The sequence below is a fragment of the Zingiber officinale genome, chromosome 2A, assembly GCF_018446385.1.
Source record: "Zingiber officinale cultivar Zhangliang chromosome 2A, Zo_v1.1, whole genome shotgun sequence".
NCBI lineage: Eukaryota > Viridiplantae > Streptophyta > Magnoliopsida > Zingiberales > Zingiberaceae > Zingiber > Zingiber officinale.
Genome location: NC_055988.1, coordinates 820691 through 878911, shown reverse-complemented (window position 1 = coordinate 878911; position 58221 = coordinate 820691). Strand labels below are relative to the sequence as shown.

At 37.8% G+C, this 58221-nt stretch overlaps 3 protein-coding genes across 3 annotated transcripts; 1 reads left to right on the top strand and 2 right to left on the bottom strand.

Annotated features, from left to right (window-relative positions):
• Positions 1–11340: 11340 nt before the first annotated feature.
• On the top strand, positions 11341–14481 carry LOC122040431 (receptor-like protein kinase HSL1). The gene is made up of 2 exons (XM_042599745.1): positions 11341–13933; positions 14001–14481. The coding sequence occupies exons 1-2, from the start codon at positions 11398–11400 to the stop codon at positions 14333–14335; spliced, it is 2871 nt and encodes a 956-aa protein (XP_042455679.1). The 5' UTR covers positions 11341–11397; the 3' UTR covers positions 14336–14481.
• Positions 14482–14864: 383 nt separating this feature from the next.
• LOC122040432 (50S ribosomal subunit assembly factor BipA-like) lies at positions 14865–27587 on the bottom strand. The gene is made up of 19 exons (XM_042599746.1): positions 27103–27587; positions 26873–26947; positions 26639–26789; positions 24019–24087; positions 23753–23925; positions 22506–22643; positions 22277–22402; positions 21691–21789; positions 20640–20763; positions 20476–20539; positions 18844–18898; positions 18644–18768; positions 18437–18510; positions 17051–17100; positions 16086–16172; positions 15946–15996; positions 15775–15858; positions 15197–15247; positions 14865–15114 (listed from the first exon to the last, which is right to left on the bottom strand). The coding sequence occupies exons 1-19, from the start codon at positions 27466–27468 to the stop codon at positions 15031–15033; spliced, it is 2046 nt and encodes a 681-aa protein (XP_042455680.1). The 5' UTR covers positions 27469–27587; the 3' UTR covers positions 14865–15030.
• Positions 27588–29096: 1509 nt separating this feature from the next.
• On the bottom strand, positions 29097–39813 carry LOC122040430 (protein VACUOLELESS1-like). Its single transcript, XM_042599744.1, has 15 exons — positions 38881–39813; positions 36138–36431; positions 34991–35130; positions 33491–33596; positions 33316–33408; positions 32787–32876; positions 32592–32705; positions 31801–31908; positions 31625–31698; positions 31503–31557; positions 30951–31132; positions 30469–30598; positions 30281–30383; positions 29837–29934; positions 29097–29542 (listed from the first exon to the last, which is right to left on the bottom strand). The coding sequence occupies exons 1-15, from the start codon at positions 39655–39657 to the stop codon at positions 29375–29377; spliced, it is 2532 nt and encodes an 843-aa protein (XP_042455678.1). The 5' UTR covers positions 39658–39813; the 3' UTR covers positions 29097–29374.
• Positions 39814–58221: the final 18408 nt, after the last annotated feature.

Sequence of the window (58221 nt, the reverse complement as noted above, 5' to 3'; positions counted from 1 at the left end):
GAAGGGAACGACTTCAGCAAATTTTAAAACAATATTTACAACAAATTCCTCTTGATCATTATCATATCATTTTATTCTGGTAGTAACTTTTCTGCTTTCGATGAAAAAAAATAAAAAATATCAGCTTTAGGCACGAAAAATCTAAGTGGTGCTGAGTCAGTTAATGCTTCGGCTGAGTCATCCTACAAAATCCAAATGAAACATCGGATAACCACTAAATCAAATGACAGGATCCATCGACGGCATCGCACTCGGATTACGCGCCGCCATCGACGAGGAAAAAGAGTAAATGAAAGCCCCAAATAGTTGACATCGCAAACTTAATTATTGGATATTTTAAAAGAAGTTAAGTTAGTACAGAGAACTTTTTACAATCCTTTTTTGTAATATGTATATATTATTGGATATTTTAAATAAATGAAAAGAAGTTGGAAAGAATCATCATAATTTTTAGAAAAAGTCATAACTTTTAATCATTTTCAATTTGTTTGGTTCTCTATAAAAGAAGTTAAGTTGATAGAAAATGAACACACATTCTTGTTCTTTGTTCCTTTATTTTTTGAATTGTTTTATTCAGTGTAAAATATAGACAATTAGTTTTATATAATCCTATAGAATATTTGGTCTTTGTGATGCACAATTTATAGATCAAATAAAGTCTTAAGGATAATATTTGAAACACAATTTGGAGTTCAAGGTAGATCTTGCTTTTGAGCACTAGTCTTGTACTATGTCAACTATCTTAAGGCTTTACGCTACCATCCTAAATGGATAGTGTTGTGAAAGACCTAACATCTAGTATAGTAAAGTTTGATGACGGTGACTTCATTCGTTGGAAGAAGAGGGGTCATTTTCTCTTGGTAACCTTAAAGGTGGTTTATGTGCTCAACACCCTAAAGCCAACGTTTGAAAGAGAAGAGAAGACATTGAACAAGCTCTAAAACAGAAGTGGTAAATGGACAATGACATATGTAGAGGTCACATCCTCAATGTCATGTTTATTACAATAGAATCTATGACACGGTTAAATTATACCTTTTGCTTAAATGTGCACAAAATGATGATGAAAAATACAACACTTGTATGAATAATAAAATAATCAGAAAGCTTTTTTCATTAATTAAAAATAATAATAAGTTGGAATTAGTGTATAGTGATTTATGTGATTTGCATGCAACTCCAAGTTTAGGAGGAAACAAATATTTTATGACATTTATAGATGATTGCATAAGATTTTGTTATGTTTATTTATTGTATTTTAAAGATCAAGCCTTGCAAATGTTCAAGTCTAATAAACAAGAAGTTGAACTTGCAGTAACATCTCTATAAAAAGTCTAAGGGCTGATAGAGTTGGGGAATATTATGATAAAAATTTCTTTTAGTCAACTGGTATCAAACATGCATTGATTGTACCTTATACACCACAACAAAATGGTATGTCTAGAAGGAAAAATAGAATGTTAATGGACTTTGGGATGAAACTGTACTTACAACTTATTAACTCATAGTCCAGCAACTTTTTGGTTTCTAAGACTTGTTTAAGTCATTGCTTTCGAGCTGTACAGAGCACAAAGTATGTAAACTTGTAAAGTCATTATATGGACTTAAATAAGCTCAAAAGCAATGACATCAAAAATTTGATTAAGTAATACTTGCTAGTGAATTCAAAATTAATGAATCAAATAAATGTATATATAGTAAGTATTCAAATGGCAAAGTAGTCATAATATGTCTGTATATGGATGACATGTTGATCTTTGGTTCAGACTTAGAACAAGTCTTAGAAACCAAAAAGTTGTTATCAAGTAAGTTTGATATGAAAGATATGGGAGAATCTGATGTCATCTTAGGCATAAAGATCAAAAGAGAACAAGGATCAATCCTACTGTCACAGTCTCATTATAATAAGAAGGTTTTCAAAAGGTTCAATTATGACTATTATTGTAAGCCAAATTTAACTCCCTTGGACCCTAAAATTAACCATGTCAAGAATGAGGGTTTAATAGTATCACAGTTGAAATATTCACAAGTGATGGGAAGTTTGATGTATGTCATGACTTGTACACGTCTGAATATTGCTTATGCAGTAGGGGTGTTAAGTAGGTATACAAGTAACCCCATCAAACAACATTGGTGGGATGTTACAAGAATTCTGAGATATCTCAAAAACATAATAAATTATAGTAAAAGTTATAAGGGAGATCCTTCAGTTTTTGAAGGATACTCAGAAGCTAGTTGGATAACGAATAAAGATGATTACTCTTCAACAAGTGGTTGGATATTTACTCTAGGTGGTGGAGCTATTTCCTAGGCATCCAAGAAATAAACATACATAACCAACTCCACCATGATAGCTGAGTTTGTAGCTTTAGTTACAACTAGTAAGGAAGCTGAATGGCTAAGAAACATGTTGTATGAGATACCAATGTGACCAAAGCTTATTCCTCCTATAACTATACATTGTGATAGCACAAGTCTAATTGTCAAGGCTTATAGTGAGATATATAATGACAAGTTAACACATATTGGAGTGAGACATAGTATGGTTAAAGACTTGATAAAAAGTGAAGTTATAACCATAGATTACGTTAAATTTAAAGAAAACTTAATTGATCTTTTAACAAAAGGATTAACTAGAGATATAGTTGAAAGAACCTCTAATGAAATGAGGTTGAAGTCCATGATATAAACCTTCAACAATGGAAACCTCAATTTATGCTACCACATTGCATAGTCTTGGATTCAATGTAGTAAAAAGTACATTGGACAAAAGTTTAAACACTATATCAAAGATAAGTGTTTAAATTTCCGCTAGTAAAATGATGATTAACTTAATGATTCTTAACAAGTCTCAAAAACGACACAAATGGTGGGGGCATTTGAGAACTTGCTTATATGAATGTAGGGTTTAATTATCCACTAAAGTTTTGGACTTAAACTTGACATATTTATGAAAGGATTGTAGCATTATACAAAGTATATGCTATTTATAACAATTGGAGAGAAGTGAATCTGTGTGTGATGGTTGATGTGGTTTATTACATAAACCTTTGGTTCAAAGCTTAGATACCAAAATGATTTACAAACTTCTAAGAAACTATCACTAAGATAGTGGTTCAATCGAAAGATACTATTATGATGCGCAAATTATCAAAATATGTTTTGTAATCTATGAATAAAGTATTTTTAAATAAATGAAAAAAGGCTTGAAAGAAAAGTCACAACTTTTGGTCATTTTCAATATGCTTGGTTCTCTATAAAAAAGGATAAGTTTGATGGAAAATAAACACACATTCTTATTCTCATTTCCTTTGTTTTCTGAATTGTCTTACTCAGTAAAAAGTATAGACAATTAGCTTCATCTAATCATATAGAATATTTGGTCTTTATGGTGCACAATTTATAGATCAAATAAAGTCTTAAGGATAGCGTTTGAAACACAATTTGGAGTTCAAGATCAGTCTTAATTTTTAGCACTAGCCTCGTACTACACCAACGTATATATAAACTTAGACTCAAAAGTGTTCATGGATTCTTGGCGTGATGTTAGAGAGTCAGGTCCTCCCAGACTCGACCGCTTTGAATAGTGTGGATTCTGATTCGTCATTCCTCGATGCATTCATCGAATCACATACTCTATTGCTTCCGCAACTCTGATATGTGGTCATGATCATCGATCAATAGCTTCTGTGATGACGACGTACTGATCGACAAGGAGAATTCAGCACTCAGTAATTAACTTGAATATATACTCAAGTGCAGGAGCAACATGATCCATAGAACAACTACAAGGAACAATTTAACCATCTCTATATGTGTATCTTCTTGATGGGAGGCTGCTGAGGCCTGAGGGTGTATGAGAAGTAGTGATCACTAATTTGTATTTATAAGCTCTCTCTCTCTCTCTCTCTCTATATATATATATATATATATATATATATATCAACGAAACATATATTTCAACACAATGGCCCCTATGACATCATCTTATTAGGGACCTCAACTTTGACACTTAGTATCACTTCCATAATAATGTAGTTGTTTCTATCTAAAACCTATTGAGATGATATGCTGGGTAAGATGGACTAATTGTTGACCGATAGAAGACCTTTCTCTCCCAGGAGCAGCTTCTTCTTCGATCCTACACACAAGAAAACGAACCAACAAAATGTCGGCGCTTAGAAACCAGGGGCAGAACCTGAAAAAAAACTTCCGACGCTCAAGTCAGTACGAATCCGGATGAGTGGCTGAAGAATCACAAGAACGTATGCGCAAGAGTGAAGTTGCAAATTTCAGTGAGCATACTTTCATCACAGAGAGGACTCCCCTTTTATATACGATGTCACATAACCTCCGCAATCATGAGGTGGTAAAATGTGTTAGAGATTGTTAGGTAAAAAAGAGGGGACAACCTAGGCGATATGTTGTAGTCGTTCAAGGAATTTTCCACTAACCCAGATGTATACCGCTTTTGTTATTTATAGTTTCCATTATAACTAAGGTGGCCGGAGGAATATGCTGTTTTAATTGGTCTGCTGATGAGAGACACGATGGTCCCTGAAAAAGTTTTCAGAAAAATATTCTCTGACACAGGTTGTTGAATATTGTCTGCTGAGCATAATTTGGCCAGTCCTTAAGCCAACCACCTCATTATAATGTTATTCGCTGAGTATATTTCGGTCGGTCTTTAATTAGGCCGTCTCATTATGATGTTATTCGCTGAGTATATTTCGACTGGTCGTTAAGTCGGCCGCTTTTATGGAGTTGTTCAGTTGAATTCTGTATAATCTGCTCTGTCGTATATTAAACCGCATGTATCTTGCCCGGTCATTTAGTCGTTCTATTATATTCTGTGCAACCTTGAGACATTCGTTCGGAGAATGACATTGTGCCTCCTGCTTCTGGAATTCCATCCATGCGGTAATATGAGAATAAGTATTATAGGCTCGATTGTCCTTTCACCTGACCGACCATATAATTGGCTCCCAAAGAAACCCACTCCATTTTTAGAGGTTTGGTCAATATATTAGGTTGGGTTGTATTTATCCTAGCTGGATTTCTATATTACCGGGGCATATAAACTTGTCTGACTTGGTGATCGGACGAGTACACATGTTCTCTACGATTGGTCTATTTGGAGTGAGTCAGTCATTCCAGTAGACCCATAAAACCGGCGGACCTCAATCTTAGTCGCCTTAAGATTTGGTAGGCCTTGAGACATCAAACTTCCCGATTCGCGCGGTTTAAGGACTGACCGTCTCTCCCTGACCGGATTGTAATTCAATCTGGTTGCATCTAAGAGCCTTAGCACTGAGCGATTTAATCAAAGTTAGATGAGGGAATATTACTCCTTCTCAATTATAATTAGTTATATCATCTTGATTTTGAGCGTTCGCCCAGTCATTTTATTTCCTTTGTCTTAAAGTGATTCTTCCTTCGATACGCTGCTAATAATTAACCGATCGAAGAGGTATATATATATATATATATATATGTTTAATTTTATCTAAGCATGCACCGTATATTTATTTAACACATGATGTTTGATCTGTCTCGAATATATATAATGTTTTTGGCTCTAAAGAATCTAATTAAATCAATAATTAGTGGTATCTATCTAGACGGGGCTGATGATGATCACCTGACCCCCACTAATAATAAGATATTGCTGCATGTTGTTCACTTTCAAACCAAATAATAGGAGAAAGGAAAAGCTAACAGAGGGAAAAAGAAAAAAATTTAATTAGGTACCTAGCTAGATTGGTAGTCCGGGCTTTTATTTTCAATCAGCCCTTTTGGCTCTGTGTGTTGGGAGACAAGTGGTCAAGGCTGTGCACAAAGGTCATAACCATTATTGTCGGTGTACATGGGTTTGAAGTACTTGTTAGTGTAGTGGCTCTCTCTTGCATGGATTTGGAGGCGAAATTAAGTGGGAGAAAAAGAAATTAAGAGGTAGAAGAAGAAGAAGAAGAAGAGGATATGTGAGATTTGTTCTACAGAGGAAGAAGCCATTGGAGTTGGATGGAATAATAATGAGAGGAAGAGATGGGTCATGGCGTAAATATTATAGGAATTTGCTAGGCCGTCGGCGGGGAGATGCTGCGTGTTAGATTAGTGTGGTGGGATGTGGACGCATGGAGGCCATAACCATTAATTGTTTTCCCTTAATTGGATCTTAATTAGGTAGAGCGTTGGGATAGTTACACTTCATCAAAACTATTGTTTAGATCATGGTATAAGACAAAAAAAAAAAAAAGAATATAAGAAATCTAAATATAAATAAATTCTAAAATAAGTTAAAATTAGAACATAACCATCAATCAGACAACATTGATTGTTAACTTTAAAAGATATTAATGGGTTTTCATCTTTTACATGAACGAATATAACGACTAAAGAACAAATATCTTTAATTTTCACTTTTACTTTCAAATTTGATAGGCATGCAATAGATACCAGCGGTAGGATTGATAGCAATGCAATAGATCAGTAAAAATTTGATTAAATTAAATAAATCGATTGAGTCTATCGAATTTAAAATTATAGTTTGTTCATTTTTATTTTCATTTTTTATCAAAAAAAAATAATTAATTTAGTTTAGATTCAGTTTTAAAAATTTTTATTCGGTTAAATCTAATAGCTCAAATAAATTGAGTTTTTGGACTGAATTGAATGGTTAGATCCTATTTTATAGACAGAAATCAAATTTTTATTAAAGCGAACCGACTTTTAGATCCTAATTAAAATTTTTTTATTAATTCGGTTAATTTCATTTTTGACCAAATTAATTAATATTTTATTAGTTCAGTTTTTTTTTTTGAAAATTCAATAGGATTAAATAGTACAAAAAAATTAATTCAGTTTAGATAATTCAATTCTGTTCAATTCTGTTTAATTTTAATAGACGTCTAGATTGAGATAATTTTTTTTCGCAAAGAACTCTCAAAATCAATTAATTGATCGATTATGAATTATCTAATTAATTAATTGATCGATTTGGAATGTTTCATGTGGTCGAATTTGATTATCAATTAATTGATAATTTGTGTCAATTATTAATATACTTAACATAGGGGGTTTCAATCCAAAATCTACAAGTACATTTCTAACTGAAACCAATTACCTTATGTAAGATAAACCTATGTTCTCTGGACTTTGTACCTAGAATTTCCTCATCTCTACGGCACTATATATATATATATATTATTACCCCGGATACTAATACCACTGCTTCAGCATTCTCATAAGGACCAAAATACCAAACATACTTACATTTTGAAAATTATGGTTCTGTGATAGGTTCATCCCACTAATGTTCCTTCATCACATTTCTTTTCATTCTTAAGTATTCAGTTGTGATGTATCTCATCACACCTCTACGAAGCATGAAGGCTTATTTACTTTCTCTGGACTTACAAAAGATATAACTTATGTTAATCGGGTTTCGCTAAACAACACAACGAACTCTTCATACTATAAAAGGACTCGGATTATTTATACTATCCTCGAAGGCAACTTTCATAAGAACATTCACATGATAGGAAATATGAATTTATATTGGTAGTTGTATGATAGGAGGAAATGTTATTCACAGAAATAATGAGACTTCATTCGATTTCATTCTTCAGTTTAACTTGAAGGGAGGATATCTGATGATAGTTGGATTTTTGCTTCCTATATTAAATCAGACTTCATTTGATATCATTCTTCAGTCTGACTTGAAGGGAGGACATCTGATGGTAGTCAGATTTTTTTTCTATATTAAATCCGACTTCATTCTTCAGTCTGACTTGAAGGGAGGGCATCTGATGGTAGTCAGATTTTTTTTCTATATTAAATCCGACTTCATTCTTCAGTCTGACTTGAAGGGAGGACATCTAATAGTAGTTAGATTTTTTTTATATATAAAATTTAACTTTATTCTTCAGTCTAACTTGAAGGGAGGACATCTGATTGTAATCCGGTTTAACCCCCAGGGAAGCCAATATCCTTATTAAGTCAGCCATGCAATATTCTTATTAAGTCAGTTGGACAATATCCTTATTAAGCCATCCGGGCAATGCTCATATTAAGTTAGCTGGGTAATAATCTTATTAAGCTAGTCGGGCAATAGTCTTATTAAGTTAGTTGGGCAATATTCTTATTAAGCCAACTGAACAATATCCTTATTAAGCCATCTGGGCAATGTTCATATTGTCCCCTCAGGGTGATGCGATGGTTAAGACATGGGGTGTTGCCATATAAGGTCTTGGGGTCGAAACTCGGCGTGACCGAGCATAACCTCCTCTATGTCTTGGTCATTTGCACTAATGGCTAGTAGTCACCCGTGATTTACCTCCTCCGTGTTGGCCTAGGGACGGGCCCGTGATTTATCTCCTCCGTGTTGGCCTAGGGACGGGTTGATGGGGGCGCTGGGAGCGAATCGCCTTTTTGCCATATATTAAGCTAATAAGGCAATATCCTTATTAATAGTCTGTTTGGAATGATATGGAATTCAATTCCTTTTAGAATTGGAATTGAATTTCATGCTTTGGAATGATTTTTTAGCTAAGAATTGATATGGAATTCAATTCCAATTCCATCAAACAAGGCAAAAGTAAATCACACCTCTTTATGTGTGATTTAGATAGGGAATTCAATTCTCCATATTATGTCCATTGTGCCCTCATTCTCTCTTCTTTGTAAAAAAAAGAAAAGAAAAAAGAGAGAAGGATAAAATGGTAAAACATAAGAATTCCATAACTTAAGTTGCAATTCAATCTAAACATGAGAATTGAATTCAATTCCTTATGGAATTCAATTCATAATGAAATTCAATTCAATTCCATGACTTAAGTTATTTCCAAACAGGGTGTAAGCTAGCCGGGTGATAGTCTTATCAAGCCAGCCGGACAATATTCTTATTAGGGCAGCCAGGCAATAGTCTTTATGAACCAACCGGATAATATTATTCGATCGGTCAGATAGTAAAAGATTCACAGGGCAATAACGTACAGTCCTCTAGGGCAATACCGTTAAGCAGACACTACCTTATTAATCTTTTGGTTATCACTACATGGCGGTTATTAAAGGGAACGACATCAGAGGTATTTCCCCTGATTCCTTCCTTAGAATACATCACGACCAACGAATGGTGAAACAATGCTGAGTGTTAGAGAGAGTCTCTTTGAAGCTTCATCATCTTACATGGCAGTCATGGATATGTCGCTCGATAATTAACCATCAGAACCACATCTCCACTGACTTGAACGGGTAAAAATTCAGTTGGTTCGATTAGTTTGAAAAAAAATTAATTCGGTTTGATTAATTCAGTTTAATTCTATTCGGTTTGGTTTAATTTTAACCGAATACTCATACCTATGAAAGTGTGATTTAGATGAAATTTTTTCACTCTATGAAAGTGTGATTTAGATGAAATTTTTTCACTCGATTTGAATGAATCCATTTGGAGTTGCAAACAATTAGAAGAAAGTGGCAAGTCAATTCCATTCCGACGCGTTCTAAAAGTTACAAACAATATACTACTGATGATTCTGGTGGTTGTTGAAACATAGAAACATATGAAGCAATTGCCTCATAGATTGGTAAAATCGGTTAAGAGTTTTTTCACAAAGAGGTCTTTAAATTGATGAATCAATCGATTAGGAATTCAATTGGTTGATTGATTTGGAATGTTTTTATGTGCTCGAGTTTGATTAGTTTGAGGTTTTTAAATTGATGAATTAATCGATTAGGAATTCAATTGGTTGATTGATTTGGAATGTTTTTATGTGCTCGAGTTTGATTATCAATCTATTGGTAATTTGTATCAATCGATTGGCACACCTAGCATAGAGTTTTTCAATCCTAAATCCATAAGTGCATTTCCAATCGAAACCAATTATCTCATATTACATGAACCTCTTGTTCCTTGGACTTAATGTCTGCAACTTCCTCATCTCCAAGTCTTCATCTTCCCTAGTATCTGATCTCACGATCTACTCGAGTTCCAAGCTTTTGTCAAGGACTTTTTTGCTTAGACCTTCTTGAACTTCTCTTGTCTCGCATCCAATCTTCTGACTTACAAAGACTTCTTCTTGCTAAGAATTTGGTTCTCGACTTTTTTGGATTTCTTTTGTCTTGCATCCGATCTTTTGACTTAATAAGAAATTCTTCTTGCAAAGAATCTGGTCCACAACATTTTTAGACTTATCTTATCCTATAAACTTGTAATTTAAGTTAAATCTAACGTATTAATTTAAACTTAAATAATTATCAGTCATTGAAAGTTCTCATGTAAAGTATGATTGCACTAATAATCTTCTCCTTTTTGATATTTGATAATCTATTTATGTTTAGGTTAATTTCTAACGTATCATAATATAAAATCATATCTTATGTACCTATCTAATTCTCTTGATTTTATATATATATATATATATATATATATATATATATATATATATATATATATATATATATATATATATATATATATATATATATATATATATATTTTTTTAATATAAATAGATACTTTAAAAAAATTATTGAATTGTAGCAAAATATGGTGGAAAATGTGGCGCTAAAATACGGATAATTGATAAAGTTATGGTCATGTAAAAAGCTCTTGTTTTTTTTTTTTTTAACTGTGGCCTGTGGCACGGCACCAAACACATGTCTTAGTCGGTCGAGCATTGTACATGCATGCTTCTGTTGTATATTAATTATTGCTGAATGAATAAAGCTCTTCCATTCATGGTCCATGGCTCCATGCTTTCAACTTCAAGTTTTGTTGCCTCTCTCGCTCCTGCGATAGTGACTACCTAGCTAACTTATTGAACTACTATATTCAGCATGTGTCAATGCGTCTATCGCCAAACATTTTTAATCTTCCAATCTTGCTATAATGTATATATATATATATATTAATTAATCAGGTAAGGTAATATTGAATTAATTGTGATAAGTTAGGTTTCATAAAAAAATTTCACCGATTGTCAGAATAAATCGGAAAGTGTTTACGATATAGAACCCAAATCCTAATATTCCTTGGTTACGAGTCTTATTTAAAGAAAAAATTCTTACAAATACGTTATAGTTGAGAATTGAATCGTGAATATCTGAATGATAACTAGATATCCTTCTATTCTACTGTAACCCCGGGACAAAGAACCCTTATATATGTGATAAAAAAAGATGATTTATTCGCCTTAGTGTCCATGCTAATCCGTTCCTAAAACAACATGGAAAAAGTAAATCACATATGACTATAAGTTATTAGTGCAAGCGGTAAGATATGAGGGAGGATATACTGGGATAAGTCGAATTTGGGTAAATCTGACTATAAGTTGTTATAAGCGGTTGAGTTAGCTTATAAACAACACTTGTTACATAGTTGAGTTTCCAATCGCCGCCATGTCTCCGCCCTTCCTCCTCCTCCTCCTCCTCCTCCTTTCTGGCCTTTTCCGTTGCGGTCTCGGACTCACCGACGACGACCACCGCCTGCTGGAAGCCAAGGCCTACCTCTACGACCCTGACGACGCCCTCGCTGACTGGAGCCCCTCCGACGCCACCCCCTGCAACTGGACCGGCGTCTCTTGCGAAGCACCGCCGCAGTTCCCGGCGGTCGCGGCTCTCGACCTCTCCGGCCTCGGCCTCTCCGGAACATTCCCCCCGCCTCTGTGTCGCCTCCAACGGCTGCACTCCCTCTCCCTCGCTAGCAACTCCCTCAACTCCTCTCTCCTCCCCGACGCCCTCCTCGGCTGCTCCTCCCTCACCCGCCTCGACCTCTCGCAGAACTACTTCACCGGCTACGTCCCCGCAGACCTCCCCTCCCTCCTCCCTCGCCTCGAGCATCTAGACCTCTCCGTCAACAACTTCTCCGGCCAGCTCCCGCACTCGTTCTCCCAGTTTTCTTCCCTCCGGAGCCTCGCCGTCGTCGGCAACCTCCTCTCCGGGCCCATCCCGGCCTTCCTCTCCAATCTCTCCTCCCTCCGCGAGCTCAATCTTTCTTACAACCCCTTTGACCCCTCTCCCCTGCCTCCCTCGCTGGCCAATCTCACCTCGCTCCGCGTCCTCTGGCTCGCCAGTTGCAACATCCTCGGCCGCATTCCGCCGGAGCTCGGCCGCCTCTCCTCCCTCACCGACCTCGACCTCTCCTACAACTCCCTCTCCGGGATGATTCCTGATTCCCTCGCCGACCTCTCCTCCATTGTCCAGATCGAGCTCTACTCCAACGAACTCATGGGATTCCTCCCCGGCCGCCTCTCCAACCTCACGGAGCTCCTGTTCTTCGACGCATCCACGAACCACCTCTCGGGGAAGATACCAGAAGACGTCTTCCTTGCTCCCGAGTTAAAAAGTTTCAACCTTTACGAGAATAACCTCACCGGAGCTGTCCCCTCGACCCTCGGCGGCTGTCGCAACCTCGCCGAGCTCCGGCTGTTCTCCAACCGGCTCGTAGGACCTCTCCCGGATGAACTCGGCAAGAATTCTCCGCTTTCCTTTGTTGATCTCTCCGACAATCTGCTCTCCGGCGAGATTCCCGCTGGGATTTGCGACGGCGGCGCTCTGGAGCAACTCCTCCTGCTCGATAACTTCTTCACCGGTCCTCTGCCAGAGAGACTCGGCCAGTGTTCGACGCTCACGCGAGTCCGGCTGTCGAAAAACCGTCTCTCCGGCGAGATCCCTCCTTCATTTTGGGGTTTGCCGCAAGTCCTGCTTCTCGACCTCACCGAAAACTCTTTCACCGGGGGCATTTCCCCGTCGATCTCCGGCGCCGCCAACCTCTCTAAGCTGATGATTTCTGACAACCAATTCGACGGACGAATCCCCGACGAAATGGGAGCTCTCTCCAATCTCTACGGTTTTTCTGCGGCTAACAACCAGCTCACAGGGTCGCTCCCGGCGAGCCTTCTAAACTTGACGGAGCTCGGCCAGCTTGATCTCCACAGCAATTCCCTCTCCGGCGATATCCCAACAGACGTCGGATCATGGAAGAATCTCATCGAGCTGAACCTCGCCGACAACGAGTTCACCGGCTCAATTCCGCCGGGGCTAGGCGACCTTCCCGTGCTCAACTACGTCGATCTGTCCGACAACAAACTCACAGGGGAGATCCCAAACGAGTTGCAGAACTTGAAAACTAACCGATTGAATCTTTCAAACAACCAGCTCTCCGGCACACTGCCTCCATTTTTCGCGACGCAGATGTATAAAGACAGCTTCTTGGGCAATCCGGCACTGTGTGTGTCTGAATCTTGTCGCCGGAGAGGCGGTAGCTCAACTCACCATGGCTCCGGCCGGTGGCTTCGATCCATATTTGTACTCTTCTCCATGTCGGTTCTTGCCGCGGCCGCCTGGTGCTACTGGAAGCGGCAGAAAGAGAAGGAGAAGAAGGTGAAGCTCGATACAAAGAAACCAAATTGGAAGCTAACTCCGTTCCACAAGCTCAATTTCAGCGAGCAAGAGATGCTCAATTGCCTCAACGAGGACAATGTGATCGGGGCCGGGGATTCCGGTAAGGTTTACAGAGCAACGCTGAGCGACGGCCAGGCAGTGGCAGTGAAACAGCTACCAGAATCCTCCGGGGTCGACCATCGCAACGGATTCGAAGAGGAGGCGGCGGCATTGGGGAAGATTATGCACAAGAACATCGCGAAGCTGTGGTGCTGTTGCATCCGCAACGACTCTAAGTTGCTGGTTTACGAGTACATGCCCAACGGAAGCTTAGGCGACTTGCTGCACAGCTCCAAGAGCCGGCTGCTGGACTGGCCGGCGAGGTACAAGATCGCCATCGGCGCAGCTGAGGGGCTGTCGTACCTACACCACGATTGCGTTCCACCGATCATTCACAGAGATGTGAAGTCCAACAACATACTGCTGGATGAAGAATTTGAGGCCAAAATCGCAATGTCAATTAGCGCAAGCTCAGGCGGATACATCGCCCCAGGTAATTTGAACTTCCAGCTAGTTTCTACAACTCTCTTCTGCCATTGATAGATCTTCATACGGTGCAGAGTACGCGTACACGACGCACGTAAACGAGAAAAGCGACGTCTATAGCTTCGGGGTTGTTATACTCGAGCTAGTAACGGGAAGACGCGGTGTGGATCCAGAGCTGGGGGAAAAGGATTTGGTGAAGTGGACTTGTAACGTGACGAGCCGAAAGGGGGTGGATCATGTGTTGGATCCGAAGCTAGATATGTGCTTCCAGGAAGAGATTCGCAAAGTGCTCAATGTCGGACTCGTCTGCACCAGCTACCTCCCGATCAATCGGCCGCCGATGAGGAGGGTCGTGAACATGCTGCTTGAGGCTGCCCCTCAACGCAGGCTGAAGCCTGCAAACACATGATATAAGGCGTTTATAGCTACTAGCGCTATTTGATTTGGATTTAAAGTTTATGTTCAAGTCACATGTGAATCCATATAGCCTGTGGAGAAGGGAACCAGAATGTTAACAAGAACAATACGATAAATTAATAAAACAAATGGTGATAATTTTGGTGGCGTAGGTCGTGTGGCACGAGGAGCATTGCGGGTCGCTGTATGCCCGTGAATGCCCTGCATTCTAAACGTCACACCTGGTGAGGTGGCTGAGGCATGTCATGCCCGCGCCAGGCACGGCCCCAACGTGCACCATGCTGGACGAGGGCGATTGTTTGTACGACCCATTTGAGACATCTGCTCAGGGACTTACATGGTTAGGTAACATGGTCCCTGCACGGAAATCTTGATGAATCTAGCAATATTCGTATTGAGTCAGGATCAAATTTTAACAATTTTCCATTCTATATGACTAGTGGCAAATAAATATCTTTTTCATTAAATAAAATAACCCTGCCGGGGTATACAGAGACAAAACGAAGCTCGACTCCATGGACTAGTAATAAACAATTTTAATAGATAGAATTATAGCTATTTAGTAGAGTTGCTTATTCATACAGATCGTTATTCACGTTACAAATCTATCAAAATTTCTTGGTATCATTAAATTTAAATCATAATTAATTGTTTTTATCTTTACCTTGTTGCCGATCAATTTTAGTATTAGTAATCCTTCTTGCCTTTCATCATCTTCCTTTTATTGGCATCCAGATATCGTTTTCTCATCTTAACAGATTTTGGTGTTACCTGATGGATGGACTCAAACATCAGTACGCAAATATATATATCTATCAACATAAGACTGAAAAGAGTTAATTTAAAGATCTACCTCAATGAGCTCATCCGAAGCAACATAACCGATGGCTTCTTCTAGGGTCATCTGCACGTTGTATTACCAAAATATTGAGGGACATTCCAGGAAATATTTCAGGTTTTGCTGAAAGTAAATTCTAGACAATTTGGGTATTCTTTAGACGATCTAGCTATTTAACTCAATATCGCTTGGCTTGAATATTATTAAAAAACGAACATGATCTACATTTAAGTGTTTCAAGAAAGGGAAAAGACAAGAACATAAAAGAATATAAGAAACCAACGAGCTTCCAAGAAAAGATGAGATAGAGTAGTAGCCATAATTTCCCTTTTATGAGAACAATAAAAGAAAATGGGTGGTGTTATGTTCTAAGCAAAACTAAGAATAAGGATAGAACAGCTCGTGATGAATTATCACTAGTATGTAAATACAAAATCAAAGAATGAAGAATCCTAATTACACGGATTAGGATTTTTTTCCAGCTAGAGCCAACATGGAAGAAATAAATTAGAGCCAATGCACGCACACAATAAAACTGCAAAACAGAGGGATGAAATTCCTGAAAGGAAAGTCCAATAGAAATGTGAGCATACCAAACGAGGTGGGGAAAGCTTGACGTTCTCATCCTTTCCAGGTGCTCGGATGTTTGTCAACTCTTTCGTCCTCACAGGGTTTATCTAGCCATGGTTATTGTTGCACATTAATCACAGATGCAATTAAAATAGCAATAAACTACCACAATTATTTGAGCATATTCCACTTACATCAAGGTCATTATCACGCGAATGTTCACCAACGATCATACCCTCGTATGTCTTCACTCACCAAAGAACAGGTAGGAAGTATGTTAGTCGAATTTCCAATGGAAACAATGCATTGTGAACAGGTCATATCAAGGAATCACCTCCATTCCAGGTGAGACAAAGAGTGTTCCACGAGCTTCTAAACTCATGAGTGCATGTGCAGTGATAATTCCTTTACCACAAGATACCTGTTAAAGAGACAAACAGAGAACTACAACATTAGTAGGAACTGTAAGAACTAGTAATAGTTCTATAGTTACCTTTTTCCTGGTTCCATGTTTTCACAAATTTAACATATGACAAGTTTGGTAAAGTATTTGTATCCATTTGGGCAAATATAAATCTGCTCCCTAGATTCCTTTAATAAGGAAAATTGTGGTATAGATGGGTTTCATATTTTGATGTCTTACGATATATATATATATATATATATATATATAAAGGACAGCCCGGTGCACGAAGCTCCCGCCATGCGGAGTCTCGGGAAAGGATCCATTGTACACAGCCTTATCCTGCTTTTTGCAAGAGGTTGTTTCCACGATTCGAACCCGTGACCTTTTGGTCACATGGCAACAACTTTACCGTTGCGCCAAGGCTCCCATTTATATATATATATAATCCAGGTATCCAGCTCTTTGAACCGACTAATTATGGAGATGACCGATCCGGCCCCGCAAAAATTTGCCAATGACCACCAAAGTAAATCCAGAAGCGCTTGCGAAAGCTCATCCAAGCGGCCAGTGTTCTTAGGGTTGTCATCTTACTTAATATACTTGCTCAATAAAAACAAGGGCTCAATATACAAAATCAAATGGAAGAATAACAAAGATACACAATCTAGAAATGGTAAATGCTATGTGTATATAAAAATGATATATAAATATTAATCAAACTCGACCTGTGCACAATTGAACTGATTCCATACTGAGATATGCAAAAATCAATTATAAACTAGGATAGTTTCTAAATAGAATCAAAATAACAAATCTCACAAATATATAGGACATAATGCAAGGTCTTGCAATCCAACAGACCAAAGAATATTGGCTGCTAAAAGAAAACTTACTAGTACTCCTTTCCTGACATTACCAAGCTGACCCCGATGCTTGGAATAGGCTGCATAAGCAAAGTAGGAGAGATTGTAACCATAATCAGTCAGTAAATTTTGCCACCATGTACCATAGACATTTAACAGGTAATGTAAGCCCAAGGTATAAACTGCAATAACTAGTCTAGCAACCAATATATATAAAAGTTTACTCTTAAAATAAAAAAGGATTATGATTGTATGCACGTCTAAATGATATACTTAATTTGGATAAGGTAGGCTGACAATGTATACTGAAAATGGATATCATTTTAATCACACTTTCAGCAATAACTTAATATATGTCAGTAGTAGCAGAGTGGGTCAAAATAGTTACTAGGAAAAGTGATGTTTAAATACTAGCAGTTGTATTCTGCTTAGCAATCTGCTAGACCAACATATAACTCTTGTGGTCTTTGAATTTCTCTTGATTCAAACACAGACACTGATAGAATTAGAATAGATATTTTTTGTTTCTTACTCATAAGGGCCAATATCCTTGATTGTCTGTTGGTCCCTAATCTTGAACTTCCTTTGGCATAGACAAAAATTCCATTATGGTTCTTAGCTAATTCATGGAAAGGCTTAAAACTCCAAAGCCAAGGTGCATAGAAGAAACTTATACACCAATTATTTGATTAGTTTTCTGTTTATCTATTGATGCAGGTAATTAACCTTAGGATCTCATTCCCCAGCAACAAACAGAATATAACTCAGCCTCAAAAAACCATTGATCCACATGCTTATAATATGAGAATAATGCCTTCTCCTGTGAAGCTTAATGAACCACAATAAGGCTTAAGTTCTGTGCCCATCTTACTTTGTGACAAAGTTCACTCGAATTCAACTACATTTGATGCTTAGGGACCAAAGTTTGCTGAAATTCCAAATGCATGTCTAAGTATACACCAATGAACCAGATTAAATTCTCAATAAGATCCACTATTCATGAAGCTGATTATCTTCTGTAAGAACACTGAGATACTGACAGAACCTAATTTCAGGAGGATAAAGAGTTAGAACAGGTAATATCATTCTTGGATGACTGTGATATTTATTTCAGTTATATATCTGTGTGTATATACACGTGTGCACAATTTTTGGAATGTAACAAACTGGTTCTCTCTTTTCCACCACAGTTGCTCTATATCTACTAAGGTGATTAAACATGAATCTTACAACTCAAACAAGATATTTATATGACAAACTAGCAAGGAAAAAAAAATGAAAATTTGGACCTACATATCAAAAAATATATTTTTGGCAACTACTTCAAAAATCTAGAGGCTAATCCATTTTAATATAAAAAAATTGTATCATAAAATTTAAAGGTCACAACAATCAATAAATTATGTATGGACATACTTAAGAAAGCGCGATGCATGAAGCCAGTGCCACGAGTGTCGGTGCTAAATACACTTCTATACCCAACTAGGCCCCTGCATTGAAGAAATTTACATGAATGACACATTTAATTTGGAAAGACATGAATGTAAAACAGAAAGATTGAGATATACGGTCTCTATTTGGCAAACTGACAAAAATGATTTATAGTAAACTCCAGCATCTAACCTAGATGGACATGTCAAAGACATTCTAGTCCTTCCACTAGTCCCTGGAACAGGACCCATGTCCGTCACCTCAGCTCGCCTATGAGAAAGGGCTTCCATGACAAGCCCAACATGCTCATCATTAATCTGTAAGGGCAAAGATATTCATTGTTCCTTTGCTAGAAGATGATTTCCAGTAGGCAAAGTTGCCCATGTGAATACCTCAATAGTTACTTCTTCTATAGGTTCTAGCTTCTGACCGTTTTCAGTTTTATACCTGTAAGAGTTTCATAATCTCATCAACAAAATCCAAGATGAAATATTGAGAAAAAACCTATAAAATACTGAAAATATTAGGTTAAAATTTGTCAAGTAATTGAAAAATTAAAAGAAACTTCACACAGGGAACAAGCAGGTTAATCAATGACTGAATAATGTGCATTTTATGTGAATTTTTTCAAAAAGTTCAGATGCCAAAGCAGATTAAACATGCACAGAGGGAACAAGTAGTTTCACACGATTAATGTTAACACTTTCCCATTAATGTTAACACTTTCCCAAAGGAAAATGGTCAGTGGTAGAACATCCTCCAATACTTCTCAGTACAGATATAAAATGAAAGCAAATGACAGTAACCCCACTTAGAGAACATGCAATGCAATCAGTAAAGTCAAATCCATTAATTTTTGGCATACTCTAATTATGATTTCAGAGTAGGCCAACTGCAATGTTTCAATAATAATTAAACAGTTCAAGACATGAAAAAAGTAATCTAACTATGCATCCATACAATATACACCCATCATAACTTTTATGACCACTACTATGTGAAAAACGCAAATACTGGCAGCTACTTTACAGAATTAGATATATGTATGTAATTAGAGAAAGAGAATGGCAAGATGAATGTGTAGAGTACGAAAAAGAATAAAATAACAATACCAGTAGTAAAGAGCTTTTGTTTAGCTTCAATGGTTGATAAAATTAGAGAAACATGTTCAAAGAAGACCAATCAATCCAATAATCAGAAGAGTTGAATTTGTTGGAGAATAAGATGTAGTAGAGATAGGGAGACCCCGACAATATTAGTTGGGCAAAAATCAAAAGAGCACCCCAAATTAAAAGAAACATTAAATGGGTGCCTCTTTTTCACAAAAAAAAAAAAAAAAATCAGAAGGGCGCCTCAAATATCCCTTATCCCAACATTGTTATAGCAGCTACAGGTTGCTACTACAATGTGTAGAAACCACTAAATAGCTTCTACAACATTGTTCTTTATTTCCAACACTAGGCAGCTGCAACTAGTTGTTATAATATGTAAAAGCTATTATCTAACTACCACAACGTGTAACACCTAATACAATATTGTTGTAGTGTTGTAGCAGTTATTTAGTAGTTTCTACAACTGTTTTAAAGTGATTTTGATTAATTGAAAGTGATTTTGATGAAGTGTAAACAATTTTGATGTGTTCAGAAGGCCGCAGAATAAGAGATATTTTCAGGATAAAATAACTGATGGAGCACCCTTTTGACTTTTTTTGAAAAAAGGGCATCCTTTGACTTTTTAAAAAAAAGACGCTCTTTTGATGATTTGTAAAATTTGGGGCGCTTTTTGATTTTTGCCCATATTAGTTAACCACATAAGAAAAATGTTCAATTTAATCTGGATGACATTATTGTGTGGCCTTGCATAGAGCCTAATGGAGAGAAAAAACCAAGTTTATATCATGTGAAAAATAGGATACGTAGTGGAAAATAAGAGGCACCAAACTGCAACAACAGGAATCTCCTAACATTAACAAATGGGATACAATCAACCAAAAGATTTAAATAAATTCAAGTGCAAGAGCTCACATCACTCTTGGAGGTGAAACAGAGAGTTCGAATCCTTCACGCCTCATATTTTCAATTAAAATACCTGAAAATATCAAAAAAAAATAAAAATGTTTAGACAAACTAGAAACAAGATACAAAAGAAAATCAAATGGCAATGAGATTGCTATGATGGCATATACAACCTAACTGGAGTTCACCCCTTCCCTGGACTTCAAATGATTCTGATACTTGTCCAGGAAGAACATTTATTGCAAGATTTGTTTCAGCTTCTGCCAAAAGTCGATCACCGATTTTACCTCCAGTCAACTGCGATTTTCTTATAACTCATTAAGCAAGATAAGGACTGCTGGAAAGCAAAATCAATGGTTGCTGAGGAAATGCAATCGGAGCATGACAGCCACTAAGTTTTTAAAAAAATGAAGACATACAGATAGCACACAAACCAACTACATAATTCCAGTATGCAGATGCATATGCAGCCTATATTTTACAAACCAACATTAGTTATATTGACACAGCGCATATATTGTGTGGAATAATACAATTTTATGTCCACTAACTAAAATATCCAATTAATCAATTTAAATAATCTATCTATCTATGTAACATCACCTTAAGATATCTGCAAGTACATAAAAAATATTTTGTATATGAATCTCAGAAAATTTGCATAACATATAAAAATGCATGTTACTAATTGACAAAACCAACACAAAATCCAATATACATAATGGCCAAACAAAACATCAAACATGCATTTTATTCATCCATTTTGGGGAAAAAATTTGATCAAATCAAAAATTAATTTCCTAGATGACTTGGACTTCAATATGTTTGGGATTGGTTACCATGCATAATCAGCTTGTGGTTATAACTCATGTGAATGTTATGTTTTCCCCACTGCATAAGATTATGTGACCATGGAAGCAGAGCTTATGCTAGACTTTAGCAATGAGAAGCACCATGATATGCGTTATCATGTAGTAACAGTCTTCGAAAAGACTAGAGGCATGAATTGTACAAATGTTGGCTAGGACCAGCAGTCCATTAACAGAAGGAATGATTTGAGCAAGAGGATTCAAAGTAGACATGTCTCTCCAAATCTCAATAGCAAAGGGCACTAAAAGGGGCATATGGAAATAATGGATTGTATGCCTTTTAAATAACAAATGGTTTTATACTACATACATGTGTCCATGCTTTTCAAATAACAAATGGTTTTATGCTACATACATGTGTCCCATCACGGCCAGCCAATGGGGAATCATTCACACCAAAAGTCATTGATATTGTTGGAGGGTCCAATTGAACGGTCGGTAGTGCAGTAGTTACCTGCAACACAATCAGCTCTCAGCAGACAAGTTCAAAAAAGTAAGTTAAAATCTCATCAGTTAGCAAACATCTAAATATTCAAACAATAAAACATGTAATTTCATGAAACAGATAGGAGACTTGCAGACCAAACATCCCTTTATTTTGAGAAACAACATGCATCATATCTCACAAAACAGTATTAATCAATTTAGAGATCAGAAACATGTGTCCAATGATCTAAATCAGAACCACAACATTTTTTTAGCAAGATTCACTTCTCAGTTTAGTTATTTCGTTTACTCATGCACTTGAGTGATTGAGTCACACTCTATTTTGATCTGTCATATGTGAAGCAACAGAAAAGGATTCTAAAATAGGATTTATGTGGCAAAAATAATTGGAACATAGTACCATAACACCAATAAACATGAGGAGTACAAAAGAAAGGTATCATTTTCATTTGGAATGATTTTCTTAACATAACAGAAACCAAAACGCATAAAACCTCAATATTTGCTACAGTGTGACCAATTGAAGGACTTGTTAAACCAGCCACGGAGATGATATCACCAGCTCCAGCACTGTCAATCATGATGATACTTGTTCCTTTCTTTTTCATAAGTTTGGTTACCTACATGGTAGTCAAAGGAAAAAAAAGGTTCAGACTGGTTGAACATTGCCCTGAAAACTAGATTCTGATACAAGGAACTAAAGCAAAGTAACTTTACTAATACCTTTCCTTCCTCAATCTTCTCAACTCCACCATCTGTACATCTAAGGCCTTGTATCTTGTCTCCTACATGGATAGCTCCAGATGATATACGCCCAGTCAATATCCGCCCAAGATAAAAATCACGCTCCATCATGGAGACCTGCAAAGATACGATTAATATTTCAGAGAATTGAAAAGAAAAAAAAAAAAAAAAAACCTCTCACAATACCTTCAGTTAAGAGAGTAAATCTTTTTTTTGTATAATTAGAGAAAATATATGTAATGATAATTTGTTCCATTTAGCCAATTGATCCTACAATAGTAGGGCTTGAATCCTGATTCAATATAATCTTTCAATTTTCTAATTTCAAGCTGTTGTGTGAATGATAGAGTTATATTGCTTGAAATTGGACTTTGACAGAAGTATATACCAACTATTTGCATTACAACAGAACAAGAATATAATGTTCGCTGGACTGAATAAAGGAAAACACAATCTGTGCTAAAAGCATTAGATTAATAGGGTTGGTGGCATAGAGAGCATTCCCACACTGATATTTTAGGTTTGGATTTCTACATTGCCTAATTTATGCTTTTGTGAGCTCTTTGCAATATGTTTGGCATAGGTAACATCTATACTCCAGCTCATAGTTATTTAAGATGTGAGGCACCAACAAACGCATAGGTAGTGAGGCGCATGCAAGGCGCTCTTGGTATAAATTTTTACAATTCACACATACTAACAAAATTATAGTCCATAAAATATTAAACAATAATATAAATATAAAATTCACTAGCAAATAAATAAGTTATGTGCATAATTCAATTTTTTTTAAAAAAACTTAAAATATCTAAATCTTCATCATCTTCTTCAATCATATCATTATCATCATCACCACTAGATGTTTTAGATTTGTATAGCTGAATCTTCATCGGTTTCCTCAAGACTGATTTCTTCCTCCTCTCACAAGGCGCATGCTTAGGGCGCACACGCCTAGCTGCACCTTCCACCTAGGCATAGCCAAGAGAGTACCTTTAATAACTATGCTCCAGCTTTTTGAGGGGAGTGTTAGAGGTTTGATGGTATATTGGGTTTAGTCCCACATTACATTCTAGGTTTATGTTTTCTACATTGTGCTATATATATACATGTAATTAGTATATTACACTAAGCTCCTCTTCAAAATTAAACTAATAGTAGATTAGTAGATAACACAAATGGTAAGCATTTGAAATATAACATGCAACTTCTAAGATGATTGAACTAACCAGCATTTGAAAAGGAGCTTCAACATTTGCTGAAGGTGGAGGAACATGACTTGTGATGGCATCAAGCAAAGGTGACATATTCCGTGCATCGACTGCAGGATCTTTTGTGAATGTTGATGAAGCCCAACCTTCTTTTGCAGATGCATAAAGAACAGGAAAATCCAGTTGTTCCTCTGTAAACCCAAAATCAAAGGAACTTAACCAGGACGAAAAAATATATCAGCACATATAATGTCTAGCATATTTTTCCTTGGATGTCAACAGACCTGTAGCACCGAGATTTGCAAAAAGATCAAATACCAAACTCTCAACCTCATTGCAAGTCTCCTCCGACACTACCAAAGAACAACATCAAATTTATGTTTGTGGAAATCCAATAAAATCTCAGCGGACTATGTGTGAAGAACAGGAGTGACCAAATAAACTTATTAACCAGAAATGAAGAATAACTAACAAATAGATAAACTAAGCAAAGTACTCTGTGTGCTAACAAAGCAGGAAAGCATACAGACATAGCAACAATAAAATATTTAAAGAGGATATTTGAATACAGTATACATGAATGGAAATAAAACTACCTGCCTTACAACACATATAACAAAATAGAAATACATTCACTCCCCATCAAAGAGAAAGAGATTCTTTTTACGTCACTGATTAACTCTAAGGAATTCTTTCTTAAAACATTTCTGATTTTTCAGTCATAACCTAATACATTCTCTCATGGAGAAACCTTTTGTATATTGATCATGGGTCTGCTGATTCAACCAGTTATATCAACAATCTGTGTCAGGCCAAAGCTATGCCAACAAATGCTAAAATGGAGAAACAGAGAACCAATCAAACACGAAGAAAGGGGTCAACACTCAACATCAATGTACACAAGACAGGTGGAGTAACAGATCATTGCAGAAACAACCATACGTATTCTCACCCATGTATTCTCCCAAGTGTGCTCAGAACTGGATCACAAACTGAGACACAACTATGGAAAGAAACATCAATCAATTGGCCATGTCATACACCGGAAGATGATACACAAAAAGTTCAAGGACAATGATCACATCAGACAACATCATCCATGCAGAACTATTTTACCATTTCTACTATAAGTATGCAATTGTATCTTTATTATTCATAGTAATGTTTGTCATAGATATCCCAAGTCAAACCACTCAAAATAGTAAGCCTAGAAAAATGGTTTTGCAAGGTCAGATCAGCATATAATGTTTTTATAACTTGACATTAGTTGGGGCAATGTAGATCATCTTTTACCATTTTTTCCAAATTACTGTCAGTAAATTCAATGGCATCCCACTAGCTTCAATTCCTAGAGAGTTCCAATTTCATCAAAACAGTAAGCCTAGAAAAATGGTTTTGCAAGGTCAGATCAGCATATAAAGATTTTATAACTTGATATTAGTTGGGGCAAAGTAGATCATTTTTTCCAAATTACTGTCTGTAAATCCAATGGCATCCCACTAGTTTCAATTCCTAGAGAGTTCCAATTTCATCAACTAAAGATTTCAGTTTTAACTAAAGAAATGTAACATATCAACAAAATCCTACCCTAAAAGCAAGTTTAACACTCCAATACCAACAAGTATAACCACCTATCATTCTTGATTCTCAAAAGACATGCAAATTGCTTTTTAAAAAAAATTGTTGATCCACCTAATTCAATCCTTTCTCAAAAATATGATAATTAGGAAGTATAAACAAAATTGAGAAGTAAACAATCTAGCTTCACTTATGGGACTGTAAGAATGCAGTATAGATGCAGATAAAGAAAGAAACTCTTAGCAAGCTCAGCATGCAAAAATATCATGCACTTGTTCTCAAAATGATACAGAAGCATAGTGCACCTAGCTTTTTCTTTTAGGTCAGCCATGAAAATAGATAAGCTTTATGGCGAATTTATGTAAAAAATCCTACTATATGCAGGAGCATCCCTATCTTTGAAAATAACCCAAGGGTGCTCCTAGCACCTTGCCCTCCTTGTTTTATCCCTTGTTTTGCCCACAATGTATTTCGAGAAAGCAAAAGGGGAAGCCCAATCCAACCAAAATGTTAAGGCACTTAGGTGGAGGGCCTTTTAATGCTTATGCATGTTTAGGCAAGTCACATTTAGCAATATGAAATAAAGGAAACTAATTTCTTGCTCTCTTCAACATTCACCATGTGTAATACTTAAAATTTGACAAAGAATTGCATGAGACATTACTTATTTTTGCATCCAACAGCTCCCTGGATCAGTTCTTAAATGATAAAACAGAACGAGCTAATTAATAAATCTTGACTTCTTGGAATCCTTTACTCATGAGTGCATTCAAGAGTAGAAAGTGTTTTTGATCAAGCCAAGTGAAATGCTAATTTGCGGTTTATAATCAGAGCAAGCAAAGTGCAAGGCTTGGTTGCAGACCTAACACGACCATTTTCATCTACTTTGATCTCAAATACTCCCTGGGTATGCTAGGCAACAATATCAAAATACACACAACACACATTTGACCATAAATCTTTTTTTATAATGTAAAATGGACTTCTTGCCTTTTTTTTTTTTGTAATGCAATAATTTCTTGCCAGCAATCACAGCTATAATAAGTCTTGATATGCACAGTATGAACTCAAGAGTAAACTAAATTCAGAGTAGAGGCTAAATGGGGAACAAGGCACCAGCCATGTATGCATAATTTCCAAAAACAGAATTCTGACGTTGATCCTGAAAAATAGGATATTCTGTGGGAATTGCAAGGACTAGTATTTAAAAAAAATGGTGATGCATAGTATCAAAGACTGAATCTAAGGGCTTCGAAAAGCAATAGCTGGTGCCCACTGCTAAACATAATTTGGCTGCAGCAGTGAATAAGAAATTGCTATGCATACCTGAAGGCCTGTCAACTTTGTTTAGTAGTAGTATTGGACGCAAACCATGCTTCAATGCCTTTGCAAGAACAAATTTTGTCTGTGCTAAAGGACCTTCCCCAGCATCAACAACTAAGACAGCTCCTTCAACCATGCCAACAACTCTTTCAACCTATAGAAGAAAGGTGAGTTAAATGTACAACTATTCGAAGCAGAATAGTAACAACCATCCGAAAAAAAACAATATTCACTGACCTCGCCACCAAAATCAGCATGCCCAGGTGTATCAACCATGTTGAGCTCGTTATCCTTCCAAGAAATAGAAGTAACCTAAAAGCACAGAGATGTCAAATGTCAAGACTAAGAAATAATAATCAAGTTGTTTAATGCATTAACTTCGACACTAGGTTGAATAAAATACCCTAGCAGCAGAATTCGAACCTTCTAATCCCAGAGGAAAGGAGAAAACTGGTGGGAAGGGGTACCTTGGAGGCAATAGTGATGCCGCGTTCTCGCTCGAGTGTGATGGAATCAAGAGCGCGCTCGTGAGGGATGTCGGCGCCGCACTGGCGCAAGAGCCGGTCCATGAGGGTCGTCTTCCCGTGGTCAACGTGGGCGATGACGGCGACGTTACGGATCCTGCTAGGGTCCATCGAGCTCCCGAGTGCGAAGGCTGACGCCGGAGAGGAGGCAGCTGCGGAGGAGAAGCAACGATGGGGCGAAGAAATAAAAGAGGAGGAGGAAGCGACTCTGGAATAGAAGCGTAAAGGGGAAGCTGGGGCGGATAATAAGGGCTTGAGTTGCTGACGGCCCTCCGAGCGAAGGGCTCGCATAAGTAGAGCGGCGGCCATTATTCGTATTTCCTTATAGCTTCGCCGACGAGCGGGCCTGTCGCCGGAGTTGGTTTCGCGCCGGCGTTGCTCTCCTCCGAGTGGCTCGGGCGGTGATTGGCTTCGAACTTCGAAGGAAGGGTTTTGTTCGTCGATTATATATTCGTATTAGGCACCCATCTAAATGGGCCCTTTCATAGGCCTAGCGAATGGTCCAAGGCTCCAAGCCCAGCAATGATTTCAGCTTTGGGCCTTTGCCTGGGTCGGTCAATTTTTTAAAATATCTGGTCAAAACGGAATAAATCATCTGAAAATTTATTTTAAAAATCAATCCCGAAGTATATTTCTGTCCATTGTTTATTTAAACTAGTATCGTGCACATGCGTATGTATAATATAACACATTGAAAAGTATTTTAGCATTAAAATATTTAAGTAGAGAGTTATTAGGATAAAGTACTGACTTTTGAAAATCTGAATTATTTAGGTTTTTGAAAATCCGAATTATTTGGATTTTCGAGTGTCATCCTTACGAATTCCCTATGAAAAAAATTAATTAATTTAATATTATACTTATCTTAGTAAAAAAATTAAAAAAAGTATATTTTTTAACATTGTCGGCCTAAAATATTTATAGAAACTTTTTTGATTATAGTGTTGTCAATTCTAAGATGTGAGATTAAAGAGAATTATATTTTTTTATATAAAACAACCAGAGAAAATTAATGATGAGAAAAATTCATAATAATATACCGCAGCTGAGTCTCGAACTCTAGATCACTGATTGTTTCACTTGTGGAATTACTAATAAATCTTGAAATTATTTTTAGTGTGAATAGAAAAAAGGATATTAACGTAAATTTATTTTAAACTTCATCAAAATTAATTAATAAAAGGGGGAGATTTTTAATAAAATAGTAAGATAGTAAGATGACACCTAAAACGTGGAAGGTATATGGTAATGTTCGATTATTTTCATAATTTAATTTCTAAATTATGACATATTTCTATGAAGTCAAATAGATCATCCAGACCAGACTCGACAACACATTAATCATTTTTTTTATTTAAATGACCTAAAACGTGGGCTTAAAATCTGCATATACATCATAGATTTGCATAGGAACTGGTTCACTCGCCGGACAGCCGCTAAGAAATACGATCAAAAAAAAAATGGACAAACTATTAACAAATGGTGAGAAAACAGAATTAAAAAATTTGAAAAACAAAATTTTATCTATATAAGGAAATAGCATGTTCCATCTTGCGTGCATACACCACACAGCTGTAATTTCACCTTTTAACAAAAAGAAAAAAGAAAAAAAATCCTGAACATTCCCCATTGACAACCATAAAAGGCATAGTAAAAGCAAGGGAATAAAGTGACGGGAATCACGACAAGGTAAAAGGGTATTCGATAATAAAAATTGCAGAGATGAATTTCAATGCCATCCGTAAAGAAGAGTAATAATTTGTTCCGAAATATATGCATCATGCACAGTTAAATGCCTCGTTCCATCAACAACAAAGAAGCAAACTAACAGACAATGCAGTGACATTGTTTTGATTCTTTGCACTAACAGATAATGCCCCGCCGTTTCCCATCTCCTCTAGGAAAAAAGTGGTCTATTTCACGCTGTCAAAAATAGATTTTGAATTGGGAAAATTTTTTATTGATAAAAAATCAATCCATGAAATAATTTGATCTATGCACAGCCCACAAAAAAACAAGGTTAGCCATAACAGGCATGTTTTATTAAATAAAGAAAAAAAACAAAAATAATTTCAAAAGATATGATAAAACAAAAGGTTTCTACACAATAAACCATTACGAGGGGCAAAATAGGCACACTGGCTGCGATGGAAGGGCATAAAACAGACATCACCGAAGTCGCAAAAGGGAACCAACATGGTGCGTAAATGGCTCTCTAATAGACTCCTTGGAAGGATAATCGATCCCTCAAGGTGTCTAAAATGGATGAAGCAGACGTATTTTGTGCCAGTGTGAGCTTGAGGCGCCCAAATAGTTCTTCGCTGTCTTTAGCTTGAGAAGCAGCTTCAGCAGCTTCTTTAGCCATTCCAATGCGTGCATAAGCCTGAAAATTAAACTTTAATAAACCACACAATGATAGGGATGGTGGAAGTCGGTGTTCATCCATAGCATGTTGATATTTCAATGTCACTCAACTAAACAAATACTAGGACAGGAACTAGTGCTACACTGGATGAAATTAGATTATCTGCAATATATACTCTATGCAGAGATCAATATGACATGATATTCAAGTGACGGAGACTAACGATGAGAAGAATGCTTGAAACATCCAAAGTTCAAATAGCCGTGGGATGATTAGGAGTGAACAAGTACTAAATTATTTTTGCTTTTTTACCTCCGATCTTTCTCTTGGCTCTGTAAGTTTTGGAATGTACTTGACGGCTTCAGCTTTCTCATCAGCATCAATGCATGCTTCCACAAACGGTTTATAACCTGATATGTGAGTAACAATAAGCTATCTGCGCATTTTGATTGCACACAAATGTTGTCCTCGAAAATATAAAACAAAAACAGGATAAGTTCCACCAAAATTGCTTCATGACTATCATCACACAAAAGGGAAAAAAAATATATCATAAATGTTGCATAAATCATCAGTTTTTCAAATTTTTGTTATGAGGCACCATCTACAATGGTCCTTCATCAAGCTTAAGCACAACTACCTCTGATGAAGCCACAATTAAGTAATGATCATTTAGAATTTTACTGTGTCAAAAAATCTCTTCAGAAAGACAGATTTATAGATTTTTTTCAAGAAAAATCATACTAGATAACTTACCGCCAGGTGGCCTTTTCTCCTTTGAAAACTTTTCTAGAGCATCCCAGTCTCTAACTGTAGCGAGTGCAAATGCTTTTAGCCAGTACCATCTTTTCTCAGAAACCTAAATTTCCATTAACTTTTGAAAATCCAAAGCAAATAAAAAAAAACAGAATGTCCAAAAAAGTGTAAAAGTGAATCCAAAATACCTTAAATTCTGCCCTTACTCTCGCTGCCTCCCTATGATTTCCCAGCACAATGCATGTTCGTATCGTATCACTGATGCTAGAGTCAACAAATATTGCCTGTTTCGTGGAAACTTCCAAGTCGTGCTGCAATCTGTGAAGCCATGGAAATCAATAAAAGGAATTGTAACCTTTTGTTAGAACCAATGTAGAGATGACCAAAGGACACATCTGAGTAATTAAATCTTAGATCACATGACACAAGATGCAAAAATGCTATTAATAGTTAGGAAGCATGGAATACTATGGGAAAAAAAAATTGAGCAGAGTAGTGATATGTTATTATTGTCCAAACAGTAGTTCATAACTTCATAATACCCTAAGCATAGGATAGATACATGTTAAAGTCATACCCCTGCCTACTTATGGAATTCCAAGACGTTTGCCATGTCAAAATTAAAATGGACTTCCCAAAGAAAGATGCAAAACTCCACCTATTAGCTTACCTCAGCAGCTTTGCATGCTCTTCTGCAGCTTTTGCTTCAAAGTTATGTTCCTTGGTTTCAGAGAAAAGCTTCTGAGCTTGCTCAATAAGCCTAATCCGTGGACCATGGAGAGGAGATCCTTTGCTTGCCATTGGATTCTTTTCTAATTTCCACGATTCTTTTAGCAAAAGGATAGCTACCTCCTGAAAAGACGTTGCTTACATATATAAGACCAGATATATTTAATTGTGAGGCAACAACAAATTTCCAACTGTGGAATGGGTCCAAACAACAAGAATGCATATCCAAGTGCTTCAAAAATTAACAAAGTGCACAGGTTCAATCTACACTCAAGAACAGAAGATAAGTATTAAGTATATCACAAAACAGCAACATTACATGAATGAAAGTTATCCAAAGTTCCCATCACTAAACAAAACAGAAGTCCCGAGAGGTATTAACAATAGTTGAACTAAATGATGCAATCTTAATACACATTTTTGAATCACGGTAAAGGCTACATAGAATCTCTTAACAAAACCAGTTATTATTTAAGAAGTCTTTATCACTTACTGGGAGTCGACCTGTTGAAAGAAAGAAATCCTTCAGGAACTCATGTTTGTAAGACCTACCAAGATAGAAAAAAGCATTTTGAAATGATAAAGTTGTCAAACAAGACCATACACAGGTAATACCTTGAATATGTGATAAACAAATCTCGAGCTAAAGGCCTTGCATTTATTGTTCCAAAGAAGTCCAAAGCTGGTTTCTGCAACAAAATGATAAATAATAAATTTGACACCATGTTAGGTAAACCAAGCTTCAGGTTTCCACTTCACACATGAAATTTTATTTCTCCAAAATGCAATACCTTCTGCCAAATATGAAAAAGAACGAGATAAACAAGGTCAGTATCACCACTATCAATTGCTTTCACCAAGGCAGAGTCTTCCTCTTGAATGCTCAATAATAAAGGAACCTGTTAAAAGTAGATCCACAATTATTATGTGTTACTTGAACTTATATTAAAAAAAATTGAAAATTCTCTTATCAGCAAATCGGCAACCTTTGCATGCAACATAAGCATTAAGAGCCTCTGACATGATCATCAAACCAGATACATTATTAGCTACTAGATGTTTTACCATCACAATTGAATGGTATCAGGGCTATAAAGAGTGTTTTTAAAAAAAAAAAAAGAAAGAAAGGAACAAAACTAAAATAAAGATTGCTAAGGAATTTTTGTTCCGAACATTTGTCATCAATAACAGTAGAAATAGCATTCTTAAAAGTATGAAATCCTACAATGGGTATCATTCCCAATGATGGTACAAGAAGCTTTGTCACTCGTACGACATCAATCTTTTTTTTTTTTGCTAGAATACAGATTAGTGCATTTGGGATCATAGAGTCAACCGCATGGTAAGAATTGTTCCACATCTAGCTTAAATGTGAATGGAACTATATATCATAAGATGTAATCTCTGAATTCAGTGGATCAAGAAAATTATGGAAGAACCAATTAGCAAGACTATCCAACTTCAGAAACTTAGTCCTCAAATTTTTTGTTACACATGTATCCCATCATATTAAGTACAATATCTTTCACATAATATAATTATAATATTCAAAAGCATCAAATGAACTTGAAGCATCTCTTACTTGCTTGGATGAACGCGGTTCATGATCAACGATCATGGCAGCTAATTTTCTGCGCCCACTGTTGTCTGCATGAGAGGCAATTGCTGCATAAGATATGCCTTTGCATAACTTTATCTGAAACAGAATTGCCAAACTTGACTCAGATATATTACAAAATATAATTTTATAGATTTTCCCTAGAACAGAAGTTCAAACCTTGTCAAGCAAGATCTCCAGCAGTGAAGAATCTTGAATAGCCGATGAAGCTGTTATCTTTGCACAAGCCCAATGCATTATAACCACCTCCTAGAATCAAATATAATAAAAATGTAAACATGAAAAACAAAGCTGTGTGGCACAGAACTGTAAAAAATAAATCCAAAAGACCAAATAATTAGGGATGTATCTCATTAATCACTTTCTGACCTCCTTTCATATTTAAAATAATTGATTTTCTGAAGATAGATGTTTTTTGAATTTGATATTCCAGAAGGTTCTTAGGAGGCATCCGATAGAAGAGGGTTGTCCAGTATCAATTTTTATATACTAAAGGTTGTTGTCCTTGAGCTTGAAAGAAGAAAGCTTGAAAACCAATAAAAGGATTAAAGAATACCATAATCTTTTGCATCATTAACAGTACAATATTCATACCTCTAACACAGTTTCCAAGAAAATTCACCATTAAGAATTACCTAACAAAAACATGAAACAGAAACCCAAAGATCATGTGGATAAAGAAATTTACCGGGTTTAGGCTAAGGTATTGTGAAATTCTCAAAGCCACAAGATGGTGATTGGCATTAATCAGGCGTCCAGTCAATACTGGTGCAGTGAGCAACTGAGTGAAAAATGGTTTACTGTTAAAGGAAAAATGAACATAAAACTCCAATAATGGTTCTAAACCATCAGAAAAGTAAGACCTTGTATTGCTGAATGCTGAGAGGGATTCCAATTTCATGGTCGCGGACAGCATTTAGTACTCTTAGTATTTTACACATTTCTTGGAAACGATCTCGTGTAAACTGACTGCCAAAGCCAACTGGATATCATTGTCAAGATAAAAATCAGAAAAATAAGTAGTTCTTTCAGAATAAATAGATACCATTTTCATGGTTGCCATAGACTAAGTGTTCTAAAACTATTATATCATTTGAAACTATGAACATAAAATGACTATCACAACAATGTGTTTGGTAGATCCAATCAATCAGACCATACAAGTAAAAATTTATGTTAAAAACACGGTTATGAATGCTCATTATATATGATGGTTTGTGAAATCTATCAAAAGCAGTTCAAAGTAGAATTGCTGAGTCATGAAGTTGCATTATAAATTACTCAGCATATAAAGGAGGCAAAAAATATGCACAATATTTATTTCAGTATTTAACTTCCCACTATCTAGAAAATAAATAAATAAAAGATATTAGCAGGTGTCTAGAAATAGAACCTATGTGATGTAATAACTTTAAATTCAAGAAAGAAAAAATAGCAAGCTATCCCAGAGTGGTAAGTTTAAGCTAGCTATTCAGAGTTTTGCAGCATGTAGTTTTTTGTTTAAATGTCCTGGAACATTTAAAAAAAAAAAGTGGATTGGTAAATGGCAACTGAATAATCTCATAACTGCAAATCATTAGATAAAATAGCTTCCACTGGTTATGGAATTAAGGTTGAATACAGCTTAAGGAAGGATAAATCATAACTTATAAATTCAAGATAGAAAACTAGCAAGCTATCCAGTGTGGTATGTTTAAGCTAGCAATTCAAAGTTATGCAGCATGTAGTATTTTGCCAAATGTCCTAGAACATTTAAAAGATAGATTTGTAAATGAATAATCACATAAGTGCAAATCATACGATAAAATAGCTTCCATTGATTATGGAATTAAGGTTAAATACAGATTAAGGAATGGAAATGCAAAAGGGAATATGCAACGCTCCATGTTACATGTCATGAGAATGCATCCTCATAAATCAATAAGGATCATAGATGGAAGCTAGCTTAAGATTTCCAAGCACAAGAGTACATCCCAAAGAAAATTATGGTGGGTAATTTTGCATAGATTAAAGTAAAACCAATTTACTACCAAGTCTTTTCAGTGCACTTGAAGAGTTACTGCTCCAAATTATCATATGCTAGTTACCTGAATTAAGAATCTGAGTAAAAATAACATGCCAATACAGAAAAAAAATGAGATAATAACAAAAAATGCAAGTTTAATAAGCGCAGCTTATCATTCTACTTAGCAAAAGCAGTCAAAGCAAATACTAATCTGAGGTGAATCAGCCAACTATGAATACACACAATCAAAAAAAAAAGGCAGTCACAGAAAACATTTTAGGAAAAATTACATATATAATGTCAAAACTCAGATATCTCCCTGATTTCAATGAAAAGATTGCTTTCTGCTAGAACCAACCTGCAAAAAGCTCGACCATAGCTAGCAGCTCTCAACAATGTCCTTTGGCGTGAAAGATCAAATTCATGCCCAGCAGCATCAATACAGGCCTCAACTGCCTCGGCCAACGAGGAGCGAATCAATCTTAAATTTTCATCAGCCTGTGAAATCACCAGTGTAGAAATAGTAAGGATTAATACAAATTATTTAACAATTCAGGCACAAAACCTAGAGGCTAAGGTTTCAAGTAATGAATTTCTATACACAGTTTTGATATAATGGAGTGCTGAGGCACAACACTCAGCCCACTTCACAAACTTCAAAGCATATTGAGATCGACTGAAATTAGTTTAATTATATAATCCCTATCCACTTAGCCTCTGCATACACGCCTATAGTGATTAGAAAGCCATTTGGGTTCAAAATCTTAGCAAAAAATCACAAAAACATTACAAGTATCTTGACTAATACCAAAATGAATGTAGTGCCTCAGATGGAAGTGTTGATCTTTGTAGCATCCTAATAAAATCCACCTGATAATTTTCCAAGGCCGTGATTAAATAATACATTAGCTTCAAGAGCACATATTATATTGGAATTTCTCCATATGTCCATAATCTCAATTTTTCTGTCTTTGGTCATCCTCTTTGTTGGTTGGTACTTCTCCCCTCTCTTCCTAAAGTGTTGCATCTCCTTTCCATGACTGGTAGATGAAATTGAAATATGAGTCACGAGAAGAAAATATAAAGTGTTGGCCTGGCACAATAGCATTTACTCACATCAACACAAAAAATGGTGGTTATTTTCATGTAAAATTTATCTACAATTAAGGTAATTCATTTCTCTTACACCCAAGATATTAAAATCTAAATGCTATTATTCATTTCAACCTCCACACCATTCTTATCTTTTCTTTGGGGGATTGATTCCTCCACGCCCTTCTTTATGAAACTACAATGATGTTCTAAAATAGCTAAAAGTGAAAATCCCAAACATATTCAGATCTATAATATGGGTCTAATTGTCAAAATGGAAAATAAAAGAACAATTAGAATTATGATATACATACAAAATATAAGACATGAAATACAATCAAATGGTTGGATGACAAATAGAAAATATTCTCAGTTTGTGAAATACATGAAAAAAAGATGACTTAGCAAAACACCTTAGCACTGCGCCTATCAAAGTGCTCCAGGGCGTCGTATAGCAGAGCTGCTGGTAATGTGCTACCAACTTGAAAGATGGAAACAGTAGAGTCAGGAACTCGCTGAAGAAACTCCATGCTTGAATTTGACAGAATCCTCACGCCATCACATTCAGGAATGAGTCTTATGGGTTCATCATACATATAACTCACTGGAGTTCCATTAGGACCCACCATAAGAAGCTCCTTTTCATCCCAATAGAGCAGCACACTATCTAACCCACACCAAGCTATCTGCTCTGGAGGCAATGAAGACTGCAAATAAAAAATAAAGCCTCTATGATAAATTATTTCCAAGCACTAACAACTAATTAGCACAATAAGGTTGATAGTACTTCAGCTCCTTTGCTTAATACATTGGCCTATAGTTGAAAGTTGCCTTACCTAAATGTGCATCATCAATTAACAAGTAAATGTTCACTTGAAATAACAGTAAATTTTTTAGCAATAGTTAAATGATATAGTTTGAAACATGCAAAAATTGGTGCAAAAGGGAAAAAGAAAAAGAAAGTATCCCTACATGTAACATGAAGGTGTTCCATTTAGACGGGTGTACAAATATGGAATCCTGATTCACACATGTATAGCACATGAAACAAAGCGTATCTTGCCTACAACCAGAGAGGATGTAGGGAGGATGTTTCCTAGAGGAGATTGGTAATTAACACCTTTATTTTACAGGAGCAACATAAAATAAAAGACAAAATCAATTCTATTAAAACCAGCTACTGGATATGAACTTCATTGACAATAAATTACTTTCACAGAATTTTAATTTTTACGAGGGCAATTTACAGAAATAAAGATTAGAGTTCAGATACACATAAGACATATACCAGAAAGAGAGGTAAAATCCTTGCAAACGAGCTTTTCAGAAACCCACCTACTAAGCAGGTTATCCAAATAAGTGCAATTAAGTGAGGATCCATGTGTAGTAGAGTCCCATTGACCAAGTAGTCCAAATGTTAGCTCCTGAAAGATCCTTGCAACTCCTAATAAATAGTGAATGTAGTCCTATATCGAGAGTTATCTAAGCAATTAACTTGACGCACAACCTTATATAGGTAACCAGATCCATGATAACTGAAAAAACGGAACTTCTATATAAATGGTAATATTTCTAGCAGGAAACAAATTCAAACATAACTAAATATCATAAAAAGAAAGAAAGTACCCTAAGAATTATATCAAATAAAAAATAGTCCATTAGACTTCCTTATCAAAATTGCACAGATGCAATGATTAATATATATACTAAACATTACCACCAAGGCTGAACCTTCAGTGGTGCTAGATTATATAAAGATTAACAACAGTATAACACTTTGGCAGGGCACAAGTAGGGTGATCCGAGAAATATTCTTAGAAATCATCAGTCATCACAAGATAAAATCAGAGAATTGTTAATGGTGTACCATAGGACAAGAATACATAATTGTATTTTTATATTTAATGTTGTAAATTTAACTTGTAAAATTGAGGATAAAGATTAGATAAGGTTTAAAGGTGTACAGTCGAAGACACTCAATGTGAAAGATCCATGTCAGAGTTAGATAATTTGCTTTGTGCTTGTGGGCAGGTGATTTCCATAACCACAACTTGATTTGGCAAACAAAAATGGTATAGGAATCCTCAATTCCTCTTTCAACCAAATCAAAATGTATTAAATAAAATTTGATTTTACTGGATCAGCATTCCTAATCAAAGAAGAAAAAAGATAAATTTGATCTTACAAGATTTCTCTTCCATTTTTTTAATATTTTTACTAGATTTGCCTTCCTCTCCAAATCATCTTTTTGTTTTCATGTTTAACATTGTGAACTTGTAATCTTTCAAAGTAAACTTCAGTGTTGTATTTACCTCAATGGAACTAAGATAGAAAAAAAAAATGGAAACGAAATTATCAATTTCTCTTGTTTAATTGAAAGAAAATAACAAGGCAGAAGAAATTTGTTTCCATCCAATTCTTTTATTTCATTTCCACCTGGATCTGGCAGAAAGAAGGGAGATAAAATTTAAGCATCCAATAAACACAATAAGTAATTAATTTTATTTATTTCCTTTCATTCCATCCAAATGGAAAATGGAATGGAGTAGAAATAAGATATTAGCACTCATATCTTTTCTTTTCCTTTCATATATATTTTATTTTTTTCTTTCCGTTTGCTCAAACTTTGCTATTTCTCTCCTATATCTTCTTTATCCAAACAAGCACAACATAAGTGAGTTTTATAATTTCACAAATGAACCAAAAGCAAGAGATCCTTGCGACGGTCATTATCAGAAGCTCTCATGTTTCTGTTTGTTGAATATTGATTATTAGTGAGCTCATTGATTCTTATTTCCTTTTTGTATTTAGTATGTATTTGACTCATTAGCAAGCAGATGGAGACCAAGCCACATCCTATATTCCTATGTTCTCCACTTTTCAACTTACATTTTTCTCATCATTAGGAATATTTGTATTTCGCTGATCTAGTCTTGACATATTGGATCCATACAGGCTACAAGTGAAAGAAGGTGGCTTTGTCAAATGTTGATACAAGAAACAATTAATAAAATCAATTTTATGAGTGATTGGCAATTTCATGAATTGCATCTCAATAATTTGAAAATGAGCTAAAACCATAAGTCACATGAAAAAAAATGCTGTGGACAGAAATGGAATTAGAGAAAAATAATGAGAGCACAGAATTCAGCCAACCTCGCAAGGATATTCAAAGATTATCCTAGAGAAGTCCGTCAGGATGACCAGCAGACGTCCATCGTGCGTGAATGTTGCAAGATACTTCCCATTCTGAGAGACGGCCATCTTCTGGAAAGGCCCCACGCCGACCCCAAGCTGCTGCACCCCATCCTCTTCCACTATTAGCACGTGATCCCCTACACCAAGCAGCACTTCCACGTTTCCAGACATGGTGTACTGCGGCTCGATCACGGCCACGCACAGTGGGTACTCTTCGATTCCCGGATCAGCAAGCTTGCACGGGACCGGATTCTTGAAATCGGGGACGCAGAAGATTTGAAACCCCTCCGTAATGCACACCATGCCGTTGCCCCAGAAAACGCACTCGACAACGCCCTGCTCGAAACACTCCTTTCCCAAGGAGAACTGCGGAGCGCAAAGCTCGGCGTGGACATTGTAAGAGTAGACGGTACCATCCTGGACGACACAAACGAGTACCTGATCGTCGGTCCAGGCCATTCCAACGAGGCGCCCGCCGGGGCGGTCCCATACGGCGGAGGCGAGGGGGCGGCCGGCGGCGTTGAAGATAAGGAGTTTGCGGCGAGCGGACTCGGCGTAGAGCTGAACGATCTTGGAGTCGTCGCGGATAGCAGCGACGGGGCCACCGAAAGGGGCGGCCGCGACGCGGTGGCGGGAGAGGTCGATTCGACCCCACTGCATGGAGTAGATGGTGAGCTTGCGGTAGAAGCGGTTGTACAGGAGCTGCCACTCCCCGGCGACGGAGACGGCCGCCATGATAGGTAGGGCTCCGGTGATGGAAGGCAATTGGCGAGTGGGTAAACCCTAGATCTGGGATCGTGATTTTTTGAGGCGTAATTTTGAGAGGAAGAAGGACAAGAGGAGGAGGAGGACAAAAACCATCCTTCGTTTTATTATTATTATTATTATTCCAATCTCCTCTACTATAAGCCCTCCCTTATCCTAAATTTGCTCCTCGAATGATTTTCTATGAGTGTTGGAATGGATTACGTTAGTTTCCTTAGTTGATTTTATATATTTTATTTTATTTTTTTATTTTATTTTATTTTTTTTTTTTTTTGGGTCCAAATCGATTTTTTTCTGTTTGGTTCTTAATGCTACTCGATTTGTCCTAAAGGCATCTCCAATCCATCACCAAAACACCAAATTTAATGTCAATTTTACACCAAATTACTCCAACCCATACATCAAAACTCATCCTAAATATAGTGATGTATTTGGTGTTGCACTATTCACATCACCATATTTGGTGATGGAGAGATTTTTTTATTTTTATTTTTATTATATTATTATAAAATCAAATGTAATTAATTAATAATTATTATTTTCTTTTTATTTATTTATAGTATAATTAAATATAATTATTATTTATTATAAATTTAAATTAAGTGCATTTAATAGAATATTTAAATTTTATTATATATATTTGTAAATATTTAATTTATTAAAATTATTATTTTAATTTTATTTAATATATTTTAATTATAATTACATTTATAAATTATCACTAATTTCATAAACATAATATAATAAAATATTAAAAAAATTTGTATGCATAAATATACAATACATTACCCATTACATTGACATACAAAATAAAGATAGTAATGACATTAAATTAAAATATTACTAATACAAACTTAAAAACATAATTAACTAAGCTTAACAAACAAGTACATGGTACAAACGATACTATTAAAGCACACATAAACTTAAAATTACTTTAATAATATTATAATACTAATATTCAGGAAGATCACTAATTAAAAATAAAAATTATATATATATATATTAATTAGTTGGATACTAAATTTTAAAAAATTTAAAATATCAAATATTAAGAAGTATTAATTTTAAATATAATAATTATCATATAAAAAAATTAATAAGAATTATAGAATATTCTAAAGAATATTTCTTTTTGGTGTGATATGATGATGATGGGTTGGAATTGAAATAGTATTTGGTGTTGAAATAATATTATTTTGGTGTGAAAATTGCACCAAATTTGGTGATGTACATTGGAGATGGTCTAAGGTACTTGCTCAGTTCACCTTAGGATAGCTACTAGGGTCAACTCTCCATGCCCTAGGGTTGTGAAGCAAGGTTGTGGCACATACTTTGCATCATTGCCTAAAGATAATTTATATTTACCGTATAAATTATGAAAAGACATTACGGGTCTAGGGTGGAGATTCAAGATGTATCATATATCATTTTACTCAAAACCAGGAGTTTTCTGTTCAAAAAGAGAAGTCATTGATGTGGGTGGAGATTGCCTCTTATAGTCTTATCCCCTTGTGTTTATTAATTTGGTCATCAATACCTATGCCTTTCAAATTATGTCTTTTGTCATTTGGCGTTTCAAATTAAAAGTTGAGTCAATGGAACTCTTAATTAACAATTTTGATTGAATTCTGTTGAAATTTATGTTGTTCCATTTTCTTATTCTATTTTGATATTTATATACTCTGCTTCAAGATATAGTACCAATTAACTATTTTTGAATAAACTACTTTATTCCTAAACCATAGTTGTTTTGTGCGTATATGTGGATTTCTTGATGTTTGGGTTGGAGTTTTGGTTTTGGAGTAGTGGCTTTGGTTTAGTAAGTTTTTAAAATAAAATGTGACAAGGGGCAGTACTACATTGATACCTGCCTTTTTTTAGGGGAGGCGCTCAAAGAAAGAAAAGAGCAAGGGTGAAAAAATCTCTTCTTTTGTATGTTTGTTTATCTTGATAGAGGAAGGTGGACACATGCAACGTAATTTTGTAAATAAAAAAGATACATACGTTATTTTTTTTAGGTACATGGTCTAATTTTATGAGTTAAAAAGGATGCATACGTTATTTTTTTTTATATGATGTAATTTTGTGAATGAAAAATGGTACATGCATCATTTTTTCCATCCGCCGCTTTCTGTCCAATTTTGAGGTGAATGATTTTGGCTCCAAAATCATCCGTTGATGGATTGCATTTCTCTTCCATCTGAAAATTTTAATGAAGTAAACAATGAAAATTTTTCCACTGCGAAAACTTTTCCTTAGTTTTGGTTTTTGCTCACCTAAGTAAATTGACCATCATTCTTATCTCTAAAGAAATTGGTAGTTGATTTGTTATATCTCATATCTAAAATAAATAAGTTGTTAGTTGTTAGATGAGATACTTGGATATTAAAAACATGAGATAGCGTGAAGCAATAAGTTTATGTTTTACTTATTGTTTATTATTAAGATGTGATAATTTATGTGGTACTTATTACTAATTTATATAGTAATCAAAATAGCTTATTTCTTGTTGTTGAATTGATATAGCATATAATCTATAAATGTTGTAATTTATTCAATCTACCAATGTTGTACTATATTTTTTAAAAAATAATCTAAGTAATTCCCATTTGATTATTAGGTTGGTATTTTATGGCATCATCAAGTTACAGCTCCATCGACAATACAAAATTTGAACATGTACCATGCAGGGACTGGAGACGAAGAACATTAGTATTGTAAGTATCCCAAGTAGTTCTGATGTGGTCAACTAAGTTAAGTTAAGTCCTGTGTATTTAATCTTTGTGTCTAAGTGTGCAGGAGCTTAGTAACACAAGAAGTCGAGCGGAAGACATAGCTAGCGAGAAGGATGACACGAAAAATGAGCCGACGAGCTTGGTGTATCCGAGGAATAAGATGTTGCGGAAGAGTATATCAGTGGATGAGAAGGACGTGTATGACATCCGACGAAAAATCGGGGAGGAAGTCCGCTCGAGGAGAAAGTCGAAATTGGGTTCGGATGAATTCAACTCCGTCAAGCCGGAGCATCACCCACACAAGAAGAGATTAGCTTATGGGAACTGATCTGCCTTCTGCCTTATGGAAAGTGTTGGATCGTGAAAGTCGATAGAGGGGGAGGGGGGGCGGTGAATATTGATAACAATTTTTCGTAAATAGTAAGCACAGCGGAAACAGAATAAGCGAGGAAACAGAACAATGCTAACATAGTTCAATTTACTTGGTTCGGAGCCTATGTCGACTCCTACTCTAAGGCCCTCACACAAGGATACTTTCGATGGGCAATTCACTAGCAATTCAAAAATTATTACAAACTAAGTACAATTGCTTTAAAGTAAAAGTATACCGACGAGAACAAGGAATTAAAAGAAAAGCGTGTCGTTGGAAGAGTGTCGCAACGTCGCAAGAGCACAGGAGAGCAGTTCTTGAGTTGTTGTTAGAGCTTCAGCCTTGACCCTCCTTATATAGGAGGTTCGGGGTGCCTGGAACCTTCAGGGCGCTTCAACCATGACGTAGTCGAGCCAACCAGTGAACTCCACGTGGCACAACGACGTTGGAGATAAAAATTCCGCCTCAGGTGCCCGGGTACCTCCCGAGCGCCTGGGTACCTCCCAGGCGCCTGGACCCTGTTTTCCAGCAGATTCCTTCCTGCAACAAAAACGTTAGTCCGAGGCACTCATATCTCCTGCAAAACAGATTATTAGCACAGTTCATAATTCAAGATAGAAAGAGTATGACTTAGATTCCGTCTTTCCGAGACCGGAATCTAGTCACGATTTCGACTTAGAGTTCCGAAATTGTTTTAAGTCGAATCGGCGCCTAAGTTCCCTTCCCGGGAACGCGTCCTCGTAGTCACTCCCCTCTAGTGACTTACCTTTACTCACCTGTCAGACGTCCGGTCAGTCCTTCGACCCATTTGGACTTCGTGTCAGCTATCTGGTCAGCCCGTCGACCTAGCTGGACTTCGTGTCAAACGTCTGGTCAGTCCATCGACCCGTTTGGACTTCATGCTAGCTATCCGGTCAGCCTGTTGACCTAGCTGGGCTTCGTGCCAGGCATCCGATCAGTCCGTCGACTTGTCTGGGCTTCTCTTGCACACTCGGTCAGAGTGTTAGATCAACAACAAAACTAACTTAACATATTTGGTCATTCATCAAAATTTGGGTTAGACCGTTAGTGCTAACCGCACCAACAGAAAGTGCCTTCGATGAACAGTGCGAAGGTGCCTTCCAGCCCATAGAAGGCGCCTTCCCTAGCTGTTACTCGAGGATAAATTTTTATCCTCGGGAGATAGAACTTATCTAATGGAAGGCGTCTTAGACCTATTTGAAAGTGTCCTTAAGCTGTGAATAACATTTTTCAGGGGTCGATAGCTTCTCGGAAAGCTGTCGAGCCTCCTGGTTCTTGAGCTCCAGGTCGGCGATGGCTCGTCTCTTCCTTGTCGTGGACAGCTCGATCTTTTTATCATAAGTCTTTATATGCGCCTCGAGCTGGCCCAGCCGGACTTCCTGGTCGGAGGACTTCTTCAGTTCGGCCTCGAGAAGCTTCTGGGCCTTCTCCAGATCGGCCTGTAACTCGACGACCGATGGCCCCTAGGAGGAAGAGGCGTTGTTTAAGATCTTGAGTTCTTCATCTCTTCCTCCACAAGAGCAAGTCACTGGCACATGACCACGCTCTCCACCCAGTACTACAGATATAGGGAAATGTTGAACGTCGATTGGAGGTAAATTATGAATTGTTAAACGAAATACGTACCCCGATGGATATCTATAATTGACTATTGCCAAGCACCCCTGGTGACATCGTTGCCACTTGGGCCCTCACGCCCTCCCAAACATCGGCAAGTGGCTCGCGGATCAGAATTTTATGCTCGAGGATGGTCGGACAAGCGCATTGCTCAAGGTAGTCCTTTGATGGAAGGTTGAGGGTCGCTATCACTGATCACCACCGCTCGGGTCCGACAAGGAGGAGACCGCCGGACCGGAAGGAGCAGCAGCAGACCCAGGATTGATCCTGGACACCAGTAGTCTCTGTGGGATTCGGGTCGGCGACAAAGAAGCAACCGGCTGGGCAGCAGGGGCCTCCGGTGGCATCTCGAACAACGACGGGGTCCGATCAGATGAAATAAGCTGTGTCGCGACCTGAAGGGTTGTAGGAGAAGAGGTGCCGACCCGCTCGACTACCCCCACAGTCGAGGTGGCGGAGCGGGGTGGATTGTCCGTACAGCGCCTCAGGAGGGGCACTCCATCGAAAGATTCGGAGCCTCCAGTCCGATCCGCAGGCTGTGCTTCGGGGGTTGGGAGCGGATCATTAGCCACTTCAATGTTGGTCGGCTGGTCGGCGGCGCCCTCGCCCACGGCGGGCGTCTCCCCGCTCCCAACAACTGTGCCTTACTGGGAGCCAACCAACGCAAGGCCAAGGCCCTCCAACTCCTTTGCTGCGACCGCCTCAATCTAAGCATCCTTCAGCTTGCTGTAGCCGGCCACCCGTGCTTGCATCATAATGTAGGCTGTAAAAGAAAAAAAGGAAATCAGTTAGACTCAAAGGAAATAACCAAGGAGTTTCTTACCTAAGCCGGATGGGAGTCGGGAGCGAATCAGACTTAGGCCGAAAATGTACATGACCCCTTCCTGCGGCAGCTTATGGATGTCAAATTTTTGGCCGGCTAGCATGGTCGATGCGTGAAGGTATTCTGGCCGGCTCTTGTATTTCTTCAGATCTGGCTGAGGAGGTAAACTGACCTGCTAACGCGTTCGGTAGCAGGGCCGCTCGGGGAGGCGTAGGAAGAAGTACTCCTTCCAGTGTTTGTTAGAGGTTAGCATTTTATCGAAAAACACTAGGCCGACCCGAGATTGAAAAAGGAAGGTTCCTAGTTCAGACTGTTTATGGTAGTAAAAGTAATTGAAGGCTTGAGGGGTTAAAAGAATGTCGTGCAGCCGAAACAGCACGACGACATCGAATAACCAGCGAAAAGAATTGGGTACGAGCTGCGGAATGGGGACGTGGAAATAGTTACAAAATTCAGTGATGAACGGGTGGATCGGGAATCGAAGACCGACCACAAATTGGTCTCGGAAAAGACAAATAGTACCGGTCGGCTGATCATTTGGCCGATCAGACGGGGAGGCCAAGATTATCTCATGGTCAGAGGGGATCTCAAACACATTCCTAAGGTTCTCAGCATCACCCACATCGAATCTGGTCTCCATGGTACGGTACCAGAGACCAGGAGTGGGGTCAGACGACCGAGAAGAGCTAGCCATGATCGGAAAATCGAAACAGGAGGATTTCGGTGGAAGTAAAGATGGATAGAAAGCGCGATAAACACAAAAAGAGGCAAAGATCCAAAGGAATGGCGAGAGATCGAATGAAGCTTACAGAAAAGATGGAAGAGGTTGTCGCGGGGGAGGACGCGAAGTCGCCGGAGCACTGAGGTCACTGAAGTCGTCGGAGCACTGGTCACACATGAATTGCTGGAGCACTGGAGCAAAATGCGAAGGTAAGGGAAGAAGGAAAGGGGGGGGGGGGGGCGCTGCGACGTTATAAGGCCTCGGCTCGACCAAGCAGAGGAGTCGGATCTAGGACGTAAAATCCAAGATGCAAATCTAGCTATAGAAATCAAACCGCCAGACGTCGCGTCAACACCTGTCGCTTCGGGTAGGCGATGACTGTGGTAGCGACACGTGCCATTCTCCCATTGGCTCGCATTTAAGGGGTGCATGCTCGACCTTAATGGGGTGATTTGCATGAATTCCGAAGAGATTCTGATGACGTTAACATTAACCGAATACGCCCGAGGACATAGAGGGAGAAAGCCCAAGTGCAAATGCTTAGTGCGTCGATCGTCTATAAGGATGGGCCTCAAGGCCAACTGACACTCTTTGGCGGGCCGATCGGAAATCCTACCAAAATGATGGTCGATCGATCAATCGATCCCAATGCTTTCCTTTGTCCAGTCATTCGGACTTGCAGCATTCTTCGACTAGACTTGAGGGAGAAACATGTGATCCGATGATAAGAGTCCGCCCCTCAAAGAGTCGTTGTCACGGTGGAAGTCAAAGTCTAGGCAATCAACACCCCCATATCGCTGGCCGAGCCGGTGACCCACTTGCCCGACCAGTGTGAAGGACAGACGAGCCGATATCAACCAAATGATTACCACAGCTCGGTCGCATACTGACCTTCCAACGCTTAGAACAAGATATACGCTGAGCGGCCAGCTCGCTCAGACTCACATTGAACCTCAGAACCGGTGGTCACTTGCAGATATAGCCCAGACAGTGGAATGTTGGCCGAGCAGCCACTTCGCTCGACTCAAAGGCTAGCCCACCCGAACAGCTGAGGGTTGGCCGAGCGTCCATCCCACTCGGCCCAATAACAAACAAAAGGAGGATCAACCGGTACCCTCATGGGAAACCGTGTCACCGACAGACGACATGGTTGGTGACATAGTCGGGCAGAGGATCGTATGGCGCAAGCTTCCACTGTCATGTCAGAGATATGCCCAGGTCATTAGGTATGTCATCTGAGACGCTTTCCTAGCATGTTTTTTCAGGGAAAGCTTTGGAAAACGTGCACGCCTCGAGAAACGTGCATGTGCTTCCTTAGGAGCCCTATATAAAGAGCCCCAGGCTTCAACGGAAGTATGCATATTTTTTACTGTTGCTACTGTTACTCTGCTGCTTCGTTCTCCCTCTTCTTCTACATCACCGGTGACTGATTTGAGCGTCGAAGGACCATCGCTAGGGAATCCCTCCCTGACTCGGCACTAACGTCGTTGTGGTTGTAGGTCTTGCTGACTCGGAGTCCATTAATGGTCAACAGGAGTGACACGCCCCCAACATCCATCGCCTCGACTCTCGGACAGGATCATCGACTATGTCCTAGCAGTAAGTTACACATCCCAACAGATATTCTTAAAATATCATGATCTTATAGGAAATTGCACCAAGAGCAACTCGTAACCCATGCTACGTGTTTCCAAGAGAAAATAATAATGAAGCAGGTGATAGTAAACAACCACCGTCAAGATCACCAAATGACAACGAAATAGGTGGTAGTGAATAACCACCACATAGAGCACACGACTTAAATCATGAGGAACTATGGCTATAGCAACAATAGTGGCAACCACACTTCAAGGGTTGGTAAACCCAACCCCTAACCAACCACCACCACCAGTCCCTCAATCCAATGGGACTAAACACCATTATGAGTCCCTTCGGAGGACAAGAGTTCCAAGCTTCGATGGGAACTCAAACCCGGAGGTGGGACAAAACTAGTTGAAGAAGATAGAGAATCATCTCCGATTGCTAGAGGTTCCCCAAGAAATTAAACTAGAGGTGGTAACCCCATTCTTGGTGGATAAAGTTGCAAAGTGGTGGAAGAGGTTTATACCTCCCATGTCAGAAAGGGGACCAATCACATGACAAAAATTTCGAGAAGCCTTGTTGAGGCAATATTTCCCAATGTCATGCAACTTCTAAATCTAACTAAATTTGACAATCTCACTCAAGCTCCAGATATGTTAGTAGTAGAATATTCATCCAAGTTCCATCCATTAGGAACATATTCCATAGCAATCATGGCAAATGAGACATTAAAACTTTATCATTTCAAGAAGGTCTCGAATAGCAGAATTTAGTCGACTTTTGCGGTTTTCAAGTCAAGGGATTTTGAAAATGTAATGGGGGCAGCAATTCGGGTTGAAATGGATATCAAGCGGCGAGAAGATAAAAGCAAATTAAAAAGACCCCACACGAGTCAGGGCTCCTTCAGCAATGGTCAAATGTTTAAAAGGTCAAATCTTTTAATCCACCAACCCAGAGGACTTGTACCCACTCGAACCAACCAGGAGGCCAAGGCGTGCCATACTTGCAGAACTGCACACCCTAGGGAGTGCCATAAGAAGGCAAGAATGTGCTTCCGATGTGGATAAAGGGGATGTCATATTGCTCAATACCCTTATCCGGAGAGAAAGGGTAGAGGTGCAAGCCTTAATACAGATACAAGGACTCAGGGAGATAACAAAGTAGCTGCAAATGCTTGTGTGTATATCATAACCCAAGAAGGAGTAGAGGTAGCTAATAACGTCGTGGCAGGTATCATTCTGATCAACAATCTACTTGCTTATGAATTGCTTGATTGCGGTGCCACATACTCATTTATCTCTAAGAGATTTGAGAAAAAAATAAGGGCTAAATCAAACAACTTAGAAAAATCTTATAAGATATAACAACACCAGCAAATAAAACCCTACAACCACGCACGCTATAGAAGAATTGTAGTGCCCAAATAATAAATCAAGAGTTTAGGGTCGATCTGATCCAACTCAACATGTTGGAGTTCGATGTGATCTTTGGGATGAATTGGCTAGCAAAAAAACAAGCATTGGTAGATTACCATGTGAAGACTGTCCAGTTTCAAACCCCAGATCAAGAAGAGATCGTGTTCCATGGTAAAGTTAGGAGTGGAAATCTCTCTTATTCACTACTCAAACTTAGAAAGCCATGAAATATGGGAAGAGGTATACCTTGCAATGATAAGCGAGGTCAAGGAAGACTCCGCGTTAAAACTAGAAGATATATCGATAGCAAGGAAATTTCTAGGTGTTTTTCCATACGAACTTATAGGGGCACCTCCGAACTAAGAAATTGAATTCGAAGTCAATTTAGTGTTGAACGCCACACTTATTTCAAAGGATCCATATTGAATGGCTCCAACGGAACTCAAGGAACTCAGTGAATAACTCCAAGAACTACTAGATATGAAGCAAATAAGGCTATGTACATCAACGTGGGAAACACTAGTGTTATTCGTAAAGAAAAAGGACGACATCATGTGATATGCATCAATTATAGAGAGTTAAATAAGATCACCATCAAGAACAATATCCTTTACCAAGAATTGATGATCTGTTTGACGAATTCAAAGGAGCTAAAGTGTATTTAAAGCTCGACTTGAGGTCAAAAGACCACTAGTTGAATATCAAAGGAGAAGATATTCCAAAAACTATTTTCCAAATGAGATATGGGCATTATGAATTTATGGTAATGTCATTCGGATTAATAAACGCTCTCGCAGCATTCATGGACCTTATGAATTGCATTTTCAAACCATTCCTAGACAAGTTTGTGGTAGTATTCATCGACGATATCCTCATCTACTCATCAAGTAAATAACACCACCTAGAACACCTCCGACTTACATTCGAAACTCTTTATGAGAAACAATTATACGCCAAGTTCAAGAAATATGAATTTTGGCTAAAGAGTGTAACCTTCTTGGGTCATATCCTATCAACGGAGGGAGTATTAGTGGACCAAAAGTAGGTGGAGACGATACTAGAATAGCCACGACCGACAACAGTTATTGAAGTTTGAAGCTTCTTAGGATTAGTTGGCTACTACAAGAAATTTGTCGAAAGATTTTCCTTAATAGTCATACCTCTAACCAAACTCACCCAGAAAAATTCCAGGTTCAATTGGGATGAAAGATGTGAGAGGGGCTTTGAGACCTTAAAAGAAAAATTAGCGTCGACACCAATATTGGTTCTACCCACAGAAGGTAAGGGTTTTACCGTCTATAGTAATGCTTCGAAAGGAGGCCTAGGGTGCGTGCTTATGTAAGAGGGCAGAGTGATTGCTTATGCATCAAGATAGTTAAAGTCATATGAGCATAATTACCCTTCCCATGACCTCAAGCTGGTAGCAGTAGTCTTCGCTTTAAAATTTGGTGACACTACTTAAACGGGGTTAAATGTGAGATCTTTATCGACCACCAGAGCCTTAAATACTTATTTACTCAAAAGGAACTAAATATGAGGTAGAGATGGTGGATTGAGCTCCTCAAGGATTACGATCTCACTATCAGTTACCATCCAAGAAAAGCCAATAAAGTGATGGATATTTTGAGCCAAAAAAACTTGGGAAAGATGATTCTTGCTTCAGTGTCAACCGAACCACGCATACACAAAAAATGAAAATGAGCCAGAACCAAGACCCTAATTTGATTAAACTCAAAGCCCAGACACAAGATGGAAAAGCTTCAGAATTTCAAGTAGTGATTACACAGTTTGGATGAGGGAATAACTATGTGCCCAGATGTTGACAACTCTGACAAAAAAATACTATCTGAGGCACACAAATCTAAATTCTCAATTCACTTTAGAAGCACAAAAATATATAGAAACTTAAAAAAAAGCTTTTGGTGGAGTGGAATGAAGCAAGACGTAGCAAACTTTGTAGCTAAGTGTTTGGTGTGTCAACAAGTGAAGGTCGAACACTAGCGACCTGGAGGACTCTTAAAATCATTAGAAATTCCAAAATGAAAATGGGAACACATTTCAATGGACTTCGTGGTAGAGTTATTAAGATCGCGCCAGAGTCATGGTGTTATATGGGTAATTGTGGGCAAACTTACCAAGTCCACTCACTTCATACCAATCCGCATAAATTAAAATCTTGTCAAGCTAGCAAATCTTTATATGGATAACATATTGCGATTACACGGAGTTCCAATGAGTAGTTTGTCCAACAAGGATCCAAGATTCGTGTCCAAATTTTGGAAAAGCTTCCAATAAGCAATGAGTTCCAAAGTTACTCTTAGCATAGCTTACCATCCATAACGATTAGGCAAACAGAAAGAACCATCCAAACACTCAAAGATATGCTTATAATAGTAGCTACCATAGCAGTATCAGGATGGCTCCGTATGAGGCACTGTATGGACGAAAATGTCGATCGCCCTTATACTGGGATGAAATAGGAGAGAAAGCTCTTATGGCGCTCGAGCAAATACAAGCCACCGTGGGTAAGGCAGAAATTATTCGAGAGCGACTAAAGATGACCCAAGATCATCAGAAAAGTTGGGCAGATGCAAAATGAAGGTCATTAGAATTTGATATTAGTGAGAAAATAAATATAAAGGTATCGCCGATGAAAGGTGCGGCGAGAGTCAAAAAATTATGAAAACTGAGTCCTAGATACGTAGGACAATTTAAAATCTTATGAAGGGTCGGTACCCTAGCATATAGACTAGCCTTACCTCCAGCGTTATCGAGAATTTACAATGTCTTCCATATCTCTAAATTGTGAAAATATGTGGAGGACCCAAGTCATATCCTAAAAGAAGAATCATTGGTGACTCAATGAAACTAAGGGAAAACCTAAAGTATGAAGAGATCCTGATTCTAATCGTGGATTCAAATGATCAAGTATTGAGACGAAGGACTATTCCGTATGTTAAAGTCCAATGGTCCAACCATACTACCATGATCCATGAAGGATACTTGGGAACAAGAAGAGGCAATGTGTGTATTATACCCACATTTTTTTGATGTCTAAGGTAAGCCAAGTTTAGAGAACAAAACTTCACATAAGGAGGGAGGAATGTGAAGATCGATCGAATAATGGAACAAGTGAAAAGGATAGAGTTAGTGGGATAATGGAAGCTGGAAGTAGTGGGGTTAGTGGAAGATCAAATCTTCACCCCACCACTATAAATAACCTCACACCTATCGGAGGGAAGGTTGTGTTAGGATCGATGATCGCGGCTAGAGAGGGGGGGTGTGAATAGCCGCCCCCAAATCCTTCGCGTTTCTTCCTACGATTAGGGTTAGCGCAGCGGAAATGAAAAGTAGAAACGAAAAGGAAGAAAACAAACCTCAAACTCGATGGATGTAACGAGGTTCGGAGGTGATACTCCTACTCCTCGGCGTGTCCGTAAGGTGGACGAGCCCTATCAATCCGTCGGTGGATGAGTCTCCGGAGAACCGGCTAATAAGTACTCCTTGGGGTGGAGAAACCTGGCCACAATAACTTGCAACAGCAATATGGAAATACAAAGAAGAGCAAGAACAAAATACACAATGAATGTACAAAAACTCGCTTGCCTTCTCGTCGACTGAAGTCCCGGATGAAGCACCAACTTCACGGACGAATGCCAACAAGCAACTCAGTCGAAGAAGCTCACCCGAAGCTTCGGAGCTCAGCAAAGCTCAAGAGCACAGCAGTGAAGAAGCAGAAGCTTCGGACCAGAAGAAGAGTGAGAGAGTTTCCTTCAGTAGAAGCCCTCTTATACCGCATCCACCTGCAAGAAGAAGCCGAAGATAGAAGACCGTTGGCTCACAACGGATAGTTCTGGACCGATCAGGCTGACGCGCGACATCTGATCGGTCTCGGGACCGATCGGATTCCTCCGATTGGTCCAGGACCGATCAGCATGCATTCCTTCCTTTTCTCCCGAACTTTTGCCTTCGATCGTTGTCTGATCGGTCTGCAGACCGATCGGATAACACTCAAGAGGCTACTGTTTGATTATTGATCGGTCACCAGACCGATCCGATACCGATGTATCCGGATCGATCCACTGATCGATCCAGAGCTTGGTTTTTGCCCAAACCAAGTCCCAAACCTTCCAAACCAACATCCGGTCAACCTTGACCTATTGGTACATCATGCTTAGCATCCGGTCACTCCCTTGACCTGCTAAGACTCCCCACCAAGTGTCCGGTCAATCCCTTTGACCCACATGGACTTTTCTCTTCGTGTCAAGTATCCGGTCACTCTCTTGACCTACTTGACCTTCACAATACCAGATGTCTGATCACCCTTGATCCATCTGGATTTTCCCTTGCCCGGCTTCACTCACCAGGACTTTCATCTAACTTCACTCACTAGGATTTTCACCTGGCTTCACTCACCAGGTTTTCCAATCTGCCCGGCTTCACTCACCAGGACTTTCCAACTGCCTGGCTTCACTCACCAGGACTTTTCCACTGCCTGGCTTCACTCACCAGGACTTTCACCTAGCTCCACTCACTAGGGTTTTCACAACTGCCTGGCTTCACTCACCAGGACTTTTCCACTGCCTGGCTTCACTCACCAGGACTTTCCCTTTCACCTAGCTTCACTCACTAGGATTTTCATTCTGCCTAACATCCCAGTTAGGACTTCCCAGTCAAGTATCCGGTCAACCTTGACCTACTTGACTCTTCTTCATTCAACCTGATCAGACCTTGATCAGTATCTCTCCGTATGGACAACTGCACCTGCATTGTCCATGTCTACATGTATTTCTGTATTGTCAAACATCGAAACCATGACCAAGGTTTACGCTTGGTCAACTAGGTCAACCTTGACCTACTGGAAATTGCACCAACAATCTCCCCCTTTTTGATATTTGACAATACCTTTAAGTTAGGCTAATCCAATAGCCTCAACTTTCCTCATGCCACTAGGTAATGGAACATAAGTTACAACCTTACATTCTCCTTCTAAGAAGGCAACCTCCTTCTTAGATAATGAAGGTCTAACTTAAACCCTTCATTCTCCCCCTAGTGGCACACATCAACAAACTCTCCCTCTGAAGAGTAAGTTATCGTTGTTCACAACTTCACTCGTCGTGATCAACAAACTCTCCCACTAACTCCAATGTTCTTCCTTAAACATTCTCTAGACATTCTTCCCCTTTTTGACACACATCAAAAGGAGTGAATCAAGGTCAAGAGTTTCTTCCTAATGAAAGTCTCATACCTTTCATTGAAACCCTTAATTTCTCCCTTGATACTAAATTCAACAATCAACTTAGTGATAATCCCATATCACTCATCTTCAAAAATTTCGACGAGTAAAAACTCCCCCTAAAAGTCAACTCCTCCTTGACTAATAGGTAAAACTCCCTCTAAAGGTCAACTCCCCCTTGACCATTGCACCAACAATGTCTTGGAGAGTTTTAAACCTTTAGAAATCCAAAACACCAACTCCCAGTCAAAAAATCAGCAAGTTGGCACGCGCTGATCGGTCACCAGACCGATCAGCCTTCACTGGATCGGTCACCAGACCAATCCACACTCTCCTGGATCGGTCCTAGTGACCGATCCACACTTTCCTGGACCGATCAGGATCCTCTCTGATCGGTCCACAAGTCTGATATCAGAATTTCTGATTTTCCTCCCGAAATTCAGAAACTCCTAGAAAATTACAAAAAATTCCAAAAATTGTGAAATTTTGAGGATACATTCCTCATAACATGTACTATCAAGAAAAAATAGTTTTCTATGAAAATAACTTCCCTTTTCAAATCTTAATACAAAGTGCAAAAGTCTTTGAAATAGCTCAAAGTTAACTCATTTTGTATCACTTTGCTCAATGATGAATGTTATCACTAGAAAAGTTTCATCAAGGTTTTTCAAATCAATTTTGAAATGATTTTAAACCATTTAATTTAGGACCACAATCTTTGGGCTAAATGTACATGACTTGTACATAAGCTTTCCCTATGATCCCCAATTTTGAATTAGGCTCATCTAGGTACAAGAACTATGCACCTTGTTCCTAACTCATCATCCTAATATCTCACACACATCTAAGGTGTATCAAACACATCCAAGTCAATTTTGATGTGAGATATGGGTTTAGGTTATCTTAGGCTAAGGTCTCATGCATTTTCTAAACATCAATTTGATCTCCATATCAAATTATGTTTTTAACCTTAAATCAATTTCATTGATTATAAATGCAAGAGAAGATGACATGACATAGAATGATATCATACATAATAACATGTGCCAATGTCATGATGTCATGACATAAATTATGAAACTTAAATAAAGCATGATATTTAAACAACCTAAGCATTATCATGACATTTTAAATGATCATAAAATAAATATGATGTCATGACATGGCATATGACAAACAATATATGGAAAATAACATGTAAAGGTATAGGAAATACCTAATTCTAGCCTTAGTTGTCATTTTTGACAGTTTTGATCATTTTGCCATAGGTTCTATATTCCTAAGAGTAATAGACCTAAAATCATATACCAAAGATTTTTAGATCACTATGTGCCAATTGACTCTAGAGAACTCCTCAAATGTGATTGGCACATCCTAATCACCTTAGGAATAGCTTTCCATTTCATTTTCAAGGCTTGATTACACATTGAAAATTCCTAAAGTGCCACATTTTGCCATGATTAGGTTAACTACCTATTCAAGTAAGGTTGGCACACCCTAACTCATCTAGCGTGATGAAATCACGCTACTAGGAACTCAATACCTATTGGAGCTCATTGGGTTCACTAAGTATTCACTAGGGATGACTTCCCTAACAACCCTTCTAATGACCCTCCTAGGCTTTGAAGCCTTGGTCATTTGGGACTCATCAAGATCAACTCTAGGGGTGACCCCCCTTGTGACCTTGGTGATGGTCTTTCTTGTTGGTTGCTACTCGGAAAACCTATAGGTTCCACTGTACAAAAATTTTGTACAAAGGTCTGAACCTTTTCCTAGCTACCATGTGTTCTTTTAAATTAAATTTTGGATCGCCTGCGGAACTTAACACGTTTGATCCAAAACTTAATCTATTTGTTCTTTTAGGTTTTGACTTGGATCTCCTGCGGAACTTTACACGTTCGACCCAAGTCTCCTTAAGTTATTAATTCCATTAAATATTAATTTCCATAATTGGTTCCCAGTACTGACGTGGCGAGGCACATGACCTTCTTGGATATGGGAGCAACCACCACCGACTAGACAAAACCTTTTATAGAAAGCTAATATTTAATTTCCTAAAATAACTTTAGGTTAACCAAAGAGAACAATCAAATCACAAGGAAAAGAAAAAACAAAAGAACACAATATCGAAAAACATATTCGAAATTCTAGAACGTAAGCCTCTTGTATTTGGTATTATTTCCATAAATAACTAGCATGATGCGGAAAGAAAAATTACTAATTATACCTTGTAGAAAAACCTCTTGATCTTCTACCGTATTCCTCTTCTAACCTCGGACGTTGTGTGGGCAATGATCTACCAAGATGAGAAACCACCAACCACCTTCTTCTCCTCCAAGCAAGGTTCGGCCACAAAGGAAGAACTTCACCAAAGAAGAAAATCAAAATACTAACCAAGCTCCAAGAGATGCTAGCTTTCTCTCCTTCTTCTTCTTCTTCTCCAAGTAGTATCCGGCCACCACAAGAGCTCCAAGGAAGGGAGAGAGGTTCGGCCACCACAAGAGGAAGAGAGGGAGAGGATGGCCGGCCACACCAAGGAACAAAAGAGGGAGAGAAAATAATAGAGGTTGTATCTCATGAAGGCACCCCTACCCCTTCTTTTATATTCCTTGGCCTAGGCAAATTAGGAAATTTAATTACAATAAAATTTCCTCAATTTCCTTGACATGATTTTATTGAGAAAAATAAAATAAAATTTCCCAAACTAAAATCAATGGCCGGCCACATCAATGAACGAAAAAATTAGACAAGTTTTAATCAATAATTAAAACTTCCTAATTTGTTTCCGGAAATTTTAAAAAATAAAATTTCTCTTTAAAAATCTCTTCATGGTTAATAAAAGGAAATTTCTATAATTTTAATTTTATTAACATGTGAATAATTTTAAAGAGAAAATAAAACATCTCTCCAATCTACAAATAAGGAAAGAGATCTAATCTCTTTCTTTAATCTTTTGTAGATCTTTTACAAGAGAGATATTTTAATTTTAATTCTCTTTAAATTATATCTTTCACATAATAATAAAAATTAAAATTAAATTTCTTTTTTAATTTAATTTGGCCGGCCCTACTAGCTTGGGTTCAAGCTAGGGCCTACCACCTAATAGGCCGGCCCTAGCTTGTTCCCAAGCTAGCTTGGTCGACCCCCTATGGGTGGGTATAGAAGGTGGGTATAGGTGGGTATAGAACTCTATAAATAAGAGGCTACGATAGGGACCGAGAGGAGGAATTGGTTTTGGTCTCCGATAAAATTAAGCATCCGTGTTCTCCCGAACACACAACTTAATTTTATCAATGATAATTCATTCCACTAGAGAACTATCATTGAACTACCGCATCAATCCCAAATTACATTTTGGGCTCCTTCTTATTATGAGTGTGTTAGTCTCCGTGTTTAAGATATCGAATGTCCACTAATTAAGTGAGTTACTGACAACTCATTTAATTAATATCTAAGTCCAAGAGTAGTACCACTCAACCTTTTTATCATGTCGGACTAAGTCCACCTGCAGGGTTTAACATGACAATCTTTATGAGCTCCTCTTGAGGACATTATCAACCTAGTATCTCTAGGACACAGTTTCCTTCTATAATCAACAACACACACTATAAGTGATATCATTTCCCAACTTATCGGGTTTATTGATTCATCGAACTAAATCTCACCCATTGATAAATTAAAGAAATGAATATCAAATATATGTGCTTGTTATTATATTAGGATTAAGAGCACACACTTCCATAATAACCGAGGTCTTTGTTTCTTTATAAAGTCAGTATAAAAGAAACGACCTCAAATGGTCCTACTCAATACACTCTGAGTGTACTAGTGTAACTATACAGTCAAGATAAACTGATACCTAATTACACTACGACCTTCTAATGGTTTGTTCCTTTCCATTTTGGTCGTGAGCTACTGTTTATAATTTATAAGGTACTGATAATATCATCTTCTGTATGTGACACCACATACTATATTATCTACAATATAAATTAATTGAACAACTACAACT

Bases quoted from the DNA above. Each gene is read 5' to 3' on its own strand.
- LOC122040430 (XM_042599744.1), bottom strand. From the start codon at position 39,657: ATGGCGGCCGTCTCCGTCGCCGGGGAGTGGCAGCTCCTGTACAACCGC. The intron at 32,706-32,786 runs GTTTGAACTTCT...ATTCTGTTTCAG, and splicing joins TGGAGATCTTGCTTGACAAG to ATAAAGTTATGCAAAGGCAT. The intron at 30,599-30,950 runs GTAAGCTAATAG...ATGGCTTCACAG, and splicing joins GAGCATGCAAAGCTGCTGAG to ATTGCAGCACGACTTGGAAG.
- LOC122040431 (XM_042599745.1), top strand. From the start codon at position 11,398: ATGTCTCCGCCCTTCCTCCTCCTCCTCCTCCTCCTCCTTTCTGGCCTT. The intron at 13,934-14,000 runs GTAATTTGAACT...CATACGGTGCAG, and splicing joins AGGCGGATACATCGCCCCAG to AGTACGCGTACACGACGCAC.
- LOC122040432 (XM_042599746.1), bottom strand. From the start codon at position 27,468: ATGGCCGCCGCTCTACTTATGCGAGCCCTTCGCTCGGAGGGCCGTCAG. The intron at 20,540-20,639 runs GTTGTATATGCC...TGATATTTTCAG, and splicing joins AAGGGGTGAACTCCAGTTAG to GTATTTTAATTGAAAATATG. The intron at 18,511-18,643 runs GTTAGATGCTGG...TCTTCAATGCAG, and splicing joins TCTTTGACATGTCCATCTAG to GGGCCTAGTTGGGTATAGAA.